Here is a 60,948-nt window from a genome sequence, read left to right on the forward strand (position 1 = left end):
AATCCATTGTGATGAATAATAAAAATTACTTTTGGACTTAGAGCCCTCAATGGTGCACAAAAATAAAAAAAATAACAGGCAGGGGCTCATATCTTCAAATCTCCCAACATGGATAAACATATAAATGGGTCACAAAACTACGAAGCTCACCCATAAGCTGAGCATAATAGGAGGACTCACCTCAATATTCAGATCTGGATCAAAATAAGGGAAAATATTCTTTTATAACAAATCGGGATCGTACCTATAATGACACCATCTAGTATATCAGCCTCAGCCAAATCATAGCGATTATATCAATGGGTCGGGCCTCCACCTCTTAGGAGCCCACTACCTGCCCGTCCTCTACCTCTAATTGACTGTGTACGTGGGGTAGTAACTGTATTTGAGCCCATAGCCTGAGTGTTCTGGTGAAATCTACCTCTTCCAAGTCTGGGACAATCTCTCATAATGTGCCTAGTATCACCACACTCATAACAACCCCTCTCAGGTTGAGGCTGCTCCTATTGAGTCTGTGCCGGATAACTGGAATAACCACTGTAAGAATCTTGTGTCGGTGGTGCACTATAAGAACTTACTGGAGCACCTCGAGTAATCTGATGTGCGGACTGATCTGATCGGCTACTCGAACCTCCGCTATAATGGGTCTTAGCTGAAGAGTAAAATCCATTGAACCCTTCAGAGCGTCGAGATCTTATGACCTCCTAAGACTCCCTTTCATCGCCTAGAACACCCTCAATCTTCCTCACAATCTCCACTACTTGTTGAAATGGAGTATCAGTTTGCAACTCTCGAGCTATGCATATTTTAATATCATAATCGAGCCCCCAATGAATCTGCGGACTCGCTCTCTGATTGTAGGAACCAAGATAGGTGCATGACGGGCTAACTTACTGAACCTGAGAGCATATTCTAACACTATCATAGTGCCCTGACGCAACCGTTCAAACTCTGTGCTCCACGCATCTCAAAGAGTCTGGGGAACAAACTCTTTCAAGAACATTTTCGAAAATTGAGCCCAAGTTGGTGGTGTTGCATCGGCTGGTCTACCTTCTTCATATATTTGCCACCAATGGTACGATGCGCCTGACAGTTGAAATGTAGTAAAGGCAAATCCACTCACTTCCACAATACCAATGGTGCAAAGAATACGATGATAATTTTCTAGAAATCCTTAGGCATCCTCTGTAGTTGTGCCACTAAACGTAGGTGGACTATACCTCTTAAACCTCTCAAGTCTCTTTTGTTCTTCTTCTGATGTCTCTGGCCTGACCTCAGGCCGAACCGGAATAGCAAGTTGTACCAGTATTACACCCAGAACCTGACCAACATGAACCTGCTGCTATGGAGTTGTGGTAGGAGTTTGAGCTACTCCCCAAAGCTACGAAATATTTGGTGCAACAGAGATCAATCCCGCCTGGGTTAATGTACCAAACATACTCAGGAACTGTGCCAAAGTCTCCTGAAGTACGGGGGTAACAACAGATGCTTCTGGTACCTGTCCCCCAATGGGAGCTACTGGCGTGTCATGACCCAAAATCAACCTAGTCGTGATGGCACCTAACCCAACCCGCTAGGTAAGCCAATTAACCACTAACCAATTCCAATAACAATTAATAAAGTAATTAAGTAAAGAAAATTATCTGAATTTTATACACTCCCCAAGAACTGGTAGTACAAATCACAAGCTTCTAAGAAAAGGGTTTTACAAAACTGGTACGATATAAATACATCATCTTTTTGAAAAGTACATAAACATAGTTTTATGAATATAAGGCTACCATGAACAAGAGGCAGCTAGAACCGGGACGCAGGTACATTATTAATTCTGGCACCCGTCGATCACAGCAACGTCAGCTGTCAATATCTACACGCAAGGTGCAGAAGTGTAGTATGAGTACAACCGACCACATATACTCAATAAGTATCAAACCTAGACTTAGGTTGAAAGTGGTGACGAGCTTGTACCAAGGTCGGGTCCAAAACCAATAGTCCATAACAGTCCATAACCACGTAAAGCAAATAATACAAGTAGTAACTTAGAGATTAAATACTCAGCTAAATCATGATTCAAAAAAAATAGTTCTTCCTTTCAAGTACATCAGTTAAAACCCAAATCGTTTACCGAAGTTGCCAAAAATATGAATAAGTTTGAAAACAATAATTTCCCCAAAAATCCTTTCAATAAATAAATGGGATGTTTCATTTTATTTCCAGATAACCCATGTAAAACAAATGCATCACTATGCCCATCTGTCAACATGTGTGAGAAATCATGAATGATGTGATACTATACAGCATGAGGAAAATACATCTTTATGCATGTATGTCATGTGTGCATGTCAATGCGATGCAACTCAGTGAGAAAATCATATGCATACTCTCAGAGTATCCTTTCACTCAGTCCTCCCAGTCACTCAGTCCTCCCAGTCACTCAGTTCTCCCAATCACTCGGTCCTCCCAATCGCTCTGCACTCGCACTCAGTAGGTACATGCGCTTACTGGGGGTGTGTACAGACTCCGGAGGGGCTCTTTCAGCCCAAGCGCTATAATCTGCATGGACAACTCACGTGCTATAGTATCAATATATGTATCCGCACGGACAACGCACGTGCTACAATAAAGCCTATAAGGCCTGCTGCAGGCAGGCAGCCCCGATCCATATAATAATAAAGTATATAAAGACAATATGGCATGTTATAGCGTGCAGCCCGATCCCATAATTATCCTCACAATCAGACCCTCGGCCTCACTCAGTCATCAATCTCTCTCGTCTCTCTCTCATGGGCTCACAATGTCATAAGAATAGCACAAAATGATGATATGATGTATCAATAAATAACAATAGAGACTGAGATATGATATGTAATAACATGAATATGACTGAGTATGAATTTTCAATTTAAAATAAATAATTCACAGCAATATGACCTCTGTGGGTCCCAATAATACTGGCACATAGCCTCAACATGATTTTAAATATGATTCGCAGCTCAATTTCTTTTACATAAAACTACATAGAAAATGCCAAGATTATTTGACTACAAAATTCCACGAAAACAATTATGTCACAATTTTCATGGTGCGCGCCTACACGCCCGTCACCTAGCATGTGCGTCACTTCCAAACAATTCACATAATACATATATTCAGGGTCCATACCCACAGCTCCAAGATTAGAAGAGTTACTTACCTCGAACAAGCCGAATCCAATGTCGAGCAAGCTAAACAATGCTCCAGAAATTCCATTCTGCGCATAACAACTTCCGAACGGCTCGAATCTAGTCACAATTAATTTTATTCAGTCAACCCAAATTATAGGAATTTATTCCATATCAAAATACTAATTTTTCCACAAAATCCGAAATTACACTCAAAAAGCGCATGTGGGGCCCACGTCTCGAAACCTGAAAAAAGTTACAAAATATGAACGCACATCCAACCACGAGTCCAACCATATAAATTTTACCAAATTTCGACATCAACTCGACCCTCAAATCTTCAATTAAAATCATTGAAGATTTTTACCATTTTCAACCCAATCTTTACCCATTTGAACTCAGCAATCTTACCATAAACCTTATTGATATGTATAAATAATAATATTTCACCCAAGAATCATACTCCTAATCACCCATCTTTACCCAAACTCGAAATTAAAGACTAGGGGTTAGAACCTTACCTCTTGGGTGAAGATCTTGTAATATTTCCTTGTTGGATTTCAAAGCTTGAACAAGATCTTGATGAACAAAGCACTTGAGCTTCTTCCTCTCTCTAGAACACTCTCCCTTCTCTCTAAAAATGTTAGATTTTTGCTCCAAAATGAGTCCCAAAGCCTATTTATCAAAATAGGGTCGGGTTATGGAAATAGAAAAATTAACCCTCCGAAAGCAGGTCTGCGGTCGCATAATAGACCCCAGAATGGTATGCGGGTCGCAAAAACCGGTGCCCAAAATTGGGCTATTCTGGTCCATTCTGCGAGCAGTTTGCGGTCGCAGAAGCACTTTCGCGATCGCAAAATTGCCGCAGAATCTCATTTTTTCAGTCTTTGGTTATTTGGTCATAACTTCTTGTAAGAATGTCCAAATGATGAACGGTTTGAAGAGTTAGAAACTATACTCAAAGAACTTTCATTTGATAGGTAATGAACCATATAACACTTTGTATCATTAGAGTTATGCTCATTTGAAGTTAGATCTTGTGCGAATTCACTTGAAACTTTAGTCTATTATGAAATTTCCAACTTCTACATTCGATGCCGAAATCTATCGAATCAAGTCCGATTGACCTCAAATTTTGCACACAAGTCATAAATGACATAACAGACTTATTCCAATTTCTGGAATCGAATTCTGACCCCGATATAAAAAAGTCAGCCCCCGGTCAAACTTTTCAAAAAATTTAACTTTCGCCATTTCAAGCATAATTCTACTACGGACCTCTAAATAATTTTCCGGACACGCTCCTAAGTCCAAAATAATCATACGGAGCTATTAAAATCATCAAAATTCAAATCTGAGGACGTTTACACATAAGTCCACATCCGGTCTACTTGTTTTCAACTTAAACTTCCAACATGAAATTCATTCTTCCAAGCTAACTCCTAAATACCTTAAAACCAAAACCGACAATTCACACAAGTCATAATACCTCGTAGGAAGTTATTCAATACTTCAAATAGTTGAAAGGAGCGTAAATGTTCAAAATGACCGGTCGGGTCGTTACAATCTCCCCCACTTAAATGTACGTTCCTCCTCGAACGTGCCAAGAGTTGTTCTTAACTTTCAAATCTCTATTTCACCTTACCACGCACATACCCGGGGGTGATCTCATGTCACCCTATTCTATATAGGCCTCACCACACAACATAACTGAATATCATTAATTTAACCTTAGCCCAAAAACATGGAGCCAAATTTCTAACATCCAGAATTCTTTTCAAGACCCGAATCTCATATCTAAACACTGTATAAGCCTGAATAAGTTGTATCCAGCCATAACCATAATCCCAGATATAATCACATAACATACTACACAACTCGCATACTCATAGCACCATTTCTGATCACAGTAACTACTCAAAACCAACCAAGTACTAGTATAAAACCCCACATTCAACAGAACCTCATTCTGAAACCTTCGTACACCGCCAATGATGAAAGAAACAATCAAAAACTCATAACCACTCATCAGATCAACTATCCATGTAGCTCTCTCGCCCTAACCAGAACCATAATCCTCTCCTAAGCCAACTTTCAATATTATCCTCCCGAATATACTATAATCAAGCCTGATAGTACCCATTCTAGGTCCAATGACCTTATATTATTAAACACAACTATCCCACAGACACGCCATATCAATATAACTCAAGCCACAACTGTGCAATCTGTGTACCCAAAATATGGGAGATGTCTCAAGGAAGAGAACCGTATTGCAAATTCAACAAGCACCACCACAACCGTAATGTTTCAACCAACTCCTCAAATTTCGTGAAGAGGATAACCGTAGGGTGCATGTGCACAATTGTAGAGGAAGGAAATTAATAGATCAGATAAATTATTATAGAAATAGAATTCCCACACACGGCACAGACAACTCACGTGCCAATAATATGAATCGCCAAGCATGGTCACAGGCCTCCAGTCCCAGCATATCATACAGGAGCAATTAAACAAGTACACATGTATATGATAATGAAATAAGATTCTCATGCTCCTAGACTAGTATAAATAGCATGCCATAGTGTAAGCACGTGCAAAGTCTTCTATCACACTTCAAATCGGAATTTGTTTTTTCTAACGCTGAATTAGTAACTATCCCGTTTATTTAGGGAATCATCTTCTTTGTAACCTTAAGTATAACCCAGATAGTTCTCAACAAAGGTACGAATACGGGAAACGTTATAACTTTACGCTTAACAGTCAACTCTAGGCATATAATAGCCTAAACATTCTTCCGAGTATGAATACTTGCTCTAATGACCGCACATGGGCTCAAACCTCACATATATGCGCACTCATAACGCATATCTATCACAAATAATTAACGCAACTAGTGCCTCCACCGAGTTTTAAATAAAATAGTCACCTCAAATAGGTTGCAACCCCGAAACAATATACTTCTGAGAACTCCCAGTCTCCAAATTCATCGAACACATGAATCACCGTAACTGATCCCAACTCCAGCACTAAAATGACTAACACATCTTCCATTCACGATAGTTAGAAACCTTCACCTTGCTTCCTTCCAGGAGAAAATCACAATACACAACACGTTTCCTACACCAGTAGAAAATATCCGGTTCAAACCACGGTAAAAACCATCAAGAAAACTTTGAAATCCATATGCCCATAACCAATTTATTAAAACTAAATTCCTCTAAATCGACCAAACCACGTAGGTCACCAAACCCAAGAATATTGCCACCAAAACATCTATAGAGTCTCACCACATCATAATTACCCCTATAAATACCACAACCAAAACACCCACTTTGAAAAAACCTTATTTGAGTCTAAGGCCGTTTTATTCAACTTCCTGATAGTGAAATATAAAATCTATAATGATATACAAAAATGCCACAACTCTCGACATCGTCCTACTTAAATCTCGGATTTTAGCCATAAACAAATCCGCCAAAAGTTCTCAATTGTTACATATTAATCTCGAATACATTAGAACTTTCTCGAGAGTCACCCCATTTGTTCAAATCCACATTACACCGCCCAAATAGGCCAAAAGACACGTGCCCCATTAGCACAACAACACTCAAAGAAGTAACTCTACTTTAATACCACCTATCAAATTCATACTCTGTGCGCACTACATCATTCACAAATAACAACTCACTCATCCCACGTTTTTCATATACTAATAAGTGAAATATAACCCGTATCCAGGAATTTCCTTACTCGAGTCATCTTCGATCTTAGCCTCTACAGTCATAACTGCTCCACAAGTATGTCTCGGACCAAAACTTAATTTAACCTATAACCATGAAATCGAATTGTCAATAGTAGGCTCCCCCACTTGGCTCAAAGCCATAGATCAAGACATTCAATAATTCACAATACCCATATTCAATTACTGCCATAACACCATAGTGAGATTTAGCAAATTCTTCCCAAGCTCCCACATCACAACCTATATGGTACCTCAAATCGTCTACTAAGCTCACCTTCATTCTCGTGACGGTCAGGTCAACTTTCTTGACTAATTCATATTCAAATCCCAATACATCTGCCCTAGCGGTAGAAAAGAAGATTCTCCACACAACATTATAAAGATCACACCTCTGTAATTTATTCCGCATGTGATAACCCGCATGTTTAGCCTCAAACTGGCATCTTTCTATACCCTTTTTACGGCCACAACTCCTACGTAATCACTTAACCTTCATGAGTTTGAACTCATCAACAAGACACAAAAATTTAATTTGTTCCGCAATTACACTACGTAAAAGATCCTTCAACACATTCATAACTCGAGACTCTATGTCAAATCGAGACAGAAGTAAAATACCCAATAGTCCTTTTTTCATCTCAAGCAAGCATTTTTTTCACTTTCAAACCATCTGAACACATCCTGCAATCATAATATAATCATCATATGATCATCCGGACATTCATCGAGCCACAAATTCCACTCATAGGGACACTACCAAACATATGAGTCTAATTGTACAAGTTCACACAACTGAAACTACCCAGCTTAAGCTGCGGTCTAACCATGGCCTCAAATCCTACAGTCTGGCCCATCACCAAAACACAGAATACTCACCTTGAACCTCGTCCATGGAATCACAAGCCAACGATGCACAGCTAATACCGAGCGCTCATGTGCGCATACAAATGTGTGGAAAGAATTCAAAGAGTTATATTTCAAGATGAATCAATTCCGCACGATAAAGAAAGAAAGATGGGAAATTATCCTAAATGCCATGTAGCCTCTCGAATATAAGTATGGACGCCATCATACCGATCTGCAAGACTCTACTAGACACTTGTTCATGACTTGTAGAACTTATAAACCTAGAGCTCTGATACCACCTTGTCACAATCCAAAATCTAACTAGTCGTGATGGCACCTAACCCAACCCGCTAGGAAAGCCAGTTAACCACTAACCAATTCCAATACCAATTAATAAAGCAATTAAGTAAAGAAAATTATCTGAATTTAATACACTCCCCAAGAACTGGTAGTACAAATCATGAGCTTCTAAGAATAGAGTTTTACAAAACTGGTTAAATACATCATCTGTTTGAAAAGTACATAAACAGAGTTTCCCTATGTCTCTTATCCCTAGGAGGTCTTCCTCCACTAGCAGGTTTTTTCGAAAAACTCTATTTATTCTGGTGTGGATGGCAGGCAGACCTATATTTCTTGGTTTTATGAATCTAAGGCTACCATCAACAAGAGGCAGCTACAACCGGGACGCAGGTACATCTTTAATTCCGGCTCCCATCGATCACAGCAATGTCAGCAGTCAATATCTGCATGCAACGTGCAAAAGTGTAGTATGAGTACAACTGACCCCATGTACTCAATAAGTAACAAACCTAGCCTTAGGTTGAAAGTAGTGACGAGCTTGTACCAATATCGGGTCCAAAACCAATAGTCCACAACAGTCCATAACCACGTAAAGCAAATAATACAAGTAGTAACTTAGAGATAAAATGCTCAACTAAATCATGATTTCAAAAAAAATAGTTCTTCCTTTCAAGTACATCAGTGAAAACCCAAATCGTTTACCGAAGTTGCCAAAAATATGAATAAGTTTGAAAACAATAATTTTCCCAAAATTTCTTTCAATAATAAATGAGATGTTTCATTATCTTTCCAGATAACCCGTGTAAAACAAATGCACCACTATGCTAATCTGTCAACATGTGTGAGAAATCATGAATGATGAGATGTTGTACAGTATGAGAAAAATACATCTCTATTCTTGTATGTCATGTGTGCATGTCAATGCGATGCAACTCAGCGATAAAATCATATACATACTCTCAGAGTATCATTTCACTCAGTCCTACCAGTCACTCAGTCCTCCCACTCACTTAGTTCTCCCAGTCACTCAGTCTTCCCAATCGCTCGGCACTCGCACTCAGTAGGTACCTGCGCTTACTACGGGTGTGTACAAACTCCGGAGGGGCTCCTTCAGCCTAAGCGCTATAATCTGCACGGACAACTCACGTGCTATAGTATCAATATCGGTAGCTGTACGGACAACTCACGTGCTATAATAAAGCCTATAAGACCTGCTGCAGGCGGGCAGCCCCGATCCACATAATAATAAAGTATATAAAGCAAATATGACATGTTGCGGCGTGCAACCCGATCCCATAATTATCCTCACAATCAGGCCCTCGGCCTCACTCAGTGATCAATCTCTCAAGTCTCTCTCATTGGCTCACAATGTCATAAGAATAGCCCGAAAATGATGATATGATGTATCAATAAATAACAACAGAGACTGAGATATGATATGTAATGACATGAATATGACTAAGTATGAATTTTCAATTTAAAACAAATAATTCACAGTAATATGACCTCTGTGGGTCCCAATAATATTGGCACATAGCCTCAACATGATTTTTAATATGATTCTCAGCTCAATTTCTTTAACATAAAACTACATAGAAAATGCCAAGATTATTTGACTACAAAATTTAACGGAAATAATTATGTCACAATTTTCATGGTGCACGCCCACACGCCTGTCACCTAGTATGTGCGTCACCTCCCAACAATTCACATAATACATATATTCAGGGTCCATACCCTTAGCTCCAAGATTAGAAGAGTTACTTATCTCGAACAAGCCGAATCCAATGTCGAGCAAGTTAAACAATGCTCCAGAAATTCCATTCTGCGCATAATAACTTCCGAACGGCTCGAATCTAGTCACAATTAATTTGATTCAGTCAACCCAAATTATAAGAATTTATTCCATATCAAAATACTAATTTTTCCACAATCTGAAATTACACTCAAAAAGCGCATGTGGGGCCCACATCTCGAAACCTGAAAAAAGTTACAAAATATGAACGCACATCCAACCACGAATCCAACCATATAAATTTCACTAAATTTCGACATCAACTCGATCCTCAAATCTTCAATTAAAGTCATTGAAGATTTTTAGCATTTTCAGCCCAATCTTTATCCATTTGAACTCAACAATCTTTCCATAAACCTTATTGATATGTATAAATAATACTATTACACCCAAGAATCATACTCTTAATCACCCATATTTACCCAAACTCGAAATTGAAGACTAGGGGCTAGAACCTTACCTCTTGGGTGAAGATCTTGTGATATTTCCTTGTTGGATCTCATTTGATTTGGCATCCGATTCGTAGTTCTAGGTGTTAAATTGGTGTTTTGATAGCGCGAGCGAGTTCGTATGAGGTTTTTGGACTTGTGTGCATGTTTGGTTTGGAGCCCCGAGGGTTCGGGTGAGTTTCAGACGAGCCTCGGACCATTTTTGTTCAAGAAACCATAGTTGGAATTCTGGTGCTTCATAGTACTGGTTTCCTTCTATGCGATCGCGTGACTATGTACGCGATCGCGAAGGCTTAATGTCATTGATGAAAATTTAAACTATGCGATCGCATATTAACGTCCATGATCGCACAGTGACAGAAGGCAAACCACCGCGAACGAGAGGGCCAAACCGTGTTCGCGTAGAAGGAATGAGGCAGAAGCTGAAGCACAAAATTTATACTACACGATCGCACAAGATGTACTACGCGAGAGCACTGCCGCATTTGCGTAGAGCAAAAATCTGGGCAGCCAAAAATGTGCTTCTGGATCGCGAAGCATTGTACGGGATCGCATAAGGTAAAATCTGGGCAAACAGAACTTAAGTTCTAGAAATGGAATTTCGTCCCATTTTCTACCATTTTCGATTTTGAGCTCGGGTAAGACGATTTTTGGGCGATTTTCACGGAAAAATATTGGGGTAAGTGTTCCTTATCCTATATTGATTATATTTCATGATTCCATACTCATTTACATCATGAATCCGTGAATTTATGGAGGAAAAATCATATTTTTATAAAATCTTCCAAAAATATAAAATTAATATTTGAAGGTCAATCCGATGTCGGAATTCGATAATTTTTGTATGGTTGAACTCATATTAGAACGGGTATTCAGTTTCCGTGAGTTTTTTGAGATTCGAGACATGGGTCCCATGGTCAATTTTTAAAATAAATTTTGGATTTTAATCCGAAAAATTAGTAAATTCATATGGTATTAATTCGTACGATTTGTATTAAATATATTAAATTTTTTATGACTAGATTTTAGGATTTCGGATACTAATTCGCGAGGCAAGGGTGTATTGAAAACTTGAATTTGGTTGCGAAGCGAGGTAAGTGTCGTGGTTAACCTTGACTTGAGGGAGTATGACTTATTTGTCTATTTGCTACGTGATTTAATGTGCAGATACAATATATATGTGAGGTGATAAGTACTTATGCGTTGTGGTTGAGTCAAAGCATACGGGTGGAATTTGTTTATTGTGAATAATTGTCTATTTAAATAAGATACTCCTATTTAAGTTTATTATCGATTATTTGATCATTATTCGTAAAATTTTTATTCATTTAATTATTGTTGAATATTTTGGAAGGTGAAGTCGGTATTCTGGTATTGAATTGATTGATAAGTGTATATCCCCGCATTTAAATACTCTTTTGAATTTATATTATTAATTTCACGGTAAGGAAGAGTGTAAAAGCACGAAGGGTGATGTCCCATTTTTATTATTTATAATATCATTGTCATAGTAAGAAAGAGTGTAAAAGCACGAAGGTTGTTGCCATGCCATTTGTGAGTGTAAAAGCACGAAGGGTGATGCCGTGTCATTTTCAGAGAGTGTAAAAGCACGAAGGGTGATGCCGTGCCAAAGAGAGTTAAAGCACGAAGGGTGATGTCGTGCCAATTATTATTATTTAATTATCAGTTTATGAGAGGGAAGAGTGTAAAAGCACGAAGGGTGGTGTCATGCCATTTTCATATTATCAGTTGCTCATTTTATTGTTGAGGAATTAATTGGTTGCTAAGTGATAATTCTCCTGCTGAAATTATTATATCACCCCCTTTGCATGTTTTCTCCCAAATTTATAATGTGTTATTTATTGATTTATTGTTGTTCGTATTTGTATAAACTTGTGCAGATTGTTTACGTACGTGTCCTGTCATAGCCTCGTCACTACTTTGTCGAGGTTAGGCTTAACACTTACGGAGTACATGGGGTCGGTTGTACTCATACTACATTCTGCATTTCTTGTGCAGATTTTGGAGTTGGTCCCAGTGGCGTACCATAGACGTGCTCAGATTCAGCTACTCAGAGGAGACTTGACGTATAACTGCACAGCGTTTGCAGTTCTGAAGTCCCCTTCTATCTTATCTTAGCTGTGTATTATCTTTCAAATAGCTTGAATATTATTCAGACCTTTATTTGTATTATTCTAGTACTTCTTGCACTTGTGACACCCGATTCGGGGATGTATTTTGATAATTCGGTATTTATGGTCTTCCGCACTTTATTTCAGTAATTGACTTCTATTAAATTAAATTTGCTTTAAAATAGTTAAGATTATTTTAACGTTGACTTGTCTAGCAAGTGAAATATTAGGCGTCATCACGATTCTGAATGTGGAAATTTCGGATCGTGACACGTACCCATACTATCAGATAGTAAAATATCAATGTCATTCTAAAAGAATAGAGATAAAGCTAATTATTGCATGATATTATTTCATTGACACCGTGACATCAATATGTTTTGTTGCCTTATGAATTGTCGTAAGTTTTGTGGTTTTCATGTTTCTATCATTTTCTATGATATTTTGCTTTTTCCAAGTAAAATGAGATGTCCCTAGTCCGTTAAATACCATCTCGACGCGTATCAAAATACCTCAGTTCTAAGTTCCCCGGGGCCAACAACTAATTATTGAGTTCTAATCAATGTGAGTATGCAAGAACTTGCCTAATCTTAGGTAAAACATATGGGAGAAAGCAAACAAAAAAAAAAGTAAAGAAAAAAAGGCAAGAAAATAAGTCTTCTAAAGAGTCCAAATAGAAGTATCTTCAATTATAAAGTTTATCTTTCTAAGCAAAAAAAAAAAAAAAATTCATTCCGTAATAATACCAAGGAAAATACAGAAAGCTATTGTGGTCATGCTTTCTTCTTTTTATTTTCTTCAGAGTTTCCTTTGGTTCTTATTGACAAAAGTAGTCTTGAAGGGTGTGTCAAGTAGTACTAACTTATAAAAAATTCTCAAAGCCAAAGTGAAAAGAAAATTACAATAGACAATGAAAATTTAAAAAACTAACATGAGAGAATGAAAATGAAGAAACTAACACAAAAATAGTGACCTTTATTGCATAAGGTGTTGGGAGGACACCAAGCAGTGAGTACTTTAGAGAAAAAAAAAATTATTAGTCGACAAAAGACAAAAGATAAAACTGATGAGTTACAGTGCTCCTATCTGCATTTTATAGAATCTAAAAAGAATATGAAAAGTCTTAACAGATGGAAGCTAAAAGAAGAGAACATAAAAAAGAGTACGAACAAGCTCATAAAACTTCTACATAAAAGCTGAAACGATTACAATAAATTCGATACACATGATTCAAAAGTTATTTAAATTCTTACTTATAACGCATCTAACCACCGTCTTTGATGCTAAAAGCTTGAAGAGAGGTTTTTTTAAGGTCAAGGGCAAAATGGTATATCAACTATTAAAAGATATTATGGTAAATCAATTTTATCTAAAAGTGTTCGCACTTATAACATAGTATGATATGATAAAGAGGCTTAAGGAGTAACGGCTTAACGGGAGGTAGAGGTGTACAAAGGAAACTGACAAGCCGCACTAAACCGATAATCCGAGTCAATCCGAGAAAAAAACTGAATTATAGTTTGGTTTGATTTTGTTTGGTATTAGAAAAAAATCCGACCAAAATTGGTTTGGTTTGGTTTGGTTTTAACTAGAAAAAGTCAAACCGAAATCAAACCAACCCAACATTACATGTATACAAGTTTTAAAAATATTTATACATAAAAATAATTATTGTAATGTAATTTATAAATATTTTATAAACTTTTTCATAGTTCTCTCTTTTAATGTATTATTTAAGCTAAGACTTAGATTTTTTAAGTGGTCAAATATATTTTATAACCCATAAAAGTTAGTAACTAAAATAAAGCCCAAAGCAAAATCAAATCAATACTAATGCTTAAAAAAAATCAATCAATACTAGGAAGTAAGAATGACAATAGTATTGTATATTTATTTTAGTTTTGCGTTGGTTAGATAGTGAAAATGCATAACATAATTTTATCATTATTTAGTCATGTAAGTAATACTTAGTACTTATTTTAGCATGACTTAGTAATTTTAGATTATGTTTATTTTTATTATAGCTTATTAATTAGCAATATTTATTTTATGCGACTTGTTGAGTTTTTTCCAATAATCATGACTCTTCTCACATTATTTTGTATTATTTTCTTGTAAACCATCTTATATAGTTTAATCCTACTAGGACCTAAAAAATATTAGAACACAAATTATATATTTTATGCTATGAAGATTTTATTGAAAGAAATCCGAAAAATACGAAAAAATTGAAAAATTCGAGAAAAATCAAGATTGAAAACCCGACTTTTGTTGGTTTGGTTTGGTTTATAAATTTAAAAATCTTGAGATAATTGGTTTGTTTTGTTAATTGAAAAACCTGAACCAACCCGACCTATGTACACCCTTAACTGGAGGGATTGGCCCCTTCAGTTTATGATATGAAACGAACACAACATATGTTAGATGTGTATATAAGTTAAATATTAAGGTTATACTGAAAGTGTGTAAAAATTTACACATCAGTGTGGTTTAACATATTGTAGTAGGTAACTTACCATTTTTTTCTAGATTACCAACCAGTATAACGCACAAAGTAGTACATATAATTGGATTTCATGTAATTTGATTGTGTAAAAATTACTACATTATTAGTTCATAGAGCTTAAACTCGCAAGTTAAATTTCTTTTGATTTTGGCCAATTTCAATAATTGATGGACTGGCTTTTAGGACTTTTTTAGTTGGATTAAGATCACGTTGGGCCTTTTACGTCTTGGTCTAGTTTTCCACTAATAATGAAAATCTTTACACAAATAGTCGTTCATATTCATTATTTAGTTTTTTAGTCACATATATAATTTATACATTAATTATACATAATTATACATATAAAGTACATAAAATATGTAAATATTATATCTCCACTGACTATTTTTAATTTATGCAGTTGAGTGGACGATTATTTGGGTTAATTCTTCTAGAATTGGATTCGGAAACGTGAGCTCTCGATTCGTAGCGTTTGTTTGGCCCATATAGATGGCCCGCAAATTGGTCCAACGTTCTGGCTCTTATTTTTCTCTCTCCTTTTCTTTTCTACATTCGATTCTCTTCTCTTTTTAAGGATAATACTCTCTTCGTTTCAATTTAGATGAGCTAGTTTGACTCGACACAGAATTTAAGGAAAAAAAAGACTTTTGAAACTTGTGGTCTTAAAAGCTTAAGGGGTAAAAATTTTGTGGGGTCATGACATTTATGTGGTTATAAAAGCTTCTCATTAAGAGTAACAACAACAACAACAGCAACAACGATCCAGTAAAATCCCACTAGTGAGGTATGAGTAGGGTAGTGTGTATGCAAACCTTACCTCTACCCCGAAGTAGTAGAGAGGTTGTTTCCGAAAGACCATCGGCTCAAGAAGACAAAATGAGACAATATCAGTACCACCACAAAGATCATAAGACATGAAAACCAGATCGAATATAGATGCAAAGCAAAAGCGATAGCCAATAAATAGACATGGCACTATGAGAAACGAAAGAGTAGTAAGACACAACATGTAAAAATTATAGAAATGTGTCATTCTTTTTGGAACAGACTAATAAGAAAAGTGTGTCATCGAAATTGAAACAGAGGGAGTATAATTTAAGAATAAAAGGAAAGAGAAACAAAATAGAAGTAAAAAAGAAACAAAAGCAAAAATAAGTGAAATAGAACAAGAAAATTTACCAAGAGATGAAGTTGAATTCTGATCGAAATTACGAAGTAGACATCGTTATTTTCATTTTTCAAAATTCAGTGTCAACCCACTAGGAAGTAAAAGAATTCTTTATTGTGAGTCCATTACTCAAATGGTCACTTAACTATCCGAAATTACCTAAATAAAGTCATGTTTATTTTGTTTGTAACAGCAATGTCACTTAACTATACCTATAGCACTCAGAAGGTCACTTGACTAGATTTCTCAAACTTTTGATTGTCAAATACCTATTTTACCCTCTAAATTATTAACTTTTGTCTTCTTTTTCTTTTCTTTTTTAACTTTTTAATATTGTAATCTTTTTTAATTTATATTATAGTCTTACCTATAGAATAAATAAATTTTATTTATAAATTAAAAATATTCAACATATATAATGTTGGAATAATAAAATACTAAGCATAGTAAAAAAATTAATTAGAACAATTTGCTCGTAATAATAATTTTGATATTAACAACAAAAACTCAAAGATTTATTTACACAATTCAAAATGAAAGAAAATAAAAGTTTTAAAATATATATTCCATGCACGTAACTATAAAAATAAATATTTAAAATAAAAATATTTTTATAATATACATTATATATTCTTAAAAATTATGCTCAATTATATTATTATTCCGATTATATGCTAGAAAACTATTTTTTTATTTTTTATTTTATAAATAAAACTTATTCGTTCTATAGGTAAGTCTATAAAATTGATTAAAAAAAGTAAAAAAAAATTATAATATTAAAAAAAGTAAAAGAAAAAGAAGATAAAAGTTGATAATTTAGAGGGTAAAATAAGTATTTGACATTCAAAAGTTTTAAAAATCTGGTTGAGTAACCTTCTGAGTCATATAGGCAGAGTTAAATAATTTTTCATTTACATCGAAAGAAAAATAACTTTAGTGGAATAACCGTTTTGCGGAAAGTCAGAACCTGACGGGTGGACTTGGAACAGTATTGGCCACTATCTTAATTACCAGAGACAAATAGGACGGTTATAATTTTTTAGAGCATCTCAATTGTTGGATACGTAATAAGTTTACAAACTGATTAATCAAAAATTCAAAATATGATGATGTAAATCAAGGAAAAGAATAATACAATCAAAAAAAATATTTGAAGATAAAAAATAAAATAAAAAAGCTTCTTTGATCAGTAGATACAGAGAACATTACTTCACAGTTAACATCTTAAAATAGTTAAATGAAAGATAAATGAACAATTGAATTCTAAGGCCATATGCCTTGCAGCTGCCCTTTTCCCTTAATTCCAAATTTTCCCCTTTACCTTTTCTTTTGTCCTTGAAATTCTTTGCTGCCAAGAGAAAAAAAAAGATTCTCTAATTGTTAAAATATTTTGATAATATAAACCATCTTCTTGAAGGATTGGAAGCTATAAATCGGGGAGACAGTCAAGCAAATGGCTTATATGATTCTGAGAGTCATCGCGATTCAATAATGGAGGATTAGTGAAAGAATGAGAAAGTGGCTCAATCAATGTGTCAAAATTCTTCCAATCATCATAAAATTGGCTATTATTAATCCCATTACTATGCTTCACTTCTTCGCAATCGTCTTCGTTGTTGGCTGTGTAATTCTGCTCACCAAGACTTTTATCTATTGTACACAAACTTGTTGAAATGGTAGGGCTATCAAGTTGTGGAAGTTCAGCTAGTTGATTCTCAAAGTAATTTTGGCTTGAATTAATGATCATATTTTGATGATCATGAGATGGATTAAATGTAAATTGGTGGAAATTTGTTGTTTGGTTGAATGCATTGTTGAGAGGTTGATGCATTGGACTTGGGATTTCTGATAGTGAAGAAGAAGGTCTATAAGTGGTGTTTGCTCCTCTAATATAATAAGCATTTTGCCATGCTAAATCTAAACATGGTTGCTTGTTTGGAGTTGGCTTCTTGAATGCCCTGCATACTACCCATCCTTCTTCCTGTAAAATCAAATCCTCATTGAGTAAAAGTTATTTTTTTCGTCAGGTCACCTAAAACATAAGTCCGAGTAATTATCATAATAAGTGCAATTATTAACCTGAAAAATTAGAATTATAACTTGCTATAACATGTTAAATTACACTAATAGTATGCAAGTTTTTACAATGTGTAAAAGTATATAAGTTAAACCCATTTCAATTGTTATTAGCTTGCTAAAAAGGGAAAAAGAAAAAAATAATCATTTATATGTTAGTTTTGTTGATTTTCCTAAGTCCCTGTGGAGCTACATTTTTTAGGCGATTTACAGATATTATCTATTAATCCCTCCGTTCAAGTTTATTTGTTTACTATTAACTTGGCACACCCCTTAAAAACTAATAAATAATATAATAAGTTTACTATATTACCCCTATTTATTATATGTTGGAAAGTAAATCGGAAATAAGTATTAGTAGTACTTAATATGAAGAGTAAAATAGGTATAAAATTGTAATTATCGATCGGTTTTCTAAAATGGACAAGTAAAAGCGGACATCTATAATTAGTATAGTGGACCAGTAAACTCAGACTTAGGGAGCACTAATTTAGTATGTCAAATAAGGAAGTTTTCTTTAAAAGTCTAAAATGCCAGTTTTTGTATGGCTTCACATGATTTATTAACAGCGAGCAGGAGTGGAACAAGTTTATGAACTAAGTGGAGTTATCTACTTGTTTCCCACCAGGATTGACTTCGATTTTTGTTTTTTATTACGAAAAGCATGGTCAGTTACATGATTGCATCATTTCGTTCATTTCTTTCAGGACACCTTTGGAAGAAATAACCTACTATAAAGAAAATGTGGATGGCTTTATATTCATTTTCCAAGATGTAATTATGTTTATGTTGTCCAATAGCAAAAGATATTGGATATTTTTTCATGAAAAACATAGAAAGCTCTTTTAAAGATAGTTATGGTTCATACTCAACAAGATAATAAATACTCCTATGTACGTAATACTGATGGTATAAAAATATATTTATACAATCAGAGTAACTATAAATAAATTTTTACTATAAACATTTATACTAAACTTGAAAACAATGATAATGTAACAATATGCAATCATATATTGATAGTACCTGAGGAGGAGCATGTTCAGAGGATTGGAGCCTGTATTCATGCATAATCCAATCACTTTTCCTTCCATTTGGAGCTCTTCCTTTATAGAAAACTAACGTCTTCCTCATCCCTATTATCTTCTCCTTTGATAACACAGCCTTATCTCTTCCTGTTGCCTTCCAAAATCCTGCTGTTGTGGCTCTATTTGTCCTCGTTCCTGTCGGATATTTCCTGTCCTTGTGACTGAAAAAATACCACTCATTTTGTTCTTCATATCCCAATTTACACCTACCTGCAATACTAACAATGTAAAATAAAGTATGATCAGTTATTTGGAAAACAAGTTTCCTGCATTAATATTTTAAAATTTTTGATAGCGCATAATTTTTTATACTGCATTGTTGTTTTTATTCTGCTTTTATATGACTTTTTGGTACTGTCCCTTCTTGTCTATATTTTCATTAATGTGGTGCTTATGCTTTCTTGAGTCGAGGGTCTATTGAAAATAATCTCTCTGTCCTCACAAGATAGAGATAAGGTCTGCATACACACTACCCTCCTCAGATCACATGCACGTTGTGGGATAATACTGAATATGTTGTTGTTGTATCCTTCTAGTCGAAGTGGTAAAGGAATTGCCACACTTATGTTTTTTACTAGTTTTTGTTTTTGAAGAAATTAAAAGAAAATGAACCAAAAAAGGCAAAAAAATTAATGAATTTACCTTCGATATCCCATGGTTCAATTCTGTAGAGATCAATATCAGTGATGACATCAAGGTCAATCTTGAGAGAGTTAATCTTTCTCTTGAGATAATATCCAACAAGTTCTTCCTCGGTTGGATGAAATCTAAATCCGGGAGGAACACATGAGTCCATCTCCATTTCTATCGATCTTCAAGTTAATTACTTTATTCTGGCTAAGGAAAAAAATAAATAAACATTAATCAGAAAGCAACTTTTATAAGAAATACAGACTATCATTTCAATAGTGTGAAGTTGAATATAACACATAAGAGTGAATGTTACACTTCATTGTCTTGTAGATTTCTCATCATTTACATCCATTCGTGAGCACAAGCCATGATCAAGAGGCATATGCTTTTGGTTTTTACTTGAGGTGGAGGGGATAATGGGTGGGGTTGAGCTTAACTTGATCTATATATGCACTGATAGATAAAAATAAATTTTTATTCATAATACCATTGTTGAAATTAATGACCTGAAAAATAAAGTAGGAATATTCTATAACAGGTTAAAATGCATTGCTAGTAAAGAACTTAATTAAACTATCGATGTATACTAGCTAAAAAAGCTAGTTACATGTTTTTTTTGGATCATTACTTAGTTTTTTTGTGGGTAGTTTACAAAGTGCACCACTAATGGGATCTAAGCAAAACAAGTATAAACATGAAAATCCACAAGAAATGAATAATGAGCCAATGGCCTATGTTGCATCTAATTGTAGTTATCATTTAGACAAGAGAAAATAGCAGCCGAAAACGTTGACTTCTTTTAGTGTTGTTTTTAAAACAAAATGAAAAAGATGTTCTATATTCCAAGATAAATATACAAGCAAAAAATGTGCATATAATTTCTTTGAGTGCATTCTACTCAATAACACATGATATCCCTTCAGAAAAAACCCTTTTCGCACCCCCCATTTGCGTCCAATCTCAATACCACTCTCATTTCATGACCTGGGAGTTATAACATTCAAGAAAGATACTAACAAGGGTTGTACCGAAGTGATAAGTACACCTTTAATCTTAATCAAAATTCTCGGGTTCGAACTCTCGGTATGGAAATACCTTTATTATGGAGGTTTTACCCCAATAGGAGACTTTCCGACACAAATCCGAATTTAATCGGCCCCAATACATACTGGGTGAGAAACCCAAAAAACTATTCAAGAAAGATCAATCAATTGCCTTTTTGTCAAAGAGAAAGAAAAGCAAAGTAAGAATCTTGTAGGAATACTTTGCAAGACTTACGATTGGAGGAATTTGCAAATGTTGACTTAACTTTCATCTTCTATCATTAGTAACACATATAATATATCCATCTAAATGAGTTCATGCACATCAACAAAAGAACTAGAGAAAAAGAGAGAGAAGGAAACTAAATGAGGAACAAGAGGGAATGCCACGTTTGCAATACTAACCAGAAAATATAAACCCTTTAGCTGATTGCGAACAGAGAAATAGACAATAGAATGAGGAAATATAAGGGGAGAAATGAAACCCTTGAAAGAATAAGTGAAATGAAGTACTTGGGAGAAGAGGAGATCAAGACATAAGAATAGGAGAAAGGAGAGGGGCGAGAATAAAGTGGATAAATCAGGTGTTGGTTGAAATGTTGTTGTTGAGAAAGATATACAAATATATAGACAGAGACTTTAGCTAACTTTGCTAAGCCTAGTTAGCTAACTAGTTGTGTGTGTGATAAGCAGGTAGATACAAAAAGGAATGAAATTTATGATTTTGACAGAATGTTTTCCCGATTTGGTCATAAAGGAAAAGACTCACTTCCTCCTTTTCATTTTATATGGCAGCATTTAACTAACCATAAAATGAAAAACTATATTTTGTTACATATAAAAAGTATTAATTAAACATGTGATCTTAAAAATACTATGACAGTGTCATTGTAAAAGCATCTCATTAAGAATGAAATAAAAAATTAAAAATTAAAAAGATTTCAATAATAGGAAGCCATTGTTAGAATTATTAAGTCTATGCACTACTTATATATATAAATGATATTAATTAGATAATTACATATAAGATTTTTATCTTAAAAATTAAATTAATAACCTACTAAAAATAACTTAAATTCATAATTTATAGGACAAGCTAGATATTAAAATTTAATCTAAGAGGAGAATTTGTTAGGACCTAGGATGGGTGGTGGGGGTTATTGTTTGTTGATGATTACGCGTGGGGTTGGCAGATAGAAGAAAGGTTTATTTGGACGGCGTGACAACAAATTCTCACGCCACCGTTATATTAGGCTCTAAGATTTTCCACTATAAATCCCTTTTCCTTTATATTTTGAACAAAAATCTTTTTCTTGTCTATTTGTTAGGGGTGTACATAGGTCGGGTTGGTTCAGGATTTTGCAATTACCAAATTAAACTAATTGTGTCGGATTATTAAACCTAAAGACCTAACCAAACCAATAAAACTCAAGTTTTTCAATCTCGATTTTTTCGGGTTATTCGGGTATTTTCCGGTAAAATCTTCGTAGCACAAAACATATAACTTGTGCTCAAAATATTTCCTTAATCCTAGTAAGATACAACTATATAAGGTATTTTTCAAGAAAATAATACAAAATATGAGATGTGTCATGGCATTATCCTAAAATATTCAACAATAAAGACAATAAAATTATGTAATATAAATATTGGTAATTAAAAAGCCATAATAAAAATAAACATAATCTAAAAGTACTAAGTCATGCTAAAATAAGACTAATAAGGGAGTATTAATTACACGACTAAAGGCTAAAGAAAAAATAAAAATAGGTTATGCATTTTTATCTAAATTATTGCAAAACAAAAAATAGATATTTAATACATTGTCGTTCGTAGTATTGAATTGAATGTCTTTCGTAACCATTAGTATTGATTTGATTTTGGTTTAGGCTTTTGTTAGCATTATTTAAGTTACTAATAATAATGGCTATAAAACTTATTGGAACATTTAAAAGTTCTAAGTCCAACATTGAAATAATATCTTAAAAGATAAAATTATGAAAAAGTTTTAAAAATATTTATAAATTACATCACAATAAGTATATTTATATAGTAAATATATCTAAAAAAAATTATATATGTAATGTCGGATTGGTTTGGTCGGTTTGACTTTCTTTAGTTAAAACCAAACCAAACCAATTATGGTCGAATTTTTTTTTCCAACATCAAATCAAACCATAATCGGGGTTTTTTTCTCGGTTTGATTTGAATTATCGAATTAGTGCGGTTTGTCGGTTTCCTTTGTACACCCTTCTATTTGTCGCTCATTTCTTTAATGTGGTTTTACTAGTGCCCATAATTTTTTATTTGCTTATTTTAATTAACAAAGATAAAAATAACAATGACAATTTCACCATTAATTATAGGGAGAAAGGAAATTTTAGCATGAAGATAGAAATTGGTAGCGATATTGTATGTAGCCAAAACAGAAAAAAGAAAAAGAAAAAAAGAACAAGCAAATCTGTTTCGATTTTCGTGTTTAATTTCTCTTCCCATAGTCCAGCTTTTCTTTGTATGTTTGGTGCCCCGCCCTTACAGTTACACAATTGGCAACAACAGAACATCGACACCTGGAAGCCACGTGGATATCCATGTCGTCAATGCTGTCATTTGTGGTAAGCCATCACAGTTTGTAAGTAATGATTAGGGCTAGTTAAGCTTAATTTGGCCTCAATTTTCATGCATGTTATGTCATCTAAATTGAAGGATTAATTAAAAGGATGTTTAAGTGAAAATAGTTAGTGCACGTAAAATTGTAGTATGACACATTTGCTTGTTTCTTTCCAGTTTCAACGAAATAGAAAGCAATAGTTCACTCCACAAAATAAATTTAGTTAAACTTTTCTTCCAGCCAAAAAAGGACATCAAGTGTGAAAAAACACAGAAATAGAGTCACCTTTTATCACTTTTTTACTTATTTTAATGAACCTGTGATTCACACATATTTCTCAATTAAAAAGTGAGTTTTTTAAATCCTATTTTCATGGGTACCCTTTAGTTTGTAGGCCTTGAGTACAGTAAAAGAGAAGATCTCAAAAACTGGCAGTTTTAAAGAATAATAAAATAAGATCAGGTGAAATTTAGGCCACGCAAATAGAAAATTCAAGAAAGATTAATTAGAAAAAATTGTAAGCCAAGCATGGGAATAAATACCAAATCTAAGGAACATAGAACTTTATAAATTTTCTAAGGATCATATCTTCTAGATGCCCCTTTGCCTTCTGTTCAAGGTTTCTAGTGCGGGATGTATGCTTAGGTCTTTAAAATTATGAATCATTTATTAATTCTAATGAAAGAAAAATTTCGGAATTTTTAGTGGATAATTTAATTTAACTACCTTATTGAAAATGAAGGTTCCATAGCAGAACCGAAAGAGACAAAAGGAATGGACCCAAGTCTCCTACCAATGGATGTTAAGTACTATCAAACACAATCTAAGATTATTATCATTGCAATCTTATATGCCGACCTCTACTTTTCTTTTTTCTTTTAGACATTTTCTTACCAACAAACCACAAATTAACTATTCCATCCTTAATAGGACCTTTCTCCTCTTACCTAGATTTTGATTAATATATAAAAGTATATATGGTGGATTATTATTAATCATGTCACCTTGAAAAGGACACATAATTAAATAGTGACAAAAATATACAAGTCACCATCGTGGGAATTAAGCAAATCTACTAAAAACAACTCACAAAATTTAATATAACGTGGAATTTGTTGTCTTTAGTAGATTTGCTTAATTTGTTGTTTTATATACTCCCTCCGTTCATTTTTACTTGGCATGTATATTAATTTGTTGTTTTATATACTACAATTTGAGGAAATTATGGGTCGAACATATTTATGGCATTCGAAGTCATAATGAATGACTATATGTGATAATGAAACATTTCAAAAATAAGATAATTAAGTGGACAGTGCATGGATTTCAAAAATGACAGCCGAGACATAGTAATGGAGTGGAAAAGCTTCTAGAGTAAAGAGAGAAGGGTAAAAATAAATTATTAGGAGAATGACTAGAAAATCAGAAACTAATAATATGCTTTTGCCTACCGAAAATAGATCAAAATCCAAATAAAGATGTCCCACGTAATTATGTTTAATTTTCCTGAAATCCATGGTATGTTCAAACCTTAAAACGCAAATATCTCCAACTATTGCCCCACTAAATATGATACTGTTAGTTGAATATCTCCCTCACACTGTGGACCTTCTGTTTATTTTACTCAGCATTATTCTACATTAAAATATGCTTCTTTGACCCTTTACTAGTTTGAGAGGTTCATATAAAATAAAGAGTGACATAATTTGGAGTCAAGAAGATGCTTCTCGTAACGACTTGCTGAAGATTAGCTATAGACTAATCATGGTTAAGATTTACAATTAATACCAAACATTAACTTTCTTAAGGAATTAAGAAAACATGAAATGAACAGTTAGAAAAGATTTTCGTACTCAATCTCTGTGCTTCGTAGGGTTTTCCCCAACAATGGATGTCATGTCATTTTTATGCGAGTTATGGTTTGTATTAAAACCTTTTTTGTTTTTTTTTAAAAAAAAGGTATGGAACCCCTTCCCACTCCCCACCCCCGAGGTTTACATCATAGAATGATACTTGATCAAGATAATATTTGATAACTTATGGGGAGATTTAATTTTGTAGTCTATTATAAATGTTATTTTAGTATTATGATTTTTTTTCGCAGGAGATTCGTAAAAATAAGACAAAAAATATCTGAAAAAGAACATATGAAATTTTTGTCCGATCATTCTGTTCTATTCAAATGTAAGCTAATACATGTTGAGGTTTTGTTTTTAAGATGAAATAGTCTTAAAATGAGGGTGAATGGGAAATGGAAGGAAAATGAAATTTTTGAGTAAAATTTTAAGTTTCTCCCTCTTGACAATGAGACATTATCCCATATTGGAAGAGGAAAAAAATTTTGGTGGGTATATATATAATTGCTCTTCTTGTAGCTCTTAAAGAGTTAAGAAGAAAGCAAGCATCGCGCCGTCGTCGTCGCTCGCTTCGGCTTCGGAGTGTGAATTGGAGTCAAGAAGATGCTTCTCGTAACGACCCTGGGGTTTGAAGTACTTACTGTTTCATTACGATAACTTATATTTTGCAGAATTATTATTTACAAATACAGCAATATTGGCGGGACTAACAATACATACGATAACTTCCTCTAGAATTATGGAAGGTGATGAAGTAATTAAATTAGTGGTCGTAGAACCATTTGATTTTTCTTTAAAGTTGTAATCCTAAAATAGGGCAACAAAAGTTTCTGAAGCTGGAACACAAGTAGATTGTGTGTTTCCTATGTGTTTTTTGTTTCATAAATGTCAAAAGAAGGAGCAATCACTTATATGACTATGACTTATCAAAGGCATGAGAACCTTATATAAAGCTCCTATTTAGTTGAAGTGTATTGGTGTGAACGCTTCTCCAGCCGCCAATTCCCAAAAATAAAATGATAACTGTAATCAATTACAAATATAATTATTGTTAATAATGACATGATTTTCGCGACATGTTTTATGGGTCATTCTTAAGCTTTAGTTGTTTATGGGAAGATAAGAATTGGGGATGCTGAAAAGTATATTATGTTACATCAAACATGTTAATTTAATACAAGAATTACAGTGAGAATGTACACTTTCTATGTCCCAGACATAATTTTATAGTCACATAAATATCATAACATATTTAAATTTAAAATTTGAAAGTTCTTTCTTTCGTTTCTTTCTTAAATGTTGCACCCAATCAAACTGATTCATACTTCACATTAGGGGTGTACATAGGTCGGGTTGGTTCGGATTTTTTAATTATCAAACCAAACTAATGGTGTCGGGTTTTTAAGTTTATAAACCAAACCAAATCAAACCAACATAGTCGGATTTTTCAATCTCGGCTTTTCTCGGGTTTTTGGGGTTTTTTCGAGTTTTCGAGTTTTTTTCCGGTAAAGTCTTCATAGCATAAAATATGTAACTTGTGCTCCAAATATTTCTTAAAGTCCTAGTAAAATACAACTATATAATGTGTTATCCAAGAAACTAACACAATAATATGAGATAAGTCGTAGCATTATACTAAAATATTCAATAACAAAGATGAAATAATAAAATTACATAAAACAAATATTGCTAATTAATAAGCCATAATGAAAGTTAATATAATTTTAAAATACTATATAAGTCATGCTAAAATAAGTATAGCTAATAAGTACTAATATTAATTACATAACTAAACACTAAAGAAAAAGATAAACTAAGTTATGCATTTTCATTATAAACAATGTAAAACTAAAATAATTATCCAACACTTTCGTCATTCTTAGTATTGAATTGAATTTCTTTTGTTAGCATTAGTATTGATTTGAACTTTGTTTGAGTTGCTACATTTATGGGCTATAAAATTTATTTATCATTCAAGAATGTTAAGTCTAAACTTGAAATAATACGTTAAAAGATAAAATTGTGAACAAGTTTAAGAAATATATATAAATTATATTACAATAAATATTTATATGTATACAATATTTTTAAAAATTATATAAATATACTATCAGGTTGATTGGTTTGGTTTCGGTTTGATTTTTTTTAGTTAAAACCAAACCAAACCTATTATAGTAGGGTTTTATTTCCCAATACCAAATCACATCGAATTTTTTTCCCGGTTTGACTCGGATTATCTTTTTGATACGGTTTATCGGTTTTCTTTATACACCCCTACTTCACATAAAATGAATCGAATGGAGTATCATTAATGGATTATCAAATAACAATAAAAATAAAAATTTACATGCAAGATACATGTTATGTGTCTATTCGTTTTTATTGCAAATATCGCATAAACTTTTTCCCATTCAAAAGTAACCCTCGTACCACCAATTTTATAAAGCCTTTCTCCTATTTTAGTTTGTCTTTTTGTTTTTTGTTTTTTTGGGGGGGGGGGGGGGGGAGAGCGGCTGGGATTGCTTTGGCCAATGACAAGTAACAATAGTGTAAACTAAGCAAGTGGGGCGGTTTGTGGGCCTGTTGAAGTTTTGCTGCACTAACCTGCCCCTACCCTAAATTTTCAACCCTTTTCATCATATGATGATCACATGTCAAATTACAAATCCCAGTATATCAACATTAAATACATCAAGAAAGCCACTCTCCACTCCCCAGAGGAAATTAAGTTTTCATCAGAGAAACATGAAAGGGTATAAGTTTATTGACTGAAAGTAAGTATCTACAACTGATAGATTAGAGCCAGAGTGTTTGCATTAATTATTATCAGATTAATATAAACTAACTTATTTCATGGTAAGTAACTTTTTACGACTTATTAAAGTGAGATATTTTTTACTGTCAATTTATAAAACTTACTAACTAGAGTTGGAGTAAGACATGCATATTGTGATTGGAGTGCTGTGTGGGGCACGCCGGCGCCCGGCAGTGTTAGTGTTTGGTTTACGACTAATAGCTTTGATCCAAAACCTATATTTGTTTTAAAAAATTTATTAATATATACAAATTATTAGTTTAGAATACAGTAATTTAAAAGAATTACTTCAAATATGACTCCGACTCGTAAGGTAGGGCTGTATTGGCAACTAAACTTGAAAAGGACATCTAAAGGGGGGACAACTGAAAAGGATGGAGGGTTATTTTAAGTAGGGATGAAAATGACATGTCTCCACACACAACCCATGTTCTTCTCTTTCTATTTTCATCAGATACAGTATCATACTATATATAGTTTGATGATTACTTTCCAAGTCTTGTTCCATTTTGTCTCTTTCTTGTTCCTCTGGTTTTTTTCTCTTTTTTGTTCTTGTTTATCATTTAATTAGGACAGTTGTGATCTTCTGAGGCTGTAATGTTTGGACCAGCAATAAAATACTAATGCCATGCTATTTCTGATCCTTTCCCTTTTTTTTGGTACAGTTTGCACTTTTCCAGTAATATACTTGTACTTTTTTATTCTTATATTTTTTTTTCTTTTTTCCTCTTTTTGTAATTATGCTGTTAGCTGTTGCTTGCGTTAAAAGCTAGAAGAAGGCAGGATATGATCATCTGAGCAGAAAAGTAGTGTTTGTTCTTCTCATATGATTGATTGAATTAATTCTGTTATATCAAATTGGTTTTAATTTGTGTAAATACTTCCTTCTACCAAAGTCTTGAACCATCAGTAAAATTGTACATATCTTTGTATGACCTATATGTCACATGTTCGAACCGTGGAATCAACCACTAATACTTGCATTAATATAGGCTATTTACGTCACACCCTTGGAATGCGGTCATTCCCCGAATCGTGCGTGAATGCGGGATGCTTTGTGCACGGAACTGTCAATATTTGAATATTGATTAGGCTAGCATTTAGCTACAGATATCTTCTAGAGTTTGAATAACTTTGACATGATATTCCATAATGATCGGTTAAGGAAAACGGAAAGGTTAGGGGAATAGGGGTAGAGGGAGAGAAACATGATTTTCCACAACATGGCGCTAGCCTAGGTATGATAGCATGCAGAAAAAATAGTAAAATTTGTGTCTGCATAGGCTAATTAATTGTTGCTTGACATTATTTTCATCCCAAAAATATAATGATAAGGATCATGATCATAATAAGAATTAAAATCATAATAGTTTACTATTTAATCTTTTTGTTCTTCCACGAGATTCTTCAGTATCAATGCTCTCCAATTTACAAAATGGTTATCTGACATCTGCTACAACAAGAAGTTGTTTCCTTATATAAAATATATATAATCTTCTTACAATATTGTAGAATATATTTACTTGCAATACTCACTAAGTATTATTATTTCCTCAAATATGGTACGATTTGGTAGTCAAGAAAATATAATCCAAGTCACAATGTAATGTAAGAATTCGAATCTCAATAGTCATGAACGAATTCAAATCTCAATAGTCATGAACGAGTTCAAATCTCAATAGTTAATTACTTACTATTGTTCAGTTAAATCTTCCCTACTCCTTGTTAAGTGTTAACTATATGTTAAAAAGAATCAAAAGATCAACAACAACATACCCGATGTAATCCCACAAGTGGTGTCTAGGGTACTAGTATGTACGCAAACCTTATCATTACCTTGTGAAGATAAATAGGTTGTTTCCAATAGACCACCGGCTCAAGGAAAGTAAAATCACAGATATTAAATATGGTAGTGAAGAAGCCACGGAAAGTGAAGTCCTAACTACAGCCAAAAAAATAAGATAAACAAGCAAAAGAAACAACAAGTAGTAATAGAAAAAGAATCAAAGATCCTGAGATATTTCTCTTTCTTTCTCTTACTAAAAACATAGTGTAAACTATATCCTTGAAGAATCTCACTAGGAGCCCAGTACAACAAAAGTTGGTAGCCAGGGTTGAAGCCCAATATTTATCATAGGATAGACGCAGGCTCTTGGGTCATGTCTCCATGAATCAGAATGTTTGGGCTGTTGGGGTCATGTTTGCAGAAATAACCCTTGACAAATATGGGCTGAATAGGGACAACTTAAAGAGAAAATGGCATGGTACGACAACGCATAAAGAGAATTGGCAATTTTTTTAGCATTGTATTAGATCTAGCAAAGACATCCTAAAAAGATTGGCATTATATAGCCAAATTCTAAAAAACCCTAGTTTCTTATTTATTCTATCTCACCGTATTTCTTCTGCTCTCTCCAATATTTCTTTTTTAATTTCTCCTTCAATCTTTTTTCTTTTCTTTCCCCGTATTTCAATAATTTTTACCTAGGCCATTTTATATTGTGTGTGAAAATTACTTTTGATATAACTATAAAGTTTTCCTTGCAGAACTTGGTTTGCATCTCGAAGTTAGGATAAGGATTTTGGATTTTTTTTTTTTGTGTTGTTTCAATTCCAACGATACGGCCGAAGTTTGCCGCATGTCACAAAAGTTTCTCACACTAATTATTATGAGGATCCAACGTTGCGATTGTAGGATCATATTTTCCATTCGGATTACCTATCTTGGATGTAAATTCTCGTACTAATGAATTTCGCCCTTCTTCTCTTGCTTTTTCAAGTGGCAGATTCCAATTTTCTTCTTCTTCCCTTTTTTTTTTTCTAATGTAAGAAAGAAAATATGTGTGTTTGAGGTGGTGTACATTTATGTATATCAACATGTATACTTATGTGTATATCATGTTGTATATCGTGATATACATTGTTAGATTTGGAAATGTATTAAATCGGAATCAAATCGTCCAATTTGTGTTTAAGAGGGAGAAATTCATTTTGGATAAACTTATTTCAATTTTATTCTTGTCAAAGAAGGAAAATAAATTTTTGATATAATAGTTTTAGAGCGAGTTCTAAAATATAAAACAATAAATTTAATCATGGGAATAAATAAATTTTGGTATATATTTTAATATATAAAAGGAAAATAATTTTTTGATATACAGTTTGATATACACAAGAAACATAAATTGTGATATCCATTTTAGTATACACATATTCGATGTGTCATATATTGTGATATACAAGCAATATAATTATTTTTGTTGTGATATACATTGAAATAGAGACAACAAATTTAAACAATTATATTTATAATTTCATATTTAAGATATACAAAGAACGAAAAAATTAATATATATTTCGATATACACAAAGAAGGAAAATAAAATTGTGATATACACACTCTTCTCGTGATATACAAATATTGGCTATCTGGTGCCAATATTTATAACTAGGGTTGTTTTTTGCCCAATTATGTAGGTACACTATTACACCATCCTACCTGGGTTGTGAAAATGAATATGAACTACTAGTATTGTAGTAGATAAGTACATAAGCATTATTATACGTAAATAATGTAGGATGAAGTTGTGATCTACTCTCATCTTTCTGTGACAAACTAAGCATACTTTTTGTTTAATCCTCCATTTTAGATTTTAGATCGTACTAAAGAAGAAGCTTCCTACTTCTAAATTTCAACCCGTTGGAATCGTTAAATGTTACGACTTTGAGACATTACATACTAATAAAAAAAAACTAACAACTGGCTACTATATATACTATCATTTATATAATACTTCTTTTCAGTTTTAGAAACAAAAACCCGTTCAAAATAAACTCTGATGTATCTTTGATTTAAAATAAACCTATAAATATACAAAAAAAGATCGTTTTAGTTTGATGTCATTTGAGTCAACTGATCTTGTTAAAATTATTCTTCACTAAGAGCTGTGTTGGAACATGCACCAAATTTGTAACAGTTGACATGCATGTTACTAGATTTGTAATAGTCTATTCGTTCTGTTGATAACCCTTTAACTACATTAGCTTCAACTTACTAAGAATATATATATATATATATATATATATATATATATATATATATATATATATATATATATATATATATATATATATTCTTAACGGGTTAACGGATTATCCGTTAAGAAAATTGAATAATGATTTTAATGATATGCGGATTAACTTGACACAAAATGATAAATTAAGTTGCAATTGAAATAAACGATGATAAAATCAATTCAAACCACAAGAATTGGACAATTTCAGTCTTGGAAGGTCAGTCGCCCTCAAGCCGGATGCACTTCGATCGGTATCAAGATACGGAAGAATAAGAGCTTAAAGAGAAAAATAATAATGTATTGCTTTTGAGTGCACGTTACAATGTATTTTATGAATTATCAGACCCCTTTTATATAGTAGAGGAGTTTTACTTTAGGTACAATTCTATAAAAGATAATAAATATCTTGATTTACTGATTGTCGGTTCCTTATTGATACGTGCCGAGTTTCCTGCCGTAATATCTGACTGGTCACGGATATTTTGGTCTTCTGTTGATTACGCTAACAGTGTTTCTTCAAGCTCGTTCGAGACTAGGATCGATTCCGGGATCACGGTCTCGATATTCTCGAAGGAAGGCGTTCTGCCCCCGAGTTCTAGCCCAGTGGGACTTGGGGTCAATCTTCAATCCTTTATTGTCATGTCTCTAGCCTGGCTCACCATGTCGGAGGCTAGGATGCACCACGAGTTCGATTTCGACCATATACAGATAGTATCCTCGTTTTTCAGAGAGTAGACGACGAGAAACGATATGAGCTTCCGACTCTTACTTCGATACCCCATGACAAAAATGACAAAACAAACGAAACATCTCGTCAGTCAAGTCTTAACGACATTGAATGCATGTCAGTCGTCGGTCGGCTATTCCTGGATGCGAACCGTCACTGAAATACTATAAATACCTCTACCTTTGTTCATTTTAACTTTACGTTCAAACCTTCTACCCTCGTATCTTCGAAATTTCAATACTTTCTAGCAATTATACTATGGTTTATTTGAGATATTTTACAAGAACTTTTGTACATCTCCATCTCAAGCCAACAAGTGCACTCCTTCAAGTTTCTCTTTTCCTCTACTTTTTCTTTATTTTTAAAGAAATGGCAAAGACTTCAAAAACCATTCCCCAAAAAGAAATACCTTCTACTTCGCGGCCGGCTACTGAGGCCGAAGAAACTATTTCGCGTACTGCCGTCAATGAACCAGTACCGGAACCCCCTTTGAAAATGTTCATCCCCGGAGGATGCTCGGTAACTGCCGATTTCAAGGTCGAAAAACCTTCCTCCGTACAAGACCGGTGTGAGGAGGTCTCGAGGTACATATGCTCGATCACCGAAGAAGTCCTCCCTATGGTCCGAAAAGATTGCAACTGGGCCGGTAAGGGCAGAGTAATCCCTGACCCCGACGAAGCCATCACCACCCATGTCGAGGGATACTAAAGTGTTTACACTTATCCCTTTACATTGGGCCCGATGGACCTGGTCATCATCAAATTCTGTAAGAGGTACGAGGTTTGCCTCAGTCAGATTCATCCTTCATTCTGGAGGATTGTGATCCTCCTCCGGTTTTTCGTGAGCAGAATCGATGGCTGCTCGTTCACTGTCGACCATCTCTTACGCTTGTACAGTCCCTGAATCTTCCGGGGGGACTGATAAAGCTCGTGCACCGGGCCAGCAATGCCCCATTCTCGAGTATTGATGAAGAGCGGGACCGAGACTGGCAAATCCGTTTTGTCTGAGTGAGGACTTCACACTTGATCCCAGTTGAGCATATGTCGTTCTCTGAGAAGTGGAATACATCATGTAAGTATAATTTTGCTTTCAAACTTTGATTTTACGCTTTCTTCTTCCTTCTTATCGATGCTTTGTGGTGGTGCAGTTGTTGCTCGGGTCCCGAATGCAGTCCCTCGACTCAAGGAATGGGTTGAGGGCATTGTATCACAAATTCCTTATTCTGAGCGCTCATGGCGCGAGCTTTCGAAGGGTCGTTGAGAGGCTCGTTCTCATGGTGAGATTCCTTTCCTGAGTAATATTTGGGTTCCTCTTGTGTCATTAAGTTCTCACTTATTTTATTTTTTTCGCAGGTTTATCCTAGGATGTCAAACTGAGGCCTCCAGCCGGTAGCGAGGACTTACCTACCGAGTCCCCTGCTCCGAGGCAGGCCGAAGAGAAGAAAATAAAGAGGGTTGCGAGTTCTCCGAGCTCGGAGAAGAAGAAAACAAGAAGAAGATTGGTGCGCAAGTCTAAAGAAAGTACCAGCGCCCGAGAACCATCCTCGGACTCACTCTATCGGCTGAGAGATGAGTCCGGAGAAGAAAGAGAATCTTTTGATCTTGTGGCCCACAAGCCGCCGCAGCTCAAGGGACAAGGGGACTTCGAACCAAAGAGAGGCGAGGCTGATTGCCTCAAGCAAAGGAGGCCGTGGTTGGGGCTACCCGAGATATAAGCAATGACCTGAAGGAAGTACTCAGTGTGATAGACATCACCGAGTCGCCCTCATTCACCGAGTCCATGTATAACGAGGCCCAAAAGGTGAAAGAACACCCCAACGAGGGGGTCCATGGGGCGGACGACCCCTTCCGCGATTTTTTTGATGGCGTGGATTCTACCGCCACGGAGGACGTCACCATACTAGGTGACTTATAGATGTCGAAGAAGATTCCATCTTCTGGAACAAACGGGCCTTCCTCAAGCCCGAAACTGATCAACCGGTTCCCGGCTCCGAGCGTGGATCCTGACCGAAAGTGATCCATCGTCATCTCCATTTTGGAGGATGCCCGAGTCCTCTTCGCCCCCATAGGGGTGTCCAGTTACCTTCGGTGTTTGGTGACCGAGGAAGACCAAGCCAAGATGAACGAGGTATATGCGCCATGCATGTTCAACGAAGCACAACAGGCGTTAAACTGGGTAACTTCAGATATTTCTTGATGACTTTAATTTGTACTTAGACTAATTCATAGATAACCTTAACATTTTTCTTTGTGTCTGTAGGCCTCGGTGCTTCATCATGAAACTTTTCTTGGATATCGGGACGAGCTGAACCAGCTTGAAGCTGAGGTACGAGGGCTCACTGAGAAGAGAGATACTTACAAACTTCTCAGTGAGCAGCGTGAAGGGGAGGCTAAGAGCCTCCGAGCTGAGCTGGAAGTGGCCCAGAATGAACATGCCGATCTGGTTGAATAGGTAAAAATATTTGAAGTTAGTGACGATGATCTAGACTCGGTGACTAATGGTCAGAATCTGCAGGTCCAACAGAAGATCGATCGGATCGACTAACTCCGAGCTAAGCTGGATGTAGTCAAGGCTGAAGAATGGAAAGGCATGATGGACTGCCTAGCCGCAGAAAAGGAGACTGCTCGGTAGCAGCTGACTTTGGCTGAGGTCCAACTTTGATCGGCAATGGGAAAGGTTGAGGAGCTCCAGTCTCAGCTAAGCTCGGGCGTCTTTGATCGAAAAACTCTTGCCAAGGAGCTTGAAATGGCCAAGTCGGTGGTTGTGGTGGTTAAAGTTGATACCGATGAGATGGTGGCCCAATATAAGGCCGATGCCGAGGCTTCCTAGGATCTACTGAAGGATATCGTTGAGCATGCAAAGTGGCAATCCCGAAGGGAGGCCCTCAAGGAAATTCTTGCTCGGGATTTCGAATTATAGGCCAAAATTGAGAGTGCTAAGGGGCTCAAAGCTGAGCTCAAGAAGTTGGCGTATCCTGAGGATGAAGAAGACTCTGAGGGCTCGAGCGGATCCAAGGGTGGGGGATAATCCGAAGACCGTAGCGACTAGGCGGGCTCCGATGAAGACCAGGCCGCTTAGGTGCCTTGTACATTTTCCTTTGTTTTTTTTTGTGTGTTTTTGTACCTTTGTACTTTTTGTCAAGGCCGTTTGGCCTTTGTAAAGACTATGTATATAATAAAAGGCTTTTTTTTTCTCTTCGACAATTTCTAAGTTTGTTTTCCTTTGCTTTATTCTTTATGTTTGCAAAGATCGAAATGCCTTAGCATGAAATAGTTAGGTCATGTTTGCAGGTTCTAACGGGCCTTGCCTTCGACATTAATTTGTTTAAGGCATCGTGGGGGTTCGGTGTGACCGGAAACTTTTCCCCAAAGTACTTACAATTTTTTAGATTATAGTTTTCCGAGGGTAGCCTTTAGAACCAGTTTAGAAATTTTGAAGGCCTTGTTTTTTGTTATGAATCTCAGACATCTTCGAGCTATTTTAATATGGTTGTAGCCGTTTTAGTTCAGGTATTTTCCAGTGGGCTTGTTACTCCCGAGTTATCCTGGCTTGCCTAAGATAACAGTCCCCGAGTGGGGATGGCCGTAGCCTTTCAGGTTCGGGAGCTGCCTAGTAGGTCTTGTGCCCCCGAGCTCTGATAGACCTGGCCGTCCGAGTTTGTCTTTGAACGGCAATCCCCGAGTAAGAGCGATCCTTTGAACCTGGATAAAGGTAGCCCTTTGGCTCGATATCTTTAGGGGATCGAATGTAGGAAATTCCTTAAGATGAATGTTTTTTAAGGGATAAGATATTTATCTGCAAGGTAGAAACTTCTTTTTATTTTTGTGCACAATATATACGATTACACATGTGTACAAGATTCATGTCAGGTCTCGAGCAGTCTATGTGAGCATGGTTCATACGACCATTTATCCCTTATAGTAAATCCTATCGATCGAGCCGAGACTATTAGGTCACAAAGTTTCTTTCCTTACTAAAGTCATTGTCCGAGGGTAATGCCCCCAGTGTTCGAGGCCGATCATAGAGTAGTCTCGAATATTGTTGTGTTGCTCTTCAACACCGGTTTGTAGCCGGCCTTTAATTCTATGTTAGTACGATTTACTGTTGCCTCGTTAAAAAACTTGCCGGAAAACCCATTTGGGACAAAAAAAGTTCAAGGGAAAAAGAGTGCAACGCGTGCTTTAAGACCTAAAAATTGTACTGTTCTTTGACGGTAGCCTACAAGTGTTAGTTCGAAATGCAAATAAGTAAAAGGAATCAATGGGGTCGTACCTTAGTAGTAGTATCACTTCAAGTAAGTTACGTTCCAGTTGTTCGGTAGTCATTCACCATTCATTGCTCTGAGTTTGTACGATCCTTTTCCGGTGATCTCGATAATTTGATATGGTCCTTCCCAGTTCAACCCCAGCTTCCCTTCGTTCGGTTCCGGGTGTGTAGTGTGACCTTCCTTAAAAATAAGTCCCCGACATTGAAGTGTCAAAGGTTGGCCCTTCGATTGTAATACCTCTCGATCCGATATTTTTGGGCGGCTAATCAGACAAGGGTGGCTTCGCGCCTTTCATCTAATAGCTCTAGGTTCATATTTATGGCCTCGTCGTTTAATTCTTGGGTTACATATCGGAACCTGAGACTTGGTTCTCCGATTTCGACCGGTATTAGAGCTTCGGTGTCGTAAACTAGCAAGAACGAGGTGGCCCCGGTACTGGACTTCGAGGTCGTACGGTACGCCCATAGGACTTCAAGCAGGATTTCCTTCCATTTTCCTTTAGCGTCGGTTAACCTCGTTTTGAGGTTTTGGAGTATGATTTTATTGGTCGACTTTTCTTGTCCATTCCCACAAGGGTGATAGGGAGTTGATAGGATCCTTTTGATCTTATGGTCTTCGAGAAACTTGCTTATTTTGCTGCCGATGAACTGTTTCCCATTGTCGCATACGATCTCGATCGGTATTTCAAACCGACATATGATGTGGTTCCAAATGAAATTGATGACTTCTTTATCCCTGACCTTCTCGTACGCCTGGGCTTCCACCCACTTAGAAAAATAGTCAGTCATAAACAATATACATTGAGCCTTATCGGGTGCCCAAGGAAGGAGGCCAACGATGTTCATCCCCCATTTCATGAACGACCGTGGTGACAAAACCAAATGCAGCAGCTCCCCTGGTTGATAAATCATCGGAGTATTCTTTGACATTCATCACATTTATACGAACTCCTTCGCGTCCTTTTCCATGTCGATCCAATAGTAGCCGGTCTGATTATTTTTCGAATCAATGATTTGGTGCCTGAATGATTTCCGCATATGCCTTAGTGAATTTCCCTCAGAACGTACTCGGTATCTCCTGGTCCTAGACATGTCGCGAGTGGGTCATCGAATGTTCTTCTGAACAGGGTTCCGTCTTCGAACAAGCTAAATCGGGAAGCCTTCGTATGCAGGGCCCTCGATTCTTTTGGATCCGAGGGCAGTTTTTCGGTATTCAGATATTCTATATATTTGTTTTTTCAAGCCCAAGTCAGGCTCATTGAGTTTATCTCAGCGTGGCCTTCTTCCACCACTGATCTCATGAGTTGTACGAGCTCCCCGAGTTGAACTCATCGTCCTCGACTGACGACTTCAGGTTAGCAAGGGCATCGGCCTCACTATTTGATCCCGAGGTACGTGTTGTAGAGTCCACTCCTTGAATTGATGTAATACTACCTGCAACTTATCCAGGTACCTTTGCATTCATTCCTCTCTGACCTCGAATGTCACATTAACTTGGTTTGCCATAAGGAGGGAGTCGCACTTAGCTTCGATCACCTCCGCCCCAAGCTTTTAGCTAGTTCGAGACCTGCAATCATGGCCTCATATTCGGCCTCGTTGTTAGCCAATTTTACAGTGCTAATAGATTGTCTAACTACATTTTATGTTGGTGGCTTCAACATGATTCCAAGTCCGGACTCGTTTGCGTTCGAGGCGCCATCCGTAAAAAGGGTCCAGATCCCCGAAGACGTCCCCGAGTTCACCAACAACTCTCTTTCGACCTCAGGTATTAGGGCCAGCGTAAATTCGGCCACAAAGTATGCCAAAATTTGATATTTAATGGCGGTCCGGGGTCGATATTCAATATCGTACTCACTGATCTCCACGGCCCATATGGCCAATCGCCCCGAGAGCTCGGGTTTATGCATTATATTTCGCAATGGGTAAGTAGTCACAGCACATATGGGATGACATTAAAAATATGGTTTTAGCTTCCTAGAGGTGCTTAGCAAAGCAAGTGCCAACTTTTCTAGGTGAGGTTACCTAGTTTCGGCCTCACCAAGGGTCCTACTGACATAGTAAATTGGAAATTGCGTACCTTTCTCTTCTCGGACCAGGATTCCACTTACTGCTATCTTCGATACTGCCAAGTACAGGTATAGTTGTTCGTGTGTCTTTGGCGTGTGGAGCAGAGGTGGGATCATTAGATACCGCTTGAGTACCACCAAGTCCCGTTGACACTCTGGTGTCCATGAGAAGTTATTCTTCTTCTTCTTCAATAGTGAGAAGAATCGGTGGATCTTGTTAGAGGACCTCGAGATGAATCGCCCCAGGGCGGGTATGCGTATGGTTAATCTTTGCACGGCCTTCACGTTGTTCATAACCGTGATATCTTCGATGGCTTTTATCTTGTCGGGATTGATCTCGATTCCCCGGTTGGATACCATAAATCCGATGAATTTACCAGATCTAACTCCAAATGCACATTTCTCCGGGTTTAACTTCATATTGTACTTCTGCAATATACTGAAGGTTTCCTACAAATGTTTCAAATGGTCCTCTACTCGCAGGGACTTAACCAACATATCGTCAATGTAAACCTCCATTGATTTTCCTATTTGTTCCTCGAACATTCGGTTTACTAGATGTTGGTAAGTAGCACCAACATTTTTTAGTCCAAATAACATCACGTTATAGCAGCAAGTGTCGTACTTAGTGATGAAGGAGGTTTTTTCCTGATCACCCGGGTTCATCCTTATTTGGTTGTACCCGGAGTAGGCGTTGAGAATACTAAGGATCTCATGGCCAGTCGTGGCATCGATCATGCGATCGATGTTAGGAAAAGGGAAGAAGTCCTTGGGACATGCCTTATTCAAATCCTTATAGTCCACACACATTCTTAATTTATTGCCTTTTTTAGGGACTATCACTACGTTCGCTAACCAATCCAGGTATATAACCTCCCGAATGGACCCTATTTTAAGGAGTTTAGATACCTCGTCCTTGATGAAAGCATGTTTGACTTCGGACTGGGGTCTCCTCTTCTGCTTGATCGGGTGGAACTTCGGGTCTAGGTGTTACACCCCATATTTTCGTACGTGAAAGTATGCCATAAATAAATTGATGGAAGCTCGGAAATGAGATGTTATATACCGTCTTTTCGTATGTTAAAGTTTTATCGTAAGTTAATCGATGTAAGTTCGGGAATGAGATTATTTTGGGATTATAAATATTACGCCATTTCAAATAAGTGATGAGTAAATTCGTGAAGGTGAAAGGGAAAGCAAATAAAAAAAAATGAATTTTGTCAAAATTTGACATTTTAGGACAAAATACGGTCTAAACTATAATACCAGGTAATTATGGACAGGTGTCATACAAGGTACCACATGACCATGATAGTGAGGAATATAAGGTGTGCTAAAAATAAGCAATATTTTAAGCAATTTGAGATAATTCTTAATTATGTGGATAATTGATTAATTATTAAATTAGTGGGGGATTAATAAACTAATTAAGGAAATGGGTGAATTATTTTGGATAAACATGATAAATTTAAACAACCCACCCCCCCAAACGTGGCTGGCCAAAGAGGCCATGATAATGAGTCTTTAACTCACAAGACAAGGTGGCACATTTTGGAGGAGGTCTTGGCTTAGTCATCTTATCAAAGTGGGGTCCACACCTAAGGATTTAATATTTCTCTAATTCACTTTGTCTACAAGGTAATAATGGAAAGTTTCAGCAAGGATAAACTTTGCAATAGCAACGTTATCAATTGTTCATCTCTTAAGAAAAAGCTTCAAGCAAAATCAAAGTGGGGTCTACACATAAGGATTTAATACTTCTCTAATTCACTTTGTCTACAAGGTAATATTGGATGGGCTAATATGTGGCAGCCTAAAGAGGCTATGATAGTGAGTCTTAACTCACAAAGAAAGGTGGCATAATTAAGATGACTATGTGGCTTAGTCATACAAAGAGTGGGGCCCACTCTCTTTAATAAAGATTTCAACATAATTCATTAAAATACATATGATACATTTCCATTTTGAAGAGATTTGCAATTCTGTATGGATTGAAGGCAAACGGATGGAGCTCACAACATATAAAGATCTCTTTACTTCATTAAAGAGAGGTATCTACTTATTTGCAATTCATACAAACGTGACTACTTAATGATTTGCTTCAACATTTCAACATTCTAGTAAAGAGATGTATCATAAAAAGAGAGGTATCATTCTGGTAACCTGATTTTCTTCAACAAATTCATACGAGACTACATATTATAATAACAACGGGATTTTGCGACTCTAAGGGAGTACGGTGCAATCTCTCTCGAGAATATAATATGAATTTTTCTTACTCCAAGTATGTTAAGGTTGTCCCTTCTTTCTTTTTGGCATGATCCAAATGATACAAACGAAACGAGCAAAATGCGTAACTTTTATAAATGACTCTATTCATAAAAATACTAGGGGTGTCTATATTATTGATTCCCCATGTGGATTTTTATTATATCCTCTGTTCATGGGTCTCAGAAAAATACGTATTTGATAAAGTTTATTCGTAAGGCATATTGATTTTATGATATTCCGAGAAATCTTATTAACGTATTTCTTATGCATTTCATGCATTTATACATGTACATTGACCCATGACCAGATCGCGTTATATACGTGTATATTATATGTATATGGGATATGGAAAAAGGTTATGGCATTATATACGCACCATCACCTGATGAGCTGGTATACGTTGATGATTTGTCCACAGTGGCCGAGATGATATGATGGGATGCCCTCAAAGGCTTGATGATGTTATGAACGCATATACCTAAACATGGTATGATATTTATATGCATATGCATGACATTGTAAATATTAATGATTCTTAGATTTATTCATACATACATGTCGAGTCTTTTACTCCATGTTTTTCGCATGTCTATTATTTACTGATTTTTATTCCTTACATACTCAGTACATTATTTGTACTAACGTCCCTTTTCCCTGGGGACGCTGTGTTTCATGTCCGCAGGTCCCGTTAGACAAGTTGAGAGTCCTCCAAGTAGACTATCATCTCAACGGAAGGTATCGGTGTGCTCCATTTGCTCTGGAGTTGCTTGTTTGGTTGGTATGATTTAGACGTGTATTGTTTGGTATGGCGGGGCTCTATCCCGACCTTTATAATAATTATGTATTTTTAGAGGCTTGTAGACAAATGTCATGTACGTAAAATATTGTATAGCCTTGTCGGCCTATGTTCATTGTACGTGTGGTTATTTAGGTCTTACCGTATTACATGTTGTATTCTACTTATCTCAGGCTCAGTTATCTATGATAGTATGTTACGAAAAGATATGTTATGTTGGTACTCGGTTGAGTAAGGTACCGGTTGCCCGTCGCGGCCCATCGGTTTGGGTCGTGACAAAAGTGGTATCGGAGCAGTTCTGTCCTATGGAGTCTACAAGTCGTGTCTAGTAGAGTATTATTTATGGGTGTGTTGTGCACCACACTTATAAGCGGGAGGCTACGAGGCATTTAGTACTGTCACTCTTTCTTCTTACTCTAGATCGTGTGGTAGAGCTCAGTTGTAAGAACTCAATTTCCTTAAACTCTATCTTATTCATAATACGACGATGCCTATATCCAGAAAGACGGCTGGTAAGAGATATAGATGTGGAAGAGCTGAGTCAGAGGAACTCAATTTTTGCATCATGCTTATGATGGATAAATTTGAGGTATTCAGCAGATCATGTATGTACTAAGACATGTAAGCTTCTTGATAAGGATCCCTAAGGCAATAATGTCTATCCACTCTTATGGTAAAAGAGAATAAGAGAATCGGAAGGTAGACACAAGTTTGAGCAAGTAAAAGAAGCAAGGTGAAGAAGGGTATGTGGTACCCAGTTAATGAAGATTAACAGTATTTATAATTCAAGAAGAGAAATATAAGCATTTTTGAGTTACCTTCAATTGTAACAGAAATATGTACAATTAGTCACACCCATCTCATTTATGCTCTATGGGAGCCAATAGATATAGTTTAAGAGAACAACGGGATATCAGGATCAAACTGGGGTTAAAGTAACCCAAAATGTTTGATGGATTGTTAGCGTTAGCTTATATTCAGAAGGATATTATGAATGTACTAATAGATCTTCTTGTGAGACACCCAGATGATGCACTCTAAAATAGTACAGTTAGATATGAGTACTGCAAAGACATGCACTGGAAGCCTTAAAGGGATAAATATTACCTTAGTGTGGCTCCCGTCCTTAGTAGAGAAAGAATGTTAGGCAACCCGAAGAGCCAGTGAATGGAGCAAGGGGAGCTAAAAGCAAAAGAATATCTTGTTTGAGTTTTCAGAATTTAGTGATAGACATAAATGTTAGTGGGAAATAAGAAAGGAGTTAATGAAGCATTATGAGTAAGATGTGATACATGTATGACAACGGTAGATCAACAAAATGACAGTATTACAGAGTCTATAGTCAAGTGGAGGAAAGGACGAGAGGTGACAGGCTTGGAGACAACAAAAGAGTATAGGCCATAAAGTCATAACTTCATTTCGAGAAATAAGTTTGTGACTCTAACGCGACTACCAAAAGGAAAAGTTAGACCCCAGAGTGATAAGAAATCAGCATGGACTGATGAACAAGATAAATAAACATGAACTAGGGACTGAGTAATATTCGGCATCATTAGAATTTCAAAGATTGCGTCCCGGCGATAATAGAATAGACGACAGAAGAATACCCTTTAAAGGTCATTTAGAAAGACGTTTCCCTAAAGCAAGCAAGTCGAGCAAAGTTAAGCTTAAGGGACTGTATGTGCCAGTTATATTAAGTGTCACCCTCGCGAATAAGAAAATTTGTTATAAGGATCATTGATTATGTGAAAAGATGCCAAAGATGAAGAGTTAAAACATTTATAGGTAGTTCGTCGTAGCACTAAATCTTAGTACTCCCCTAAAGGAGGGAATATCGAGTAATGTGGCGTGAAGTCAGAACTAAATGGTTCTAGTAATTATGGAATGGTAAAGGAAGAATGTGAAAAAAAAATGAAAAAGGAATGAGCGTGCACTTACCCAAATCCTACAGATATGCTACGATTCCAGAACATTATGCAAGCACGATGTCAAGTAGAGAAAGTAAGGGTTCCTGCCCGAGATGTTATTGATAGAGAAGGAGCTAGTGCGAGACGTAAGTTAAGACAAAGGAAATAACCCAAGAAAGATTACGCGGAATGTTGATATGAGAATGGGCCAACGAATAGTTAGCAGTTGATTCAGGAAGAGCCTAGTTATGGCTAGACAAGAGGATACATGCAAATCAACAAATCGTGTAAGATAAACATAGTGAACCCTAACATGGGGAATTCAATCTTGCAGATATGGCATTGTGATCCTTGAGAAATATTCAGATAAGAGTTGGGATAGTAAAGGTATCGTATGAGTGTTACGGAAATAAAAGAGAGTCCCACTGGGAAGATAGTCAAAATATTAGTTCATAAGCAACCATACAAGCACAAGGGTGTGGAAATAAGTAACTACGAATAATTATAGGCAGGGAAGATATAAAAAATTCCGTCAAATATACGATGTGATAAGCTTGTAACTTTACAAGATCCAGAAGGTCTCCCTAAGTACTACAACGAAAGACTAGCTGAGGAAATAAGGAATACGGCTTTAACCTAAGCACAGTGACCTAAATAGGAAATGGTCTTGTAACAACAGTCTCACTACAACATTGTATGCACTCCATGAGAAAGTAGAACCTACCGTGGCTAATGAACGGGAAGTAAAAGCAACAGTAATACTCGAGATCATATGAGTTGCACATGGGAACTAAGATAAGTTAAGTATACACGCAACAAGGGGGCAGAAAGACCAGGAAAAGTAATTGCTTACGTTTAAAGAAAGTTGAGATGGAACGAAAGGAATTATTCGATCAATAATCCAGAGTTAGTTACGTTATGAACGCACTTAAAATTTCGGAGTATTATCCATGCAGCATATACATAGACATTCATACAGCCGTAGGAGACTCCTGTATAAGTTAAAAGAAAGAATTTAGCTTAGGGCATAGACAAGGCATTGAATTGTTAGAAGATTATATCATAGATACTCCATAGCATCCATGAAGGGCTAAAGCAATAACTAAATTCCATGAGCCGCATATCGGAAGATAGCTTAAGCCTACATAAAAGCTGATCAAAAGGAAGAGGAAACTAAAGAGTTACATCAACCAAGAAAATCAGGAGTCTGACTATTGGACCCAGAAAATTATAGAAATTGTGATTGAGAACATTATAGGATTACCCTTAATGTCAGAGGTACAAGAGAGATAGTACAACAACTATATTATATAATGGCTCTACGAGAAAGCCAGTTAGAAGAGTACCAGCCTCATAAGAAATCTGTATGAAGCTCCCACCAGATTGTGTATGCACTAGAGGTGCAAGTATTATAATTCAAGTTGTGGATGTGAATCATACCTATATGGAAGGGAGGTCATGAAGGAAATAAAAGATGTGATGTGAGATTTTAAGGCAGGTAAAGTAAAGGTGAACAACTTACGAGATACTCAGGTGCAGAAGATTATGAATAATCTATAACTTCAAGATGAAGGGCTAGAAGAGTTGGGATTCAGTATCCAGGAATGATAGCGGCGGCGTCATAGGCATATCTTCCAGCCTATGGTTTCTGGGTACCTAGAGATCTTGTCAAGAGAGTAAAGAAGAGTTAGAGACAATGTGATGTCTCGCGTGATGTTCCAGAATGACATAAGAAAATCTATGATGCAAGCAAGTTGAAGGAAGGTTGCGGGGTAGTATAACTAGATATATGTAGGTCGCAAGTTAAAGTATGATAAAGCGACAAGGTTTTAGGAAGACATGAGTAAGGATAAGAAAGGGCGAGTGAGAAGATGATGAGAATGGATAAGTCCTTAGGATTAAGCCCATGAAAACAAGAAAGATAATGGTATCTCTAAGTTATAGAAAGCTCAGTATAGCTTGAGTGAACTCAAAGGAGTCTAAGACTAGTAGCATTTAGAAGAGATGGAATATTTCCATGGTAGTAGAATGAAGGTGTAATTGTGATAAATGAAGGATGACGTTTGGGCCTTCGATTGAGTAATGATTCCATGTATTGTACAGGATTAAAATACTCACGTGAGGAAAACCATATTGGGATGCTATAAAATATGATTATGAAAGTATAGTATCGCCCCCAGGTGGGTCAGGAAAATCACTTCAGATGTTCCCCGATGAGATGTGAGCCCTAGCGGCAGTGTTACGAAAGAGGTCAAGTTATCGGTATTAAGGTAAATCAACAATGGATGGATAAAAGCTACAAAGTACAAGATGAGATTAGGCCATCACTCTTAAGATGAACAGTAATGAAGAAGCATTAAAAGACTTAGCCTTATGTATATAGGATAAACAACGAGAGTAACCTGGAGTTTGGTAACAGACCTCAGTAATGATAAATCGAAGTAAGAATTATGGTATAGTATGGGCTACATAGATGAAGTAAAGCTAATGATGCCCAGAGGGACAACTTGGCATAATTTTATATATGAACACAAAAGTGAAGCCTAAAGATTAGCTAAAAGCTGGAGGAAAGAGAAGAGAAGAGTCGCATAGGCACACATACAAAGTTAGAATCATACAGGCTGCATGATAGAAGGTAGCAACAGTTATGAGATTAGAAGAATTACGACTACATGTCGTGGTGTGAGAAAGAGGCTTAAATGGGGGAATGCCCTAGCCTTTGGATTTATTCAAAGAACAGTTGCCTAAATGGCAAGGAGAATATTAAAGTATTCAGAAGACATAAGTTATGAAAATGATAAGTGCATCAGTCAACATTCGAGGACGAATGTTCCAAATGGGGGAATGATGTTACACCCCATATTTTCGTACGTGAAACTACGCCATAAATAAATTGATGAAGCTCGAAAATGAGATGTTACATCCCGCATTTTCATACGTTAAAGTTTCGTCGTAAGTTAATCGACGTAAGTTCGGGAATGAGATTATTTTGGGATTATAAGTGTTACGCTATTTCAAACAAATGATGAGTAAATTCGTGAAGGTGAGAGGGAAAACAAATCAAAGAAAATGAATTTCGTCAAAATTTGACATTTTAGGACAAAATACGGTCTAAACTATAATACCAGGTAATTACGGACTAGTGTCATACAAGGTACCACATGACCATGATAGTGAGGTGTATAAGGTGTGCTAAAAATAAGCAATATTTTAAGCAATTTGAGATAATTCTTAATTATGTGAATAATTGATTAATTATTAAATTAATGGGGGATTAATAAACTAATTAAGGAAATGGGTGAATTATTTTGGATAAACATGATAAATTTAAACACCCCCCTCCCCCAAACGTGGCTGGCCAAAGAGGCCACGATAATGAGTCTTTAACTCACAAGGCCAGGTGGCACATTTTGGAGGAGGTCTTGGCTTAGTCATCTTATCAAAGTGGGGTCCACACCTAAGGATTTAATACTTCTCTAATTTACTTTGTCTACAAGGTAATAATGGAAAGCTTTAGCAAGAATAAAATAATTGTATAAAAGGTAAAAATAATATCTTGATTTACTGATTGTTGGTTCCTTATTGATACATGCCGAGATTCCCTCAGTAATATCCAACCGGTCACGAATATTTTGGTCTTCTGTTGGTTATTCTAACAGTGTTTCTTCGAGCTCGTTCGAGGCTAGGACCGATTTCGGAATCACGATCTTGATATTCTCGAAGGCAGTCGTTCTGTCCCCGGGTTCTAGGTCGATCTTCAGTCCTTTATTGTCTTGTCTCGAGCCTGGCTCACCATGTCGGAGGCTAGGATGCACCACGAGTTCGATTTCGACCGTATACAATGATCAATAAAGTAAAAATAGTGAAATCTCTGGTTCAAATTATAGCGAGCAAAAAGAACAAGCTATCCCGAACATTACCAGTCATTAAAAAAAGGGAATCTTACAGGAATGTACCCAAAAAAAAAATAATACTAATTACCAACAACTATCCATTTAAGTCATGTTACCAAAAATGACCCAAAATAATTACTAATGATCTACAACATTCAAAAAATATAGGCAAAAAAATATATTTTTTCGATGGTATTATTACGAGTCGTTGAAAACATATAGATGGGGCATTTTTCAAAATTAATTTGATAAAGTTTGAAGGTGAATTAGACTAGTTTGGAGTCAAAATTCATTACCAATGATACACAATATTAAAAAAATTTGCAAAAAGGATTTTTTTTTCAATGGGTAAGGTTGGAATTCGTTGAAAACATATAAACGAGGCAATATACAAAATTTGAATAAGATTGGAGGTGATTTGAACTGGTTTGGAATCAAAATCCGTAGTTAAAATCGAGTTAAAAAATTATTCATATATATCACGCATGTATCTTACATACATGTATACATGTGATACACACATATATATAAATGGTATATTATGTGATACACATATGATTTTCTTCCATGTTGATCTCGGGTACTTCGAATTTTGCTCCCGTTTGGCCATAGATTTTGTCTTCATTTAAAAAAAAATAATTGAAAATATTATTTATTTATGAAATATAATCATGTTTCGAAAAATAATAATATTTTTTTCAATTTTTAAAAACTGGTTTAGGACAGTTTTTTAGGTGAATTCTTTTCTTCCACTCACAAAACTTCAACTTTTCTTCAAATAAAATGCATGTCCAAACTCAACTTCAACTTTCAAAAATTAATTTTCAAAACAACTTCAAAAACTATTTTTTCAAGTTTCAATCAAATCTATGTCCAAACGCTAGCTTAAAATCTCCACCAAATCGTCCCAAAATTGACTCAAACTTCTTAAGATATACCCAATCTATTTCAACAACACCCATTCAAAAATAATTATAATTTTGAAAACCCAAATTTTTAAATTCAATCTTAAACAAGCTTCAATTGTTGTCGATGACGTTTTAAGTTTAATCCTTCGACCCAATCCAACAAACTAACATTTAATAGTAATTTCTCTTAAGGCGTTCGATTATCTAAATTTCTAACGTAAAGGAATTAGAATATTGCAATATTGTTTAATTGTTGTTGGTATAATTTTTCTGCATTCTTGTTGATATTTTCTTATTTCTATTCTTCCTCTCGAGCTGAGTGTCTTTCAGAAATAACTTCTCTACCTCCCAGGGTAGGGGTAAGATCTGCGTACGCATTATACGCATTATACTCCCAAGACTGTATTTGTGGGATTTTATTGGATAGTTGTTGTTGTTGCAATATTGTTGAAGTCTCCAAAAGTTTGAACTATCTTTTGTGCTTTAGCAAAATAAATGTGTTACAAAATGACGTTTGGATTATTTTTGGTAAATATTTTATTTTAGGCTAGTTTTAATTAAAATTGTTTATGAACTTACAGTTTAAGTACTTTTCCCTATTAAAAAAAAACAGTTTGCACACTGGAGTTAAGGGTTCAAACTCTGTTATAAAAAATCCAATCAAACTTTTTCTTTTTGATAATCTTGTAAAACACAAAAAGAAAATTTTAGAACTTTCACCAATTGTCCTTCCAATATTAAGTCCCTTGAAAAGCGGGTCCAAACAATCCTAGTAGTCCTTTTCTTACTTCCCCATAATTTGACTTCTCTTTTCATGCTTCTCCGATCTTTCGATTTCTTCGCAATAACCAATAAAATCATATACTCCATGTAGTATATGATATATCTTTCCATTTAATTTAAACCGAAAAATAAAGTCCAAATCAGTTCAAATCTCAGGCGCTCAGCTACCAAACAGTCTCTGTTGCTGGTCCATTTTGATTTGTTTTATCAATATTCCATATAGAAACTTGGGTGTCTAATTTTATCTTAATCCTTGAATTTTTCTGTATTTTTTGGTGGATTTTCTTGGTGGGGTTTCAGTGATTTTGATCCATATTCGAATATTTGATTTCAAATCTCGAATTTTTTGCTGTATTTTTTGGTGGGGTTTGATTGATTTTGATTTATATTCCTAGAGGAAAAAACTTGATGTGTTTTCCATTGAACTTATTGATTTTTTTGGATTTTCTTTGTGGGATTTGATTTAGTGACAATTCAAGAACCTTTTTTTTTTTGGTGGGGGTTTGATTAAAAAGCTTGGTTTTATAAATTCAAATGAATGAGGAATAGGGTGACACGTACCCACTCACGTTCATCATCATTGCCGGCATCATTGTTGTTGTCATCAATGGCTGCACCAAGGGGTTTGGTAGTGGACACAACAAGGGATGAGGAAATGAACTTAGGTTTGTTGTCGGAGTCGCCCACGGGTAAAAGGTATAAGGAAGGGAAATTTCCATTGTCAAGGTGGGAGTTTGCAGCAGCTATAGCTGTATTTGTGGTGTTCTCAATTGGGTTGTTTAGCATATACTTGACAATGCCAGCTGCTGAGTATGGTAAACTCAAGTTGCCTCGTTCACTTTCTGATCTCCGGATGCTCAAGTATGGCCTTTTTTATTTGCTTTTATGTTCCCCTCCTGCATTTTTTTGTATAGTTGCTATCTGTATAGAATTTGCATCCCTTAATTACCTTATTTTTTGTTGCAAGGTTGAGGTTAAAACTTGATAAGTTTGCTACTGTTTAACTTTACCTGTCAAATGGTTTTTGTTGGAACTGTTCATAAATATTTTAGTGTGAGATTCTTGCGGAATCTGAGCTTGTTGCTCCAAGCATTACCAAATACGTAGCCGTTTAGAATTCAACTGCTTATGTCGTGTATAATGGTTACGATTACAATGAGTCTTTCAGACTAGTATTATTAGTAATCAACTCTATAGCTTCTTCAATTAACACTAGTTTTTAGTTCAAGTTTGAATGACTTTCTACTCAGATCAGTGTCAAATGTAAAGAGGCTGGGAGTTAAGTTGCTATGCATATCCGTCGTACATAAGCACATCTACTTCCCACCTGGTTTTCTTTTTGTGTGTTTGGGTATTTGCGTTCAGTACTTCAAGTACTTCAGGTGCTTTCATTTGCGGACTGCGAATCCTGCAGGGTGTGCAAGTCTGTATGCCTGCCAATTAGTGGTTCTTGTAATCAATTCTATAAGTTTGCAAGGAACGCTGTTCATTGGAGGTACAAAACAAAGCATTGGTTACTTAGGGTATTCAGGGTTCCAACTATTATATTGCATTTTGAGAGAGCACTAAGTATGTGCAATAAAATGTGCAGTTGAACCCTAATGTACTTTCTATACTCATTCTAGATTTCGGGGCATCGAGTCCAATTAGTTTTGAACTGCCTGTAGCAGAAGAAATATTTCTTTTTCCTCTTAATCTCATAGCAGCACACCCTCGTCAATGCTTCCTTTTCTATTTTGTTTGGTCCGGGGGGGGGGGTAACTGGGGACTATCTCATTGATTGATACTATTTCCAGCTTAGTTTCTGAAATGGGAGCCTGAAATTTGGTTGTGGAAAGACGAAAATTGTAGATGTCAACCTGAAGCAGCTCTATATTTGCCTTCCACTTTAGATATTTCCCCCTTTTGAGTGTTTCTTATCTGTATGCCAGATTCAAGGTACATTTCTTCTTTTAGTCTCTAACTACTAACAAGTAAATCCTTGAAGCTTTGACCTCCTTCATAGTTACATTTTCCTCAGATCAGTTAATGGGTGGGTGCCAGGATAGAAGACTTCGCTAGCGTTTGGACATAGATTTGTTTGAAACTTGAAAAAATGAGTTTTTGAAGATGAGATAAAAAATAATTTTTGAAAGTTGAAATTGTGTTTGGACATGTATTTTACTTGAACAGAATTTAATTTGAAGTTTGTGAGTAGAAAACTTCCAAAATTACTCTAGAGTTGTTTTTGGGATTTGAAGTTTTTGTTTTCAAAATTTGCCAAAAAATGGTTAAAATCTATAAACAAACAAATATTTGAAAACAAAATTTGAAAAAAAGATCCCAAATGCTATGGCCAAACGGGAGCTAAGAATCTAGAGCATGGAACGGATTAGGTGTTGTTATTACTTTTCATCTTGAAGTTGAAGGTAGATGTAAGACGGTATGGAGCAATTGTGTGTAGGAAGTTCCTGTCACACAAATAAATAGGTCATGTCACCGACCAATTCCCAGACTTCCAAGAATTCCTTACACAAGTACTATTATCAATTAAATGGCTATCTCTCCTATACCTACTTCATAGTTACGTTTTCCTCAGATCAGTTAATGGGTGGGTGCGAGGATAGAAGACTTAGCTAGCGTTTGGACATAGATTTGTTTGAAACTTGAAAAAAATGAGTTTTTGAAGATGAGATAAAAAATAATTTTTGATAGTTGAAATTGTGTTTGGACATGCATTTTACTTGAAAAGAATTTAATTTGAAGTTTGTGAGTAGAAAACTTCAAAAACTACTCTAGAGCTGTTTTTGGGATTTGAATATTTTGTTTTCAAATTCTGCCAAAAAATGGTTAAAATCTATAAACAAACAGATATTTGAAATCAAAATTTGAAAAAAAGATCCCAAATGCTATGGCCAAACGGGAGCTTAGAATCTAGAGCATGGAACGGATTAGGTGTTGTTATTACTTTTCATCTTGAAGTTGAAGGTAGATGAAAGACGGTATGGAGCAATTGTGTGTAGGAAGTTCCTGTCACACAAATAAATGGGTCATATCAGCGACCAATTCCCAGACTTCCAAGAACTCCTTACACAAGTACTATTATTAATTAAATGGCTATCTCTCCTAAGCAATGTATAAGGTTAAATTGAGCCTATATCATGTGATACCTCAATTAGTTAAGGACCGACTAAGCTAATACACAAAGTTACGAGAGTAAAAGCACAATTGTGTATGATGGGGTTTAGGTGTGATTTTGTTATATATACCTTGATGGACTACTTTTGCAAGATTGTGCAAGAATAATGCTCCAAGTTCTAGTTAAGCAGCAGAATCATGAACATTTATGTATTAAAAAACCATTATGGGTTTACAGGAATGACTAAAGGCAAATTACCTGTAAAATGGGGTAATAGCCTTGACAAAAGTTATGTTCTTTGAATGCCCTCATAAAAAAATGATGTTCTTTGAATGCCGAAATCTGATGCAATTAACTAATGACATAATTTTACTTTTACTTTGCCAATTCAACCTTTAAGTAGTGGTGAGGGTTCATGTCTGTTTAAAAATGTGATTAAAGCTTTGGACATAAGGAATGATGTGGAATTGGTATATACGAGGGAAGAGTCTGTTGATATTGAATAATTGGAAAATGGTGAGAATTGCAATTTGAGGAGAAAGTGAGCAGAGGCGAGGAAGTTTCCTAGTTTCTTTTGATGACATTTACAGTCATCTCATTAATCAGTAATGCTTTCTTTTTGTTAGTTGGTATTCATAACAAGAAAAAGCTACAGTCTTTCTTTTTAGAGAAATTAGAAAATGGTTTTAAGGAAAATAAATATGAGATCATTTACACTTTCACAGAAAATTTCTAAGAAAGCAAAAAGAGGTTAAGTTACGAAAAAGGAACAAGCTGGTTTCTGAAGAGCTCTAGTAATATCTATTTCCAAAGTGTGTTTGCAAGAATCTAGAGATCTTTTGCTTAGTGCTTGCAAACATCACAGCAGTAACAGTGTTTTTACTGGTGTTCAGCATTCACGGATGTCTGGCTGTAGTATGGCTTTTTAATTACTATATTTTCATCCATATGGAGAAAATATGGAGAGCTTTTGAGGGAGTAGAGAAAGACTTTGTGCACTTAAGGAATAGCCTTGTTTCCCTTATTTCTTTCTGGTGCACCTATGAGGTTTCTATTTGTATAGATGATTGTCTTTTGTAGAATATCATGTCTTTTTGTAGGTTTTCTATTTTTTTGTATGCTTCTTCTATAGTCTATACGGGCATGTTTTTGCCCTTTCTTTAATGAAATTTATTACCCTATCAACAAAAATAAATTTTCATCCATGGCTTCCGTTACAAGTGTTATTTATGGATTGCGTTTGACTTGATATTCTTCTTAATGATATTTGAGCTTTTCTTTTTTAATGTGTCTTTGTTTCTCTTTCTATCATTATTTGGTATTGTTCTGTCATGACTCATTATCTTGCTTGTTTCCTTTAGGGATAATATTGGAATGTATGCCCAAGTTTACCCAGCAAAATTCATTTTGGGTTACTGCTCAACATACATATTCATGCAGACATTTATGATTCCAGGGACGATTTTCATGTCCTTACTTGCTGGAGCACTTTTTGGTGTTCTCAGAGGGCTTTTCTTGGTTGTCTTTAACGCTACAGCCGGTGCATCATCCTGCTATTTTCTGTCTAAATTAATTGGCAGGCCTATAGTTAACTGGTTGTGGCCTGAAAAATTGAGATTTTTCCAGGCAGAGGTCTGTGCTCTTCTGAAACTGATTACTGGTGTTGCCGATCTAAAAACTTTCATGGTACCTTTGTTTCTTGTACTTACAAATGTGAAACTTGTGGTTTCAGATAGCCAAGCGTCGGGATAAGTTGCTCAACTATATGCTGTTTTTGAGAATAACTCCAACATTGCCAAACCTTTTCATCAATTTGGCATCTCCTATTGTGGATATACCATTCCATATATTCTTCACGGCCACATTGGTTGGTCTCATTCCAGCCTCATATATTACAGTCAAGGTAAATCATTCTTCAGCTGGTGGTGGCTTCTTTCTGTTATGCTTGTCTGTATTTGCTGTTTTAAACTGTTCTAATTTATTTTCTGGAAGCAATGACTAGTGATGCATCTAAAAGACCTGCTCTTTTGTTATTCTTAAAATTACTAGCTTTGTTCGTCTGCTAATATCAAACTACTAACTTCCTGTTAACCTCGGTCCAAATATTTGTATATAGAAACAAGAATCTGAACCTTGTTCGCTATATGTGGATGGTAAAGCAGTGCTAGGATGCCTTCCTTGGCACTAATATTTATGTTGCAATTGCCATTTGTCAAGCTCACTAGTTTGTTACTTTCAGTAAAAAGCCAGGTAAAGCTGTACTAGATGTATAAGTTAAGAAAAAAGAGCTTATTATCTGAAACTTAGTTAAAATCATGTGAGCTGTTAAGATTGTCCAAGTGAATAACGTGGCAATATCTCTCTTCGACATTCTCTATGAAGCTTAAGAGGTTATTTTTTGGGTATCCTACCGCATGCGCCATGTGTTTCTCAACCACCTGCTACCAATTCAGCCCCGGACAGGGTTTGAGGCGTAGCTGATGCATTTTGGTTGAGTCTTGCAATGCGAATGTAGCTTGCTATACCAATTTAATCGTTCCTATGTATCGTAATCTTATGTGATATTTTCCTTCTTTAACTTGTCAGGCGGGTCTAGCTCTTGGCGATCTGAAGTCAGTCAAGGATCTGTATGATTTCAAGACCTTGTCTGTGCTCTTCCTCATTGGTTTTATCTCAATAATACCTACCATCTTGAAGAGGAAGAAAATATACGAATAGAGCTCCTCGCGGAAGGCCATGGGATCCTCTTGGAAAGTAACTTAGAGAAGATATAGTTTCTTTTTAATGTCAGAGCAAATTGGAGAGGCAGGACTTAGTGATAGGCCGGCAATTTCTATATGGCACCTGAAATCACTGTCCAATCCTTTTGGAGAATAGTGGAAAATGTTGTGTTCTTTGCCAATTCCTTATGTTTACTCTGTCATTCATTGCCTGACCCGAAGTGATTGGTAGTATTGTTTAATGTAATTCAAATGTTGCAGGCAGATATTAATATGGATTCTGATTAAAAAATTGTTCTTATAGTCATCTCAACTGCCATGTTATGGAAATGCAACATTGTGATATCATTGTGGAATTTCGTTGAGCAGATATGGTTAAATGTTGTTAGAATGTGCACGGCTAGCAAAACATGGTAAATGGTTAAGGAGTAATGATACGCCAAAGAAATGAGTACGTTAACTCCAACCTCTAGTTTTTTTTTTTTATCTCCCATTGTCTATAAAGTTGGCAGCAATGGAGATCAAATTTCTCTATAGTTTCATTATTTTTGTTGTTAGCTTGAGCTGTTTTCTAAGAGGCTCCCTTTATTTTCTGAAAATTATTTCCCTCAGCCTACGGAGAAGCACTAAGTTTAACAATCTCTTAACCTCAATTCACATATAAGTGCCATGACATACATGTTTAGTACTTGAGAAGAAGATAAAGAGGTCAATTCACATGAAGTGAGTGCAGAGAATAATTGGTTGAACTCAATAGAAAAAATATCTCTTCAATGTGCAAACTCGAATACACTGCCCAACGAAATGATACATGCAAAGAAGGAAATTGGATGGGAATTACAACAAAAGATGAAGTTCAATGCACCTTTGAAAATTAATTTCCGCCATTGCTTCCCCAGTCTATACAAAACTACAATCACCTTGGAAGGCACTATTAGCAGATGTTGAGAAAACAGTAAATTGGAATGTAATCTTCAGCCCTAAAATCACTTGGCAGCTTCCAAGTCTGCTAGAGTGACTGCTGGTGAGTCTTGATAACCAGTAATACCCATTATTCTTATCCGAGTAATCGGCTACATGATTAACATAAACCAAATTAATTAGTGACAAGCAAGGACAAGATATGGTATTCTGTAAAAATATCATTTTAAGAAGGGCATGTCTCATGCAATGGCCGCAAGCGCATTAATTTAGAAATTTTTCATGTTGCTGGGGAATTAAACATAGATAATATATGATAGACTATGGTGAAAATTGTTTTGGCAACCAAGTAGGTTAAAAAAAAAAACATCAATCTACTCTATAGTTATTCGGATATCAATAAAAACAGTTCTTTCATACCTGTCTGTGACCAATGTTCCTTCTGTAGTTCTTTTTCTTCTTATACTTGAAGACAACAACCTTCTTATCTTTCAACTGTGTGGAAATATAACATTGAGCCAAAAGAGATGTCAGGTAAACAAGGTGTATCAGGGGAAACTAAAGTAGTGGAAGAATGATGCCTGACCTGCTCTTCAACAACAGCGTGGACTGCTGCATTTTGCACTACTGGTTTTCCAACCCAAGTACTTGTTTTCGTTCCCACTAGTAACACCTTGTTTAGGATAATCTGCAGAAATGATCAAGTATAGATGTTTCAAACAAATATCCTCAGTCATTGAATCTTGAAATAGAATATTACCAATATGCCAAGAGTAATCTTGACATAAAATACCATACTGACGAATAGTTCCTCTAATTTCAACTCCATGGTAGTAAATATATACAATCCGCACTCCTAACTCCTAATATTACCGTTATATCAAATGCTAGCTTCCGCATTAGATAATTGCCAAATAGATGTATCAAAGACAATGGACCGATGAGATACAAATGTCAATGTTCGTTGAAATTGATGCCTTTCAACAGCATGGTTTGCATAATGGATTACTGGAGATGTGCTAACTACATGAATAACAGAGTTCTCCTCCATCGTTTGGCTGGTACCAGGCTTTAAAAAACTTTACTTCGAGCGAGCTGTCTTTCTATACGCTACATGTATTTTTTATAGAATTTGATGCAGTGATAGGACGAGTCTTGTCAAGAAGTCTAGACGACCCACCTCCACATTTATTTTCCTGATGACCGAGAAATCCGTCTGGGCCAACCGTTAGGACCAACCACAGCCTTCGTAGCTCGGGGATAATGGGCCCATCCTCTACCCTTATCTAGTTAAATACAAGGCTTAGTTCGCATGCTACTTGGATCAAACTAGTGACCTAACATAGAGGAGTAACTAGACTTTGGTAGCTAACAAGGAAATAAATTGTAAATCAAGATAAGACCAAAAAATATGCTCACCTTGTCATTGACATTTGCACCTTTAAGCCTCTGGGTGTAGATATACCGCCCAGGAAAGACGATATATTGTCGAGATCCGACCTATCAATAATGAGAGAGGAAAACTTAACAAGCAGCTTAATGTATCAGTGACAAGCCCAATTAAGTTATTGTAGGATAGTATGAAGTTCATTTAAAAAAGAAAGGGAAACAAAATAAAATATGAAGAAGGATGACAGCTAGAAGACTTGAAAACTTGAGCAGCAAGAACAATCATCAGATTTGAACAGCAGTTATAAATCTCCTTGCAAGAGTGAATGTTTTCCACAAGGAGAAGAAAATATCCATCAACCAAGCAGTAGCTTGAATGTTTTCTCCAGTTAGCTACAGCAGTTCAGAAGCAATAAAAAGATAAAAGTGCATAATATGTTAACCTCGAAATCAAACTTAATTCAACAATTATGAGACTTGTACATAAAGGTACACATAGACTTGCATGCTAGAATAGATATGTATGCCCTCTGACAAGTGTTTAACACCTAATGTTAGTACCAGGTGATAGTTGTATCCCTTATAATCTGCAATATGAACCCCTTTAGGACTAAGCTACAGGAAATACCTGCCCACGATAGATGGTCCACTTTGAAAAAGAAATTATACTAAAAACCAAAAAAAAAGGTAGACTGAGATTTATGAAATTGGATATAGTGTCCAAAACACGGCATAAAGGATATATGCCGTACTATATCTCTGTCATGTCTTCAGTGTAACTGCAGTTTTCTATCCGTTAACAAACATACCCCACTCAACCCGGAGAATACTAAGGATACAAAGGGTTAGTTCAGCTTATGTAGCACGGACTACGCCAAAATTGCCCATAGCAGCATAACTGCCAAGTCTACATAACACAAACACATAGACATGCAAATTGCTCCTTTTAAGACACTCTAAAAGAAAATGATAAACCTAAGATTGGCTGAAATGACATAGACATATCAATAACAGAAACGAAACAATTCCATTTTAACACTCCATGTTCTCACAATATACACCGTAAGGCAGCATCGACGTCTCAATAGTACTTCAGCAAACATAGAATTTGAACAAAGTACATTCAGTCTAGGAATATTCTTTCATGAAAAATGTTCTCGAGCGGAAATATTTTACCTCGGAAACTCTTTTTATGGTTAACATTTTCTAGTATTTGGTTGGACATACAAGGTGTAGCATATGGTATGAAATTCTGCTTTTTGTGATATTTTTCAGTATTAAAGGTTGACAACATGTCAATATTGAATCAAAGTAGTAATTTTTATATAGAAAAATGACTGCCGCCCATAAGTAACGAAATCATTATCCCTTTTTTAGAACACCTTAAACAATTCAAGGTAACCAAACACTCAACTTTTCATCTGAGAAACAAAAGTTCCTCATTTAATTTGAAATTAAATCCAAATTACACTCCCAAAGTGAATTGAAAACAGACAGAAATGTATACAAAACTATGCATAAGAAGGAAAGTGAATCACCATAACAACAGCAAACACTTCTTCTCGTTTAGGTTCCAAGCTGGAGGAGGAGGCTTCCACAACTGGGGAAATTACAGGCTCTTCTGATTCAGCTACAACTTCAGCAACTGAAGCTTCAGATTGTGAGAATTTGGGCACAAAAGAATTGGGTTTAGAGGAACGGAGACTGAGAGCAGAAAGTGAATGAGATAGAAATGTAACATTGGAAATTGCTTTGGGAACAGAAAGGGTGTTGAGAAAAGTTTGGTTCTTGGATAGTACTGTTGTTGAGGGCGAAGAACACAGTGAAACGGTAGCCATTGTTGGAGAGGAAGAGAGGTTTTCTCGGTATTCTGTGAGTGTGTCTCAATTTTATCTATGAAAAGCCTATCCTATCTCCAGTGCAGCGGTTGTTTTCAAATGACCATTTTATCCTTGAACTCTTCTAATTCCTTTAGATTTATTAAATGGTATAAATTTGAATGTGTGCATATTAATATTCTTTTTTCGTATGTATATTAATGTTCGAAATTACGAAATTCTTAATCATATAGTACGATCATGTACACACTTGAAGCCATCATATTTGAATTTAGGATTATTACACAAATAATCGGTCCTATTCAATGTTTACTTTTTTTAGCCAGTATACATAAATTATACATTGATTATACACATTTATACATATATCAAACATAAATTATACATATATTATACATTGACTGACTATTTTAAATTTAAGAGATTAGATGAACGACTATTTGGGTTAATTCTTCTTTGAATTTTGACTGAGGTTAATTATGTGAGTGTCACATCTGATTTTTGCAATTACACGTATCTCACATATATAGTCTTAGGATACGCGTGTTGTGTGTATACCCATGTTAATAAAAATAAATTTTAAATAATATAAATAGTATATTCAAAAGATATTTGTGATGAATAAAAATTAGCAAAAATATACTTTCCAGAGATAATTCTTTCAACCTACACTAATTAACTTTTTCAAAAGCCAAAATTCTCATCATCTGATAAATACGTTTTCTTGGATTTTTTGTAATGATGTTAAGTCCTAGGACATATTACGCATGTTTATGTTATAATTATATATATATTTTATTAGGCAAGTATATTATTTGATATTTAGTATTTTCTTAACATCTATATTTGCTGATAAAGTAATTTTGAATAATTAGTATTAGGCAATTAATTAAATTACTATCTTGTCTAGTGCGGACTCTATTTTTTAAGGGTAAAAAAGGCATACAATATTTCACTAAAGATTTTCGTGCTTTTAATATAGTATAGATTTACTGGATATTGATACGAACTTAGGTAATGACAAAATAAAATATAAGTAAAAAAA

At 35.6% G+C, this 60,948-nt stretch overlaps 3 protein-coding genes across 4 annotated transcripts; 1 reads left to right on the forward strand and 2 right to left on the reverse strand.

The window, feature by feature from the left end:
- Window positions 1–17,263: 17,263 nt before the first annotated feature.
- LOC107781917 (NAC domain-containing protein 30-like) lies at window positions 17,264–21,545 on the reverse strand. 2 transcript variants are annotated; one of them, XM_016602739.2, is made up of 4 exons: window positions 21,348–21,545; window positions 19,909–20,099; window positions 19,205–19,476; window positions 17,264–18,083 (listed from the first exon to the last, which is right to left on the reverse strand). In XM_016602739.2, the coding sequence occupies exons 2-4, from the start codon at window positions 20,066–20,068 to the stop codon at window positions 17,529–17,531; spliced, it is 987 nt and encodes a 328-aa protein (XP_016458225.1). In that variant the 5' UTR covers window positions 20,069–20,099; window positions 21,348–21,545; the 3' UTR covers window positions 17,264–17,528. The 2 variants fall into 2 exon arrangements, with proteins under 2 accessions (XP_016458225.1, XP_016458224.1); XM_016602738.2 differs by having other exon boundaries at window positions 17,265–18,083; window positions 19,909–20,103.
- A 28,358-nt stretch (window positions 21,546–49,903) lies between these two features.
- LOC107781916 (putative membrane protein At4g09580) lies at window positions 49,904–56,111 on the forward strand. Its single transcript, XM_016602737.2, has 4 exons — window positions 49,904–50,778; window positions 54,397–54,667; window positions 54,768–54,938; window positions 55,622–56,111. The coding sequence occupies exons 1-4, from the start codon at window positions 50,456–50,458 to the stop codon at window positions 55,751–55,753; spliced, it is 897 nt and encodes a 298-aa protein (XP_016458223.1). The 5' UTR covers window positions 49,904–50,455; the 3' UTR covers window positions 55,754–56,111.
- Window positions 56,112–56,483: 372 nt separating this feature from the next.
- Window positions 56,484–59,982, reverse strand: LOC107781915 (large ribosomal subunit protein bL21c). Its single transcript, XM_016602736.2, has 5 exons — window positions 59,604–59,982; window positions 58,096–58,176; window positions 57,263–57,364; window positions 57,097–57,171; window positions 56,484–56,828 (listed from the first exon to the last, which is right to left on the reverse strand). The coding sequence occupies exons 1-5, from the start codon at window positions 59,901–59,903 to the stop codon at window positions 56,742–56,744; spliced, it is 645 nt and encodes a 214-aa protein (XP_016458222.1). The 5' UTR covers window positions 59,904–59,982; the 3' UTR covers window positions 56,484–56,741.
- Between the last annotated feature and the right edge of the window lie 966 nt (window positions 59,983–60,948).

Source organism: Nicotiana tabacum, chromosome 22 (genome assembly GCF_000715075.1).
Source record: "Nicotiana tabacum cultivar K326 chromosome 22, ASM71507v2, whole genome shotgun sequence".
Taxonomy (NCBI): domain Eukaryota; kingdom Viridiplantae; phylum Streptophyta; class Magnoliopsida; order Solanales; family Solanaceae; genus Nicotiana; species Nicotiana tabacum.

Coding starts and splice junctions, on each gene's coding strand:
- LOC107781917 (XM_016602739.2), bottom strand. CDS start 20,068: ATGGAGATGGACTCATGTGTTCCTCCCGGATTTAGATTTCATCCAACC. Junction 19,477..19,908: donor TGAACCATGGGATATCGAAG/GTAAATTCATTA, acceptor TTAGTATTGCAG/GTAGGTGTAAATTGGGATAT. Junction 18,084..19,204: donor CTGAACATGCTCCTCCTCAG/GTACTATCAATA, acceptor TTGATTTTACAG/GAAGAAGGATGGGTAGTATG.
- LOC107781916 (XM_016602737.2), top strand. CDS start 50,456: ATGAGGAATAGGGTGACACGTACCCACTCACGTTCATCATCATTGCCG. Junction 50,779..54,396: donor TCTGATCTCCGGATGCTCAA/GTATGGCCTTTT, acceptor TGTTTCCTTTAG/GGATAATATTGGAATGTATG. Junction 54,668..54,767: donor TGAGATTTTTCCAGGCAGAG/GTCTGTGCTCTT, acceptor TTGTGGTTTCAG/ATAGCCAAGCGTCGGGATAA.
- LOC107781915 (XM_016602736.2), bottom strand. CDS start 59,903: ATGGCTACCGTTTCACTGTGTTCTTCGCCCTCAACAACAGTACTATCC. Junction 58,177..59,603: donor AAGTGTTTGCTGTTGTTATG/GTGATTCACTTT, acceptor CATTATTGATAG/GTCGGATCTCGACAATATAT. Junction 56,829..57,096: donor GGAACATTGGTCACAGACAG/GTATGAAAGAAC, acceptor TTAATCATGTAG/CCGATTACTCGGATAAGAAT.